Source organism: Eucyclogobius newberryi, unplaced genomic scaffold (assembly GCF_026437365.1).
Source record: "Eucyclogobius newberryi isolate DKJ021-1_F unplaced genomic scaffold, fEucNew1.0.hap1 SCAF_14, whole genome shotgun sequence".
NCBI classification, from domain to species: Eukaryota; Metazoa; Chordata; class Actinopteri; order Gobiiformes; family Gobiidae; genus Eucyclogobius; species Eucyclogobius newberryi.
Window position 1 is genome coordinate 24,270,753 of NW_027315768.1, and position 70,652 is coordinate 24,341,404.

The 70,652-nt window shown below is 40.9% G+C and overlaps 4 protein-coding genes across 5 annotated transcripts; 1 reads left to right on the top strand and 3 right to left on the bottom strand.

Annotated features, from left to right (window-relative positions):
* Positions 1-11,040: 11,040 nt before the first annotated feature.
* Positions 11,041-31,974, bottom strand: asmt (acetylserotonin O-methyltransferase). Its single transcript, XM_072445074.1, has 8 exons — positions 31,777-31,974; positions 29,434-29,608; positions 28,567-28,696; positions 27,049-27,117; positions 21,015-21,133; positions 15,057-15,197; positions 12,347-12,469; positions 11,041-11,268 (listed from the first exon to the last, which is right to left on the bottom strand). The coding sequence occupies exons 1-8, from the start codon at positions 31,870-31,872 to the stop codon at positions 11,051-11,053; spliced, it is 1,071 nt and encodes a 356-aa protein (XP_072301175.1). The 5' UTR covers positions 31,873-31,974; the 3' UTR covers positions 11,041-11,050.
* A 1,050-nt stretch (positions 31,975-33,024) lies between these two features.
* On the bottom strand, positions 33,025-39,844 carry akap17a (A kinase (PRKA) anchor protein 17A). 2 transcript variants are annotated; one of them, XM_072445076.1, is made up of 8 exons: positions 39,720-39,844; positions 38,401-38,748; positions 36,446-36,664; positions 35,998-36,210; positions 35,309-35,457; positions 34,919-35,159; positions 33,383-33,890; positions 33,025-33,337 (listed from the first exon to the last, which is right to left on the bottom strand). In XM_072445076.1, the coding sequence occupies exons 2-8, from the start codon at positions 38,728-38,730 to the stop codon at positions 33,090-33,092; spliced, it is 1,908 nt and encodes a 635-aa protein (XP_072301177.1). In that variant the 5' UTR covers positions 38,731-38,748; positions 39,720-39,844; the 3' UTR covers positions 33,025-33,089. The 2 variants fall into 2 exon arrangements, with proteins under 2 accessions (XP_072301177.1, XP_072301176.1); XM_072445075.1 differs by having other exon boundaries at positions 33,026-33,890.
* Positions 39,845-43,622: 3,778 nt separating this feature from the next.
* Positions 43,623-49,783, bottom strand: sowahca (sosondowah ankyrin repeat domain family Ca). Its single transcript, XM_072445077.1, has 4 exons — positions 49,262-49,783; positions 48,153-48,544; positions 47,029-47,418; positions 43,623-45,746 (listed from the first exon to the last, which is right to left on the bottom strand). Exons 1-4 carry the CDS (start codon positions 49,590-49,592, stop codon positions 45,285-45,287), a joined length of 1,575 nt encoding a protein of 524 aa, XP_072301178.1. The 5' UTR covers positions 49,593-49,783; the 3' UTR covers positions 43,623-45,284.
* A 394-nt stretch (positions 49,784-50,177) lies between these two features.
* septin10 (septin 10) lies at positions 50,178-62,255 on the top strand. The gene is made up of 10 exons (XM_072445080.1): positions 50,178-50,333; positions 51,242-51,356; positions 51,433-51,628; positions 52,220-52,406; positions 55,693-55,854; positions 56,564-56,660; positions 57,329-57,497; positions 58,085-58,217; positions 59,221-59,399; positions 62,046-62,255. Exons 1-10 carry the CDS (start codon positions 50,304-50,306, stop codon positions 62,059-62,061), a joined length of 1,284 nt encoding a protein of 427 aa, XP_072301181.1. The 5' UTR covers positions 50,178-50,303; the 3' UTR covers positions 62,062-62,255.
* The last annotated feature ends 8,397 nt before the right edge of the window (positions 62,256-70,652 follow it).

A 70,652-nucleotide genomic window follows, 5' to 3' on the forward strand; every position in this document is an offset into this window, starting at 1 on the left:
ATACCCCCTGTACTTTTGATAACACAATAAAGATTTCTGTGCTGGTGGAAATTAAAGTCTCCAAAATTAGCAGCAAATCTTATGTGCACCTGATATAAACACCCCACAGGACACACACAAGTTTAGGCTCAAAGTGAGTGTTTCCTGAGCTTCCCTGTGGTTGTTATCATCAAGTGGCGTCTCGAGGCGTGTGGGTGGAAGGACGCGTGACTCTTCAGGCAGAGCTAGAGGTTCTCCAAAGACGCACACAACCACACACTGTTGGTATAGAGCTAATCTTACGGGGATTGCACATGAATAGACCATGGGGTGCAAGTCAGACATTTTGCTTATTGCATATCAATTAGATTACTCTTTAGTTTGATGTTTAAATAGATTATATTTCCTTTTGAATATGTAGGATCTATGTTCTGATAAAAGTAGTTCAGGGCAACAGACAAGTCTAAAGATCAGTCGCCATTCTACTAGTGGTATTGTATAATAGTAAGACTGATACAAAGCTTTATTAATTCATGGAGTGTAAAGTAACTGGGTGTTTTCGTTCAGATGGAGCTGCATATACAAACATAGAAGAGAGAATGTTTCTGAACAAATTCATCAGAGGATTTCATTTATTTGTGATGATATTTTTTGCAATATGCCCTTAGCTTGTTTTCAGACAGAAACATTTGGCCTGGAGCAAAGGAGCTCTCCACAGTGCTGTACCCAAACTGGATCATTATAGACTGAGAATACTGCACAGCAAAAAGTGCAATGTGAAGGATACAGAAAGGCCCAGGCCCCGGGAGTCGAACCTCTTGCTGTGAGGTGAGAGTTCAAGCCACTCCACATCCAGATTTAGTCAGAACTCAGACAAAACCCAGGCTGGAACAGTGCGATGCAGTAAACCCAGTCTGAAGCAGTTTGAACTAGAGATGTCACAATATCAAATGTGTGTTAAAATTATTGAGGGAAAAAACATTCAAGATTATTCACGAGACTGTGACTGAACAGTGAAATCTTTAATTTTATGTAATTACAGTGTGATGTTACTGTTCCTAAAGTTTGATAAAAAAAAAAAAGTATTATTTTTTGGTGGGCGACAAAATTTACATTCCGATTATAATATTTTGGTTCCTACGATTATACGGTGACCTGAAAAATCATGATTTTAGATTAACTGAATAAACTTGACATCCCTAGTTTGAACTGGTCCAAACCCAGGGGTTGCTATTGCTTTGCCAGGAAAGTTCTATAGTATGGCATTAAACTTCAAAGTATAGTTTGAAGTTTAGTCCATGGAGATGAGCTAATGACACCACCAGATGTTCAAGATATTTTGAGCAACAGAAACACCTTGAACAAATGCACTGTGGGTTTAATGTCATTCAGTAGAACATCCAAGGTAAAGCAATAATAGTGTCTCAATGGAGTATCTTCAGGTGGCAAACCCTCAGTTACATAGAGCACCTTTAGAACGGAATCAACTCGATGTACAAGTAAATATATTCACTCCATGAACATCGCTTGGAACAAGAAACAAAACTGTCAAAAACCTTGAAAAAAATCTAGTCCTACAAAGAAAACTTAACTATGTCGATTTTCTAATTTTTAGTGTGTGAACATCATTGTTTGAGTGTCATCCAGTTGATTAAGGATCTGGACGGCCTGGACTCACTGACTGTATCTCCACTTCTCTCTCTCTCTCTCTTCTCCATTTTTATGTAACTCGAACTTTGCTGATGGCTCCATAAAACTCACTCAGGCTGAACCAGGGGCCAATGCAATAATGGCTTCAAGAGAGGGAACAGCAAATGGACACGGGCAAAATGTATGCACCTCTCTCTGCTCCAGCGGGAAAAACATTGACCTGGTTCTAAATCATTAACGAATCACAGAGAGAGAATAGATGCTCAAAAATTACAGCTGCTTTTCCACAGCCGGGAAAGTGAAGTTTATTCAAACCTTACATTGAAAGATGCTCTCTTCATGTTTTACCTCGTTATGCTGAACTGAATCACACTGACTGGTCTTCTGAACAATACTTATAAAAGAGACGTACTGTGCTTTTTTCCCACTTATACTTATACTTATACTTACACTTACACTTACACTTACACTTATACTTATACTTATACTTACAGCCCTGTAAGCCGCAGATCTTCATGTATGTGTTTTTACTTTAACCTACATGTATGACCTGGAGTCAGATTATTTTTTATAATCCCAAGCATGAAGATGTTGTTGTTGTTGTTGTTGTTGTTTTATGGCGGTTGGCATCCAAGTGTTGCATTACCGCCAGACTTTATTCCTCAGACTTTGTCGTAGTCCTCAGACTCTGTCGTAGTCCGTAAAAGTACTCCTTCCATTGCTTTGGTGTTACAAAGCCCATGAGGTCATGATATGTCTTTGTGACTAAAATAGTTGTTGTTGTTTCAGAGACCATAAAGTCTGGCGGTAATGCAACACTCGGATGCCAACCGCCATAAAACAACAACAACAACAACTACGAAAAGTCTGAGGAATAAAGTCTGGCGGTAATGCAACAATTGGATGCCAACCGCCATAAAACAACAACAACAACAACAACAACCGGCTTTATTCCAGGGAGACTCCTCCTCATCTTCCCCTCCCCCCCTGACGCCCGGTGCCTCCACCATACAGCCCCATTCCCTAGGCCTCACTCCATAGGCCCTAATATGTCCACCGACGTCGCCGCTTGGTAGCCGTGCGTCTACGAGACTGGGCGAGGACAGGAGACCACCCCCACCCCCATCTCGTCACTCTGATCACTCTGACTCCCCACAAGCAGACCCCCATCACTCCGACTCCCATTTAGCGCCTTTAGCCTGTTTTCTATATCTGCCCAATCAAGCTCCTTTGTTCCAAGGAATCTCCCTGCAGCTTTAGCAATGATCCTGATCCTTTCAGTTCTGCTTTGAGTCTGAGCAGCACAGTTTACAACATCCACCATAAAGAGTACAAAATCCTCTCTATCCACAACCAGGGTATTCTCATTAAGTCTGGAACCTGCACACTTGGGACCTCCACTCTTGAAACCTTCACACTTCTTGGGAGCCACGCTGGCCTCTCTCATTTCGCCCTGGCTGGGAGCAGCGCTGGCTCCTCTCTCTGTATTTACTCTAAACTCGTTACTTGAAACTTTCTTGACTGCATCTGCATAGGATATACCTTGAGAGACCTTTATTTTCTGCACCTCAGCAGCTCTTTTGCTAAACCTGCATCCCCCGAAGGCAGAGCTATGTTCTTCCCCACAGTTACAGCACTTCAGTTTTGCACCCACGTCACACTTCCCATACTCATGATCTCCTGCACATTTACCACACCTTTGCCTCCCTCTACAGACCGCTGCAATATGCCCAAAGCGCTGGCACTTAAAGCAACGCAGGGGCGGCGGAACATATGGCCTGACGCTATAGCACATGTACCCAATGAACACCTTACTAGGCAGGCACCTCCCTTCAAGTGTTACCATTACCGACAAGCTGTCACATCTTACCCCAAACCGGGTCACCTTCAAACGCCTAGCGTCCACCACCGTAACTCCCGTCAAATTCTCCTTAACTTCATCCACAGACGTCGCCGTAGGGACACCTACGATAACTCCTCTGACCGTGTTTCTTTCAGCATTAGACACAAGAATGTCCTTTCCACCCAGACGTTTAGTTCCAATCGCCTTCCGTTGCTGAGCCGCGTCCTTGCACACGACCAGCAGCGAGCCATCTCTAAGGACACTCGCACTCTTGATCACTCCCACAGCTACAGTTAGGCTCTTTGACAATGCCACTGAATTCCACTCCTTAAAGGATGCACTATCCTGTGCAAGCTTTATGATCACCTTACAGTCTCTGCTCTCACCCCGGACATCAATAGCTTCAGCCTCATCCTGCTGCTCATTCCCAGAACCCTCGGACGAGCTAAGGGACTTTTTACGTTTCCGGGCACGTGCAGCCAGAAAAGGCTGCTCCTCCACGCCGTCCAGAACGTCTTCCATCCCCGATCCACTCTCCTCCGCCATCTCCCGTCTCTCCAGACCGGGTGAGGAGTGGGTGGAGATAGGGCCAATCTGAAAATATAATTTTTCAAAGCAATCAAGCTTCAAAGGCAAGACATTCCAGAATTACCCATGAATTATGAAAAAAAAAAAAAAGTTTGTACAATGTTCCCTTTAAACTTTAAAGGGAACATTATACAAACTTTTTTTTTTCTTCATAATATATATATTTTTTTTTTCAAATAATCATTCTTTGAAGGAAAGAAACTACAATTACAAAAAGTTAACCTTGGCCTGGGTTGATAGAGCCTTAACCTGCAGATGCATACAGCTTTATCACAGGCTGCACTGGCACAGATTCTAATTTGGCATGGTTTAAATCAACTGGATTTCAGTTTTGAAACTGGCAACCCAAATGAGTGAGGCTTTCTGCATTCTGCTTTCTGATTGGACAAAACATCAGATTATAACCCAAACAACCCAAGCTTTTTGTAATTAAGATGAACTCACAATCAAAATAGTTATCAGCAAAAGTATTGTTTGTTTATGATTATGTTTATCTTGTATCAGGGGACACGGATTGGTCAAGTTTATGAAATTAGAAATCAAAACCTTACATACGGTTCCTATTGGAAAAGCCACAACAAGCCACAAGTATGAGTATGATCCACGGAGGTCTTCTGATGAGAAATAGCTTTTAATAGTGAACACGATAGGACCCTTTAAATACAGAAAACCTCCAGAGGCAGAGTGATTAAATAAATAAATGTTTAAAAAGTAAATGTTTCAAATAAATAATCTAGTAGAGGAGACCCTATTCCTTATCTAGTTTGTATCTAATGCATCGGAAGGGAGTAGCACAAAAGTGAAAAACAAAACTGTGAATCTAAATAATTGCGATTAAAGACAGTGTTCTTGCTGGGCTGAGGTTTGAGGATGAGGGTGGGACACCCAAAAATTTACGCCTGCGCCCTTGATATAGAAAGCCAATATGATCACACTCCGCCACTTAGGAGCGGCGTATCGAGGCGCTCGGTGCCCACTCGGCCACGCGGCACCCGGTGCGCGTTGCCCAGCAGGCGGCACGAGTTAACAATACCTCGCCCGCGCCGCCCACGGCACCCGAACCCGCAAGCGAGCGCAGCAACACCCGAAATGCTCATGACGCGCACGGTTATCTTTTCAGCATGGCGGGTGCCGGGGGCAGCGTGGCGGTGGCGGGTGCCGGGGGCAGCGTGGCGGGTGCCGGGGGCAGCGTGGCGGGTGCCGGGGGCAGCGTGGCGGGTGCCGGGGGCAGCGTGGCGGGCCACCATGCTAAAAGCCCACAGCGAGAACACTGAAAGATAATACAATAATATTGTATTATGAGCCGTTTGGGTTGTCTGATGGATGATTTTGACTTTAACAATGAATCTTCATCTGATGACAATGAATCTCTTGTTACCAATGGCCAGTTTGAGTCAGGAATGAAGAGCTCCTGTCTCTGCTCTTCATTCCTCTCATTAGTCCAGTTCTCTGCAAAAATCCACAAGGATTTGACATCAATTCTCATTTATTGGACTTTGAAGTCTGATTAATTCACAGTCACAATGAGTAAAAAAGAAAAAGGACAGAGAGTCAGTTGAACCGTGAAAAGACTTATTTTCTACTCAACCATAGCGATCTATTTTAACTTTATAGACCAAAGTATATCATCTTAGTTTTCTTTAGCATATTTAAGCAGCTCCTGTATTTCTCTTGTATATCAGGGATTTTAGATGGAAATTAGCTACTGAGCTACAATCTGGTGCAGAACATCTTTGCTTTTGTTTTTTTAGCTTAATGTCTCTGTACATTGTACCTTCAATTAAAGACTAATTTAAATGATTTATTTACTTTATTTTATTCTCTTGTCCATATACGTGTATACTTTTTATACTGTATTATTTGACACGTCCTTTGGCCATTTTTGCAACGTTGATACTGTGAATGTTAGTATTGCTTATTGTTTTATCTCTGTTATTATGATATATTGTGATGTGAGAGTTAATGTGTCCAAGTCATTTCCCTTGTGGATCAAAAACGTTTGTCTAAATTTAACAACTAACACAATTTACTTGATCATACTGACAGAATTAAAATTTTGAAAATATTGCTATACTGAGTTACATTTGTCAGGCATGACAATATAAATGAAATCTGTCAAGATTTGAAGAAGTAATGGGCCTTTTTGATTGGCTATATAAGGCAGTTACTACTACTATCGTAAACATGTTAGCAAAGTTTTTTTACTCAAGTAAAAAAAGACTTTTTACATGAGTAGATGTTCTTTACCTCCTGGACATGTCTCAGCTCCTAACTGCCAGCCTTTATCAGAATTGTCCAAGTTAAAAAGAGAAAAAAATCATATTTAGAGCAATTGTTTGAATATTCCTACTTTAACTTGTGCCAAAATCCTTTGGTACTTTTGTAGTCCAGGTCTGAGTACACATTACACCTCTGATTACATTACAATCAGTTGCTATGAATCTATCACAGCATTTCTCATCAGACGAACCCCAGAAATAGCCCTGACAAAAGGAGGATTCTCAGTCTGAATACAAGAAGATGTGACAGGAATAAAAGATGGAGCGGGGCCATTGTGTAAAGCCATTTATTGAGTCCATCTATCATTACACAGAATAAGGTACAAAGAGGCTTTACTGGGCAGTCGGAGGGGCGAGTTCATACACAGGGATTAGGAAAGAGTAATGACAAAAGATATGAGGAAGGTCCATCTGAATATCCACAGTGATACAGACTAACCTTTACGGTCCAGGGCAAGTCATTTGAATACACTGGAAACATACTTTAGAGAGATATCCACCAATAGAATGCAGATTAGTTTGAATTTCCATTTTCATTCAAGAAGATGAAAGTTCATACATCATATAGTTGGTGGTTCAAAACCCATTGTCATTGTGTCCTTGGACAAGACACTTTCGTCCAATGAGGCCCAGTTTACAGTATGTGCACACTATAGTTTTAATGTTAGCAGTACTCAGTGTTATCAAAATATACACCACACGATATACACCAATCAGCTAGGACATTTGTACTCCAGTCCATGAATTGTGCAATTATGTTAAATGTAATGATTATCTGCTTACTATTCACATCCCTGTGCTTCAAGCTGTTAGGGAAAAGCAGTTTTAGCACTATCTTTTGCAGTTCTACAGTGCGCAAATACTTCTAATATATATATGGTAGGGATGCAGTTGACTAAAGGAATTTGACACGCCCTGTTGATCGAGTCGGCATAAGACTTTTCATGACAAAAGCTTTCAGTATCTCCATGATCTGACACAAACTGCACCAAAGCTGAGGCAAAAAGAACATTTTATACAGAAAAGTACTAGGAAATTGTGTTTTTACATGTAAAAGGCAGATTAAACTCACAATTCACTCAGAAATCAATCTTCAGGTATCGCTCCTTCCATGTCCTCATTCTGCTATTGTCCCATTTAAAGCTTTATAATCTAAATGAAATAATGAGTTGACTGATACAAATGTTGAGTAAAGACCGAGAGCACAAACATAATGGAGCCCAACAGTCTCTGGCATTAACTTTATACCATTTTTAGTTTTTAGTCAGTAGTTAGCATTTTTTTTGTCCATGGGCAAAATGACAAATTTACTTGAGCAACCTTGTGGACCCTGTTACTATGACTACAAGTTTATACTTCTTTCTTTATCAGATCAGTCACCTTTCAAGAGCTTCTGTTTTGGAGCTACCCTCATCCTTTTGTTTAGCCATCACAAATTGGCACAAAATCATTTCTAGCTAAATTTTCTGCCCGTCATTCCCTCTGTAATGTCGTGCCTCGGTCCTCAGCACCTCCTCCAGCCTCATTCCCTCTGTAATGTCGTGCCTCGGTCCTCAGCACCTCCTCCAGCCTCATTCCCTCTGTAATGTCGTGCCTCGGTCCTCAGCACCTCCTCCAGCCTCATTCCCTCTGTAATGTCGTGCCTCGGTCCTCAGCACCTCCTCCAGCCTCATTCCCTCTGTAATGTCGTGCCTCGGTCCTCAGCACCTCCTCCAGCCTCATTCCCTCTGTAATGTCGTGCCTCGGTCCTCAGCACCTCCTCCAGCCTCATTCCCTCTGTAATGTCGTGCCTCGGTCCTCAGCACCTCCTCCAGCCTCATTCCCTCTGTAATGTCGTGCCTCGGTCCTCAGCACCTCCTCCAGCCTCATTCCCTCTGTAATGTCGTGCCTCGGTCCTCAGCACCTCCTCCAGCCTCATTCCCTCTGTAATGTCGTGCCTCGGTCCTCAGCACCTCCTCCAGCCTCATTCCCTCTGTAATGTCGTGCCTCGGTCCTCAGCACCTCCTCCAGCCTCATTCCCTCTGTAATGTCGTGCCTCGGTCTTCAGCACCTCCTCCAGCCTCATTCCCTCTGTAATGTCGTGCCTCGGTCCTCAGCACCTCCTCCAGCCTCATTCCCTCTGTAATGTCGTGCCTCGGTCCTCAGCACCTCCTCCAGCCTCATTCCCTCTGTAATGTCGTGCCTCGGTCTTCAGCACCTCCTCCAGCCTCATTCCCTCTGTAATGTCGTGCCTCGGTCCTCAGCACCTCCTCCAGCCTCATTCCCTCTGTAATGTCGTGCCTCGGTCTTCAGCACCTCCTCCAGCCTCATTCCCTCTGTAATGTCGTGCCTCGGTCCTCAGCACCTCCTCCAGCCTCATTCCCTCTGTAATGTCGTGCCTCGGTCCTCAGCACCTCCTCCAGCCTCATTCCCTCTGTAATGTCGTGCCTCGGTCCTCAGCACCTCCTCCAGCCTCATTCCCTCTGTAATGTCGTGCCTCGGTCTTCAGCACCTCCTCCAGCCTCATTCCCTCTGTAATGTCGTGCCTCGGTCCTCAGCACCTCCTCCAGCCTCATTCCCTCTGTAATGTCGTGCCTCGGTCTTCAGCACCTCCTCCAGCCTCATTCCCTCTGTAATGTCGTGCCTCGGTCCTCAGCACCTCCTCCAGCCTCATTCCCTCTGTAATGTCGTGCCTCGGTCTTCAGCACCTCCTCCAGCCTCATTCCCTCTGTAATGTCGTGCCTCGGTCTTCAGCACCTCCTCCAGCCTCATTCCCTCTGTAATGTCGTGCCTCGGTCCTCAGCACCTCCTCCAGCCTCATTCCCTCTGTAATGTCGTGCCTCGGTCCTCAGCACCTCCTCCAGCCTCATTCCCTCTGTAATGTCGTGCCTCGGTCCTCAGCACCTCCTCCAGCCTCATTCCCTCTGTAATGTCGTGCCTCGGTCCTCAGCACCTCCTCCAGCCTCATTCCCTCTGTAATGTCGTGCCTCGGTCCTCAGCACCTCCTCCAGCCTCATTCCCTCTGTAATGTCGTGCCTTGGTCTTCAGCACCTCCTCCAGCCTCATTCCCTCTGTAATGTCGTGCCTCGGTCTTCAGCACCTCCTCCAGCCTCATTCCCTCTGTAATGTCGTGCCTCGGTCCTCAGCACCTCCTCCAGCCTCATTCCCTCTGTAATGTCGTGCCTCGGTCCTCAGCACCTCCTCCAGCCTCATTCCCTCTGTAATGTCGTGCCTCGGTCTTCAGCACCTCCTCCAGCCTCATTCCCTCTGTAATGTCGTGCCTCGGTCCTCAGCACCTCCTCCAGCCTCATTCCCTCTGTAATGTCGTGCCTCGGTCCTCAGCACCTCCTCCAGCCTCATTCCCTCTGTAATGTCGTGCCTCGGTCCTCAGCACCTCCTCCAGCCTCATTCCCTCTGTAATGTCGTGCCTCGGTCTTCAGCACCTCCTCCAGCCTCATTCCCTCTGTAATGTCGTGCCTCGGTCTTCAGCACCTCCTCCAGCCTCATTCCCTCTGTAATGTCGTGCCTCGGTCCTCAGCACCTCCTCCAGCCTCATTCCCTCTGTAATGTCGTGCCTCGGTCTTCAGCACCTCCTCCAGCCTCATTCCCTCTGTAATGTCGTGCCTCGGTCCTCAGCACCTCCTCCAGCCTCATTCCCTCTGTAATGTCGTGCCTCGGTCCTCAGCACCTCCTCCAGCCTCATTCCCTCTGTAATGTCGTGCCTCGGTCCTCAGCACCTCCTCCAGCCTCATTCCCTCTGTAATGTCGTGCCTCGGTCCTCAGCACCTCCTCCAGCCTCATTCCCTCTGTAATGTCGTGCCTCGGTCCTCAGCACCTCCTCCAGCCTCATTCCCTCTGTAATGTCGTGCCTCGGTCCTCAGCACCTCCTCCAGCCTCATTCCCTCTGTAATGTCGTGCCTCGGTCTTCAGCACCTCCTCCAGCCTCATTCCCTCTGTAATGTCGTGCCTCGGTCTTCAGCACCTCCTCCAGCCTCATTCCCTCTGTAATGTCGTGCCTCGGTCCTCAGCACCTCCTCCAGCCTCATTCCCTCTGTAATGTCGTGCCTCGGTCCTCAGCACCTCCTCCAGCCTCATTCCCTCTGTAATGTCGTGCCTCGGTCCTCAGCACCTCCTCCAGCCTCATTCCCTCTGTAATGTCGTGCCTCGGTCCTCAGCACCTCCTCCAGCCTCATTCCCTCTGTAATGTCGCGCCTCGGTCCTCAGCACCTCCTCCAGCCTCATTCCCTCTGTAATGTCGTGCCTCGGTCTTCAGCACCTCCTCCAGCCTCATTCCCTCTGTAATGTCGTGCCTCGGTCCTCAGCACCTCCTCCAGCCTCATTCCCTCTGTAATGTCGTGCCTCGGTCCTCAGCACCTCCTCCAGCCTCATTCCCTCTGTAATGTCGTGCCTCGGTCCTCAGCACCTCCTCCAGCCTCATTCCCTCTGTAATGTCGTGCCTCGGTCTTCAGCACCTCCTCCAGCCTCATTCCCTCTGTAATGTCGTGCCTCGGTCCTCAGCACCTCCTCCAGCCTCATTCCCTCTGTAATGTCGTGCCTCGGTCCTCAGCACCTCCTCCAGCCTCATTCCCTCTGTAATGTCGTGCCTCGGTCTTCAGCACCTCCTCCAGCCTCATTCCCTCTGTAATGTCGTGCCTCGGTCCTCAGCACCTCCTCCAGCCTCATTCCCTCTGTAATGTCGTGCCTCGGTCCTCAGCACCTCCTCCAGCCTCATTCACTCCTCTTTGCGTCCCAGGACAGCGTCGTAGGTCTTGCCGGTGAAGCGATGCTGGACAGAAGTGAACCCGGAGGCCGTGAGCAGGGCAGCGTACTGGGCGGCTGTCCTCTCGCGCCCCTCAGTCTGCACCAGCATGTTCAGAGAGTAGAGTTGAGCCGTCAGGGGCCCCGAACCGTCTTCAAAGAGCAGGGCCTCCACCAGCAACACAGCGCCACCTGCAGGACGCAACGTGACAGACAACATGGCTTTAAGGGGTTTTAACAGAAGCGGGGAATAGTTACATTGGCAAATATATGTTTATATTTATCGTGGTTTCAGTGGTTTGGGTTAAGATGTATTTACTTGATGGATCTAGGTTATTTTACTTGTTTCAAAAAGGTTCTAATTTTTTTCTTTAGTGTCTACAAACTAGAGAAAGATTCTGTCATATGTAACCTGGACAAAATTCACTAAAACCCCTATTATTATTCTGATTTTAAGTCATTTTGAGGATATTTATACATTTATAGTGTAAGAAATAGACAGGATGGATGCGTGATATGAAATCTAATATTGATTAATCCTGTGATAATCTGCAGATGAATAAGAAAGCAGTGATTTTCTGTTGAATGCGTCTCTTAATTCCAACACAAACACACATTCTTCCTATTGGTCAACTTCCTGTATGAGTGAGTGAGTGACAGGCAGTTTTAACCACTCAATGTGAAGTGTGAACTCAGAAGAAGACTAATACATCTCTTTAAGGCAATATAAATATACTAAGTGAACATAAAACATGATTAAAAATAAAAAGTGTGACCCAGGCTCCAAGTAAATTGTGAATTAAAAGTAAAAAAGTATAAACATGAACCTTTTTTGTTTTTGAAATGAATTGAATGACGGATTGCTGTGATTTTAATATTTGGCAGGTAAAACACAAGTTACTGAGTTGACAAAGTGAATGACTTGAATTCACTTGTTAAATTAAAGTGAGCAACAAAGAATGGTTATTTGAAAGGCACAGCGTGTAGTAATTCAGTGCCATCTGGTAATAAAGTCTGTTTTTTGCTTTTCTTTTTCATCTAGATCTTGAAATTAACTTTCTCATTAATTGTTTGATTCTCAAACAAACACGCACAGATGTCTTGGGAACCTATCTTGCGAATCATTGCTTGTGTTTTTGAGCAAAATCAGACTGACAGATTTCCGTGGGGTGAGTTGCATTGTGGGATACAATCTGCTCTGTCATTTCAAGCAGGAGAAACCCATATTTTCCTCTTTTCTCCCCCCCACACACTGTAGATCCACACAGACCTGGATTGCAGGCCTTGTACACTCGAGAGAGGAGCTCCACGCAGCACGGGTCGGTCCAGTCGTGGAGGATTCGGGCTAAAATGTAGAGGTCTGCTTTGGGTATGGGGTCTTTGAAAAAATCCCCTGGAAATATCGACACACAAATTATTCACCATTACAATTTGAAACACTTGAATTACACATAAACTTGGTGTAGATTTTTTTATTTTTTTTAGAATCATTGAGTTTTACCTACCTGATCAACTTAGGCATTGATTTGTTCATTGGTAAATATGAAAATCTAGTTCTATGTTGTATCTATTTGTATTTTTAATTTGCATTTGATATTTTAAATATGTTTCCACTCATATGCAATTAGTGTTGCTTCTGATGATTTTTCAACACTTCATCCACTTATCTATTGAGAGACAAATAAAAGACTTATCTTAATTCGTGTTAAATGACTAAAGATCGGTTTTGATACAGCGGAATATACTGTACTTGATTCTCAATACCGATTAACATACCACAATGATAATTTAAAAAGCTCTATTCTTCAGACAATAGACACACAAAAGACACTGTAAACACAAAATAATTCCACTTTTTTAATTAAAATGTGGGACTGGTTCTGATAAAGCTCATTATTTTAAAACTGCTCTGGAAAGGTCACAGTTTGTCCCGTTAAAGTTACTTTTTTATCAATACATGCTAAAAATTAGTATCTAGTTTATAGTTGATAGTATTGATTGATTTTTGATACTTTGGGCACCTCTTATCTAAATATCGTATCATACCTTATTCATAACAACACCTATATAATAACATTACACTGCATTATACCAATCACCCTTGGTAAATAATGGTTCTTTTTTTCATTACATTGCCAAACCTGATTACTACTTGGGTTATGTCTATGGGAATTAAATTACGTGAAATGTATGAGAGCGCATTTCTAGATGTTTTCCACCGTTGGACTGTAACGTGTCTGCGGTTGTAAAAAAGCATAGAGCGCCGTGTTCCTGTGTGTAATTTGGCTTGGCGTTATCTGGCCCGACAGTGCAGCCTGCCATTATCGGCCTATGACAGAAATGGGTAAATAAACAGGTCTATAAGGATCAGGCGAAAGGGAACGGGAAAGGATTAGGAATGGCAACGCACAGGTGAGGTTCAGCTTATGCCTGCCACTGTCACCTATGCCGTGTTTGTGTAGTTTAACAAGAGCGTCGTGTCATTTTGAGCCTAAAGACAGCTGAAAGACAGTAAACAAGGCCCGGTGTAATGTTGACTGATAATGGCACGCATCAGTCCTCAGCGAAATAACATGGTCAAACAAAGGCCACGCAACTGAGGTACAGGTTTTCCTCTTTATATAGGTCATTGTACTGTAATGGGCAGTGCAGATCCACTTACACGGACAAAGACAGTTGGTTGTTGCTTTGTTTCATCCAGAAGTGGTAACTCGAATGAAATTACTTGAAAGGATAATTTTATTTTGTTGCTTACATCAGATGAAGGTAGAGCTTATTGTACCAGGAGGGAGGTTTGTCTTGTGCGTTTGACCCATGCTTCAAAGGGCACAGTCCAAGAATTTGATTTTATACATATTGATGTTGAATAAAGAAATTTACTAACTAGATGATAGATTTTGTATGATATTTTCTTAAAGTTTAAAGTCTAAGCGAGTACCAATATCAAAGTGAAATCATTTAGTAACTTTTTTGCGTCACTTTAAAACTTTTTTTGATGAGAAACATATTCACGCTTAGAAATGTGTAAGTTTAATTTTCTTTTACTATCGAACACCCTGGACGACTGAGGGATTACTCAGACATCTAAAGGGTGTGAACCACTGCTATAGAACCTTATTACACTGTTGCATTGTGTACTTCCTGATCATTTAAGGCTGAATGGTTTGCTTCAAGTTGACTGACTTTGTGCATCACAGAAGAGAAACGAAGCATGAACTAAAAACTGAAAATACAGACATCTACAACATAATAAAGCCTTTATATTTGATCTGAATAACATGTGGATTTAGTTTTCAGTGAGCTGTAGTTAGGAGGTAACAACCATGGATGTTTTGTTTTCAAATTGAAGTTGGTCTTGCAAACAGAAACCTTCACTTCACACACAAAATTCGACATAACATTGTTTACTTCTAATAAACGAGCCTTTTATATTGTGATGTATAAAATATGATTCATACTGTTGTTACTGTTAGTTCAAACGGAAGGAAACTGAAACAAAATCTGTATTATTTGTATTATTAGTGGACGATGGATTTTAAGACGAGAACTGTTGTATTTGGAGGACAAACTACAATGAACTCTATTATTATTTTCCATTTCCTTTTTGTCTTTTGCCACATTCGTTTTCCCCCTTTTCACATAATTTTCCCTGTCAATACTATGAACAATGTGCAATCAGTGATGAACAAAACAAAGTCAAATCACTCACACAAAAGTAACTGTTCACATAACATTTCAATAATCTGATAACTCCAGGAATCAAACAATGATCAGATTTCTGGTGTTCATGTGACCATAGCCAGTGTCATGTGTGCATCAGGTTTGACAGCCTAATAAGCTTTGCCCTTCAACAGGTGATTTACTCAATGAGTGGAATAAATGCATGAACAATCCTGGCCTATAGCGTCTCTGTTTACATTAGCAGGTGACTGACAGCGCCATCAAACTTTAGTTTTACACCGCGATTACGAACACCGTACCTTCGTGGAAACCGATCCTGCTCTGGGCAGCGGTGACAAAGTGTTCCCTTGACGTGTGCACCACCTTGGGGAGGTCAAAGATCATCACAGTGCATTGTGGGTAGGCGGACGTGCAGTGTTTGGCTAATGCGCCGCTGCAGCCTGGAGGGACCAAAACACACAGGGGAAAGGATTACTTACAATGTAGTTGAGTACACAATGAATACTGATCAGCTTCATTATTAAACCAAGAGACTCAATCATGCTAAAGAGAAGGATGCACATTATAAAGGAAAAGATACTGAACCAATTTAAGCTATTAGTATATTTACTCTTGCTACTTACTCCATATATACAGCACAGACTACTATAAGTGATTAGAAAACAACTTAACAGATGTACTTTGTAACTTTTCTGATGCAGGCTGCTTGTCTCCCTGGAGAGTTCTACAGTAAGGCATGAATAATGTGGTTTATCTCCCGAAAACAGATTTTAATTAATGGATTTTTGCAGTGAGTTTTATATACTGCAAATGGCAAATAAACTGAACTGAACTTGCATAACTGTAATTGTATGATAGAAAAATCCAGACAAAAGCAAAAACATCAGTATGAATGCAAGCAGGGGGCGGACCCCAGAAAAGTTACCTTTAAAGTGCCTATGACAGGTTGGACAACTCATTGAACTAAAATGCAGTTAAAAATTTAGAAATGTTCTAAAAATTCTACAAATTTAGGTTTATAACTTCACTTCCTGTTTGTAATAGATGACATCGCACTGTGAAATTATCACACAAAAAAGAGACAAGGGCAAAGAACGTTAATATAAGACATCCATGGTAAAAACCCATCTAATGTCCCAATTTTTTTTATTTGACAAAATATATATATGAAAGCACCTTTATTTTGTTGAATTAATGTTTAGAAAGTCCAAAAAGTTGTTTCTTTGTGTAAATTATGCATGACTGCTTAACTACCACTACCACTACTACTACTACTACTACTACTACCACTACCACTACTACTACTACTACTACTACTACTACTACTACAACCACTAGGCTAACATTTGAAAATAAACTTGAATGAATAATTATTAAATCAAAATTGTATGCATGTCTTAAAATTATTTGAGTAATTAGCATCACGTTATCTTTAATTGGAGCTTTAAAAATACCAACTAATGACTGATTTGCATGGCTCAACTTAATTGTGTGCTGTCTCTAGGAATTTGCCTCATCCAACAATTATGCTAATGGGGCATTTTTAATTGACGCGGATTCTGAGTGACACTAACCCATTTCATTCATAAATATTCAAGCTTTCCGGGGATCTCAAACACACACACATCCGCAGTTTGAATCCATTAGACCTGGTCATGAGTGTGATTCATAAGGCTTTCCATAACCATTGTTTTTATGCTCAACACTTGCTGCTTCCTGGAGAACCTCACGCTGGGCGACAGAGGTCAAAGCTGCGATATGAGCTAGAAAAATGTACAACACAGCAACAAGCCACGCACCGCACAGAGGTTGAGCTAATATGAAAAATGACACCTCCATTTCGAATACTTTGGTTGCGTTATTATCAATGTTCATGCTTCATAGACAGTGAATTTGAAAGAGCAGATAGAGGAAAGTGACAGATAACAATAGCAGAGTGTGTGAGGAGGTTTGGACTGATAGGAGCCACATGTACAGTGCTGATGATGAAATAGTTTATGAATGCAGGGGGGTTCTTACAGCAGCCAATGCACTAATATCCTGACTCTTCCCCCGGCGAGGGTCTGTAAGGTCGCACAATGTGTCGCAGTTTCAGTTGGCGCAATTACAACATACTAAGATCAAAATATACTGACTTTTTATAGAAACGTCTTGCGATTCTAGTGTTACGTTTATCACATTTCAGTCTCAGATGCAGAAGCTCACGGAGGTGTTTGCAATGTGCTCTCTGAACAGAATACTGTCCTTTTAAACACATATTGTAAATCTAATACTAACAATAAAACAATACTTCTCACCCACTCTAGTCAAATGTAATGCAAATTTGCGATTAATCTAACAAAAGTTGGTTTTAGGCTGTATACGCTTGCTCTAATAAGGCTAAAAAGGTGTATAATAGGGAATAATGGGATTCAGAGCCAGATCAACAGGCAAACGTGTATGTTACTTTATTAAAGCTGTGGGTTAATTTACTGAGTTAAAATGAGCCAGCATCGACAATTATCTATGTGTTTCAGAATGAATTGGGACTGTTGCCATAGTGATTAACAACTTAAAGCAAAACATATTTTATGGTGAAACGCCCTCAAAATGTCCCCTACAACATGAAGCTTAACCCCATAAATTGCATGATTATTTTTGTTTACGCCTGTCACTGAAATATACTGTATGCTCCACAGGTAATTAACGTTCAAAGACAAATTAAATGATGTTAATAGCCCTCCTTATGCTTTAGATTTATTTCACTGAGTATACATCATAAAGCTGCTGTCTCGTAGTTGACAGCAGGGGAAAGACATTGACACAATGACAGGGACAAAGTGAGAGACTCCAGATAAGACACCGATGACATCATGAAGACACCAGAACAAGCATGTGCACAATACACAATGTGCTTAGTTTGGGAAACAAAGAGAGAAGAAAGAATGCGTATGGTATTTTATCCCTGGGTCACCCCTAATGTTGGAAGGGCAGACTCGCCCCTGCTGCAGACAGTGAATACAACTTAACCTTGTATCAATGTTAAAGTGTAATTGAAGAACTAGTCCTACTTACACACAGACGTGTATAAGTTAATGGAACAGATGATGAGCAGCAGGAGCCAGAGACAACAGATGCAGCAGAGGCTCACCCCGTCACACTCTCACTCATATTTGGGAGCCCACAGTGATGCATAAACAAGAGCCTGTGCTCACCTGACAGGCCCCACTGTGCACCTCTTGTGCCCGCAGCCATGTGGGACAAAAGAGACAACTGCAGGGGTTTAATGGCTTTACAGCGCCCTCCTGTGGTGATCTGCAGTGTCACACTGCAGGTAATAAACTCTGGACAGACTTTTAGGTCAGCAGAAGATGGAACTAGGCAGACTATGTTTTTTGTTCACCCATCTTTGTTTGAAAGCATTTTATATCAAATGGATTGAATGCACAAAAGCACTAGAAATATCCATCTCACTGACTTTACGTTTCAACTGAAATCACAAAAACCCTCATGACCTCAAGACATATTTTCTACAAGATGAAACATATTAGAAATTAGATTTAGATTTGGTTGGAGGACAGATTTAGATTCAAACAAACACATGCAGTAAGTGAATAGTAGCAGGTAAAGTGAGGGTACAACGGATGGTAAAACAAATAATACAAATTGGATAAAATACCAGAGGCTGTTACATTTCTGATAGAATCCAACAAACTATAAAACTGTAAGTTGCTCTTGCTCTCGCTGTGTCTAAAATGGTTGGTTCCCATTATCTGGTGAGAAGCTGAGTTGAACCAACTGTTTTGACAAACCTGCAGGAGACTCCAGTCAATATCAGTGGGACCATTCAAGTCCAACTACAAACACAAAACTGAAATATAGCCGCAAGCGGCAATGATCGGCCCTCGCTACGCCGCCGCCACGCCGCAAGAGGAGGGGGCGCTAACGCGCCCCAATTGTCCTTTTATTACGCCTACTGCTGAATCTGTGACGCTGTCACATCTTCTCCCCTTTGTTTTACCATCAAAAAGCTATTTTATTTTGAATTCTTGGCAAAATGTGCGGCTTTGCCGCACAGAGACCGTGACTCTTTGAATGAAAATGTCGATAACTTTTGATGGTCCACCCCTGAAGATGAGTCTCACCAAATTTCAGGTTAATAGGGCTGACGCCCTGGGAGGAGTTTGTGAAAGTCTAAAGTGTAAACATGTTCTGGCGATTTCCCCATTGGAATAACATGAAAGGTTTCTGTCATTGTTACGGCAACGCCATAACAATTATGACATGGGTCTCATTGACTTTTTTGATGGGGATGCTAAAATTGAGTTGTGTGTCAAATTTCATATAATTTCGCAAAACTAAACATTTAACCTCCATATAAAATCTGTAGGGGGCGCTGATTTCTGAAATTCTAGCTACAGTTCGCGGCTTCGCCGCACAGAGACCGTGAGAGGTATCAATGTAATTTGGATAACTTTTGATGTCCCACTCCTCAGTAGCATTTTCACCAAATTTCAGCTTTTTAGGGCCAACGCCCTGGGAGGAGTTCGTAAAAGTACGACGTTTGGAAAAACTCCGAAGTCATGTTTAGCCATTTTTGAAGCAATATGGCCGACATTTGGTTGGGCGGACGGCGTTGCCGTCATAATATTTTTTACTTCTCTTGTCACCATCTACCTCTGCGCCAAATTTCATGATTCTACGATCAGATTTTTTTTGGGTCATTTCCCATCTCTCAATGCATTTTTGGTACATTTGGGGGCGCTGACGCGCCATTTTTTTATTTTAGAAAAGGGAAATAGCCAGAATGTAGAGAGGCACGATTTTTAGAGGTGTGCAAATTTTTGTGACTTTTCGTCAATGTTCACTGGGTGAAAAATAGGGGGGTTGGTCCCGAGAAGAAGAAGAAGAAGAAGAAGAAGAAGAAGAAGAAGAAGAAGAAGAAGAAGAAGAAGAAGAAGAAGAAGAAGAAGAAGAAGAAGAAGAAGAAGAAGAAGAAGAAGAAGAAGAAAGAATAATATTCCGATGCGAAAACAATGTTTCCCATTTTTCAAATATCATAAACTATACATTTTCGGAAAGCGCTCGCGCTTTCCTACCTCATGGTGTGGGTCCCTGGTCACTGACGGGTACTTTCGTTAATTTTGAGTGGGCTCCGCCCACTTTGTGTTTTTGGCCCTCTATACAGTAATAATGTTCAATTTTTGCATTACATGCTTATATGCACGGAACATGCAAGAGATGGGGAACGTATTCGTGAGCTACTTAGCGCAAATGAGTGCTTTATATGGGGATCTCAATGTAAAGTGCTCGTTTAGTGCGCACTTTTGCACGGGCTTCGCCCATTTACAACGGTAATGTTCCATTTTCCTACTACTAATTAGTATGCATGGGGCGTGCATGAGTGAAGGAGTGCGTTAGTGAGTGTTTGGAAGTGGGCGAGCGCTTCGCGCTCGATTTCGTGCGCACTACGTGCGCACTTTCGCAGCCGTGCTTCGCACGGCCTTACGAGATTAATAGGCCTCTCGCCAGCTTGTGGCGCTCGGGCCTAATAACACTCACAGTGATGTGTTCAAATACGTTGCTTGTTTTACCTGTGACAATTGGAAACTTTGAACAAATCTCCTCTTTCAACAAATGTGAATCAACAATCAGAATTCTGCTGGGTCAAAAGCAGAGGACACATTTCCCTTTATACTTTGTCCTCTGCATTTGACCAGGATCTGACTCAGGCTTACCTCGAGTGTACTGAGCATGTTTCGGGTAGATCAAAGGGAACAGGAGAGACATCCAAAGTCTTTTTTAAGGGTTGAAACATGTTGGTGCATTTGTGATCGTCAAATGTCAGAGGTTTGTTGCCTATTCATTTTCTCCCTGGATTTCCTCATGCAATCATGTAAAGCATGTTTATCATCTTTCAATCAATTTAGATTCACCATATATGGCATATGATGGTGTTATTAATGAGAGGACAGAATAGCAGAGTAAGTAATGGCAGGTGACTTTTAAAGTGCCTTTAACAGACTATTAAATGAGCTTGATTGGACGAAATTTGTGTTTGTATCTTTATGCATGTGTGTGTGTGTGTGTGTGTGTGTGTGTGTGTGTGTGTGTGTGTGTGTGTGCGTGCGTGCGTGTGTGTGTATTTTACGTATGTATGTGGCTCCAGCTGTCTCCTGATTAACTCAGTGTATCATAAATGTTAATGAGAGTGATGAACCCCGTGCCATATGAAAATGAGACAGGTGAGAAGATGAGCAATGACAAAATAGACTTACCTCCGAGGTCACAGATGACCTTAAAAGGTGAGAGGTCAAAGGCTGTGACGACGTCTTTGCCGCAGATGTTCCAAATGGAGTTCATTAACTGCATGAACTTGACCATTTCCTCGTCAGACCTGCCACATGCCACAGCAAGTCAGAGACACAGCTTCTACACACGTAACCTTTCATATGCCATGTCAACTTTTAAATAAGGCTGGTTAAAACAAAGCATAAGGTCTAGTGAAGAAATGCACAGAATATAATATGAATATAATAATATGTAGTTTGGAGCAGACTCCGTGGTCCGGTCCTTTTGTCCTGGCTTGTAACTGACACAAAACGTACAATGCATTTTTGCACAGATCCATATTAAGTGTTGTAATGTGTGACATACAGAGATTTTCAGAAGAACTTATCACTTCTTTAGTCATTCTTTATATCTAAAACACCATGAAATGTTGAACCAATTTAAATATGTTATGTCACGGTTGAGTCATTTGGAGGAGGTGGAGAAGCCTTGGGTGAAATCTGTTCTTACAACATGGAAAGAGCTAATCAAAACATGCAAACTTAACAAAGATGTTAAAATCTTTAATTGGTTGGCTAACGATGAAAATGTCACACCTAACAGCACAGCACTAAAGATTTAAAGTCTGGACAACAAAAGCTATAGAGGTTTTTTACCAGATTGTAAAGGAGAATAATTTGAAAAGCTTTGATGAGTTGAAAGAATCCTTTGGCTTTGAGTTTTTAGGTATTTACAAATGAGGAGTTATTATAACCAAGAAATGAAACAAAGTAATGGCGATCATAGCCTCTTGACTAAAATATGTATTAAAGCTTATAAATCTGAACTTTCAAGAGGAATAATATTCGGATCACTAAGCACAAACAAAATGTATGATTCAAGCCAGCAAAAATGTTTATATGTAATGAATAGAAATGAAGGTTTTGTAATTTCTTCCATGTCTTTGTGGTTTTAATGCATTTTATTTCCTGTTGTGTGAAGCACTTTGAATTGCCTTGTGTACGAATTGTGCTCTACAAATAAGTTTGCCTTGCCTTGCCAAATTATATAAATGTATTAACAATTTGGGCTTTCATTTTACTGATTACATAAAGGAAAGATGGGAAAGAGATGGCCACTTTATTCTGGATGATGAAGAGTGGGAAAGTAAATGTACATCTCACTGGAGAACCACATGTTTGGAGGGAATTCTGTTGGAAGAATGCGACTCGTTTATTTAGAACACAATGTCAAAGTGCAGCTGGAGAAAGTGTGGCTGCCAGGAGGCAAACCATTATCATGTGTTTTGGGATTGTCCTGTTGCTCGGGGGATTTGGATTGAGATCAACAAAGCCTTACAGACAATATATGACATTTCCATTCTGCTGGACTTCAGAACAATGTATTTGGGCCTCAGGACTCCTGCCATGGATATAATTGGCAGTATCTCTGGAACATCCTCCTGGCAGCAGCAAAAAAGGCCCTCACAAAAAAATGAATGACACAAAATGCACAGACAATCCAAAAATGGACAGACATTATATTGGATATTAGAAAACATCACATTTGAAAATGAGCAAATTTGACATTTTGTGTGTTTTAGTTTTAATTTTTTAATTTTTCTCTGTTGTACTCTCTCTGGTCTCAAATAATAAATAAGTCATCCAAAACTCTAAATGATTTGTTTTGGATCAACATAAAATGGAAAAAGTTGACATAATTTATTTAAATACAGCCTAAATGTAGCTGTTAAGGTAAACAGGCCCTATTATTTCTGGACCGATTAAATCCCAATCTTGGTAAATGTGTCCACACATGGAGCCAGGCCTGGGGTGCTCGACGGTGAGCGATGGGGCCCGTGCACAACCTGAAGGAGCGACGTGGGGCCGTCCTCCCCTAGTATAACGAAATTCCTTGCATTTTTGATCCGTCTATTTCCCTGGTAAATTGCCAGGACTAAAGTGGGGAAGTGGTACTGGAAAATTGCCAGTACCACTGCTCGTTTCTTTGGTTACACACTTGGTTCCCTGGGTTACACTATGTCAGATAAGTCTGTATCTTCAAAATACATGATCACTTTGGGAACATCCTACATGATCACTTTGGGAAGATCTTACATGATCACTTTGGGAACAGCTTACATTATCACTTTGGGAACATCTTACATGATCACTTTGGGAACATCTTACATGATCACTTTGGGAACATCCTACATGATCACTTTGGGAACATCTTACATTATCACTTTGGGAACATCTTACATTATCACTTTGGGAACATCTTACATGATCACTTTGGGAACATCTTACATGATCACTTTGGGAACATCCTACATGATCACTTTGGGAACATCTTACATGATCACTTTGGGAACATCTTACATGATCACTTTGGGAACATCTTACATGATCACTTTGGGAACATCTTACATGATCACTTTGGGAACATCTTACATTATCACTTTGGGAACATCTTACATGATCACTTTGGGAACATCTTACATGATCACTTTGGGAACATCTTACATGATCACTTTGGGAACATCCTACATGATCACTTTGGGAACATCTTACATTATCACTTTGGGGACATCTTACATGATCACTTTGGGAACATCCTACATGATCACTTTGGGAACATCTTACATTATCACTTTGGGAACATCTTACATTATCACTTTGGGAACATCTTACATTATCACTTTGGGAACATCTTACATTATCACTTTGGGAACATCTTACATTATCACTTTGGGAACATCTTACATGATCACTTTGGGAACATCTTACATTATCACTTTGGGAACATCTTACATGATCACTTTGGGAACATCTTACATGATCACTTTGGGAACATCCTACATGATCACTTTGGGAACATCCTACATGATCACTTTGGGAACATCTTACATGATCACTTTGGGAACATCTTACATGATCACTTTGGGAACATCTTACATTATCACTTTGGGAACATCCTACAGGATCACTTTGGGAACATCCTACATGATCACTTTGGGAACATCCTACATGATCACTTTGGGAACATCTTACATGATCACTTTGGGAACATCCTACATGATCACTTTGGGAACATCTTACATTATCACTTTGGGAACATCTTACATGATCACTTTGGGAACATCTTACATTATCACTTTGGGAACATCCTACAGGATCACTTTGGGAACATCCTACATGATCACTTTGGGAACATCCTACATGATCACTTTGGGAACATCTTACATGATCACTTTGGGAACATCCTACATGATCACTTTGGGAACATCTTACATTATCACTTTGGGAACATCTTACATGATCACTTTGGGAACATCTTACATTATCACTTTGGGAACATCCTACAGGATCACTTTGGGAACATCCTACATGATCACTTTGGGAACATCTTACATGATCACTTTGGGAGCTTCCGTAGCTAAGAAAGGTTGAGCATCACTGGCTGCTGTCCCCACCACCTGACCTCTGACCTCTGACCTCTGACCTGGGATAAGCAGAAGAAGATGGACGTCCACACACATACTACAGCTCTAGAGGTCCGAGCACGAGTGGGTGAAACTGGCGCCTGTGGCAGAGAGAGACTGTACATTACTGCAGCTCTGATACTTCTGCTGTGACATGATGAGCAGACTTCCGGGCCTAACCACGCTCTGTCAAAATCAATCCCCACTGTTTATGAATCATGAGAGAAAATAGGCCTTAAACAACTGCTGCGTTTTGCATTGTAATGATCTGATATCTGGAGGATGAAGGAGAAAACTTGAAAAGCAAAGGCAAGCGTTAAAAGTGTGAAGCCGCTACTATATTGTTTTTCCCTCCAAACTGTGAGTACAATAAATATATCAAATCGAAAAGCAAAAATTGTGCCTGATATATATTTTAGTGTGGAAAATGTTGCATGGATATAGAGGAACTAGAAGGAAATGGTGAAACTGCTTTATTTCATGTTGGTACAAAAACTGATCTGACCAAATATTATTAATTGCAATTTTATAATGGGCACTTGAAAACACATTTGTAAATAAATTGCCAAATAGCCACCCTGGATTTAGAGTTTATGTAAAGTAATGTGTGATGTGAGGGAAACATTTGATTACACTATCCTTAACAAAAAATAAAAAGTGTAGTTTTATCATAAAGTCTACTTAACATAACAATTTCCCTCTATTTTCAGAAAAGAGATACTCTTATCTTGCATTAAATTCCAACAGGTCAAGCATCCCTGTCAATTTGACTTTCAAACAATCATCTTTTCCAAAAGCAATGACTCATCTTCAGGCTCATCCTTTTGTCAGTTTGTGCCTCTCCAAATGATTCTAGAGTGTGAGATCTCAAGACTTTAAATTATTCATGTGAGACACAAGGCAGGCTAAATGCTCAGGAGTAAATAGTGCTGTGTGAGTCATCCTTTTGAATGGTTCTTCCTGCCGCTCAGAGAAGTTGTTCCCCACTTGGATAATATACCCACAGTATTCACAGGGGAAATGAGCGCTGGTAAACAAGCCCCACTCCACATTAAATCAATTGAGCACAGGTGTTGAGGCTCCTCATTCTCAATCAATTAAAGCTGAATTACAAATTAATTGTAGTGAGAGAGTAACTGTTCAGTTTGTGTGTTCAGGCTGCAGTGTAATCTGAATGTATGATTCGTACAGCAAGAATTACACCACCTTATTATTGAGTTATGAACTTGATTCATATGTTAATATTATATTATACATGCAGCAGAATTTAATTCATGCGTGTGTGATAAGAATGCACCTCACACAAGCTGTGGAATTGTGTCAAAAGGTGTGTGTGTGTCCCACTTGGAGCGAGACAAGTTTAGGGTCTTTCCCAAGGACACAAGGACTATATTCACCTGAGGGAGCTTAGCTCTACTGGGAGAGGGATTCTAACCTTCAGAGTATGAGCACTCACCAGCTGAGTGACCTGTGTCTGTACTATCTAGAAAAGGTACGACTGGGTTCCCATGTGACCAGGACTCCTGTGGAAATTATATTTAGACTCTAAGTGAGACTTTCTAGGCGAAAGGTTCAACTTCAACATGACCATGATTGCCAGGTTGTTGATGTTATATATGTTATATATATATATATATATATATATATATATATATATATATATATATATATACATACATATACATATACATATACATATACATATACATATACATATACATATACATATACATATAAATCCAGTTGGTTTGTAGCAAGGCTCCCTTTAAGTGTGTGTGAGAAAAATAGAAAAGATGAAAGTGGTGGATGAAATTGATGTGAAATTGCAGTTTTATTTCAAGCTCTCCACCTTCAGTGGTTTCATCTTCCATCTTTTTTTATTGACAACTTGTTATTATTGTTATTGACAACTGACCAGTCAAACGATTGTTTATTGCAAGTGCAACTAATTCTGATTCTTCTTTTTCTATTTTTTCCATCTGAAACCCCTGGACGTTTAGGATAAAAACTCAATCAAAAACTTCACAGATGCAATTGAAAAAAGCATCTAAAACAGGTGTTGATTGTTGAGTCTTGCAGTGTCCTTCATCTCGTGGTCTCCTTTGCACTCGTGTGTATTTTGGCTTTACATCTGACGTTACATAAAGCACAAGACAAGGGGGTATTTTCACGCATCATTTCCCTCTTGTTTGGGCACTGACAGATTTTCGACAGCGCTCCACACTGCATTGCCTCGGGCCGGCCGCAATCAAAACCTATTAGCAAACAATGTGACCCCTAAAAACTGCCGACCGGCCAATCAGTGGAGCAGAAAGTGTAACCATTAGTTTCTATATAAACAAACAAGAGCTCAAGGACAATAGTCTTTTGACATCGCTGTGTCACATCTCCTGCCTCTTAATCTCACTAGTCAGAAAAGAGACGAGGAAAGAATCTGAATTAGCTTTGTGTGTGTGTGTGTGTGTGTGTGTGTGCGCGTGCGTGCGTGTGAGTGTGTGTGTGCGTGCGTGCGTGCGTGTGAATGTGTGTGTGTGTGCGTGCGTGCGTGTGTGTCTTACCTGTACAAAGCCTCAAACAGATCTCTAGAGTTGACCCCAAATGCCTTTTCATACTGGTTTTTTCCCTCTCTGAAAGTTCAAGAAACATTTAGCTCACATTAAAGGTGCACGTTTTGTAACTTTTCTGGTGCAGAGCCTGAAAACTCGACAAAAAACTATTCTTGATCGACTAAAGCCGTGTTCTGTGCGATTGATTGGTCGACTAAACGTGGCGCTGACAAAAGCTTTCAAAGCTAGACTTCATCACGTATCTGTCCTCGAAGTGCACTGACAAGACCGTGAGATTACAGGAGATCAAACAATTATTTAAACAGAAAACTTACTCATAAACAGTGTATTTATCAGTAAAAAAGAAAGACAGATTCAACTCACAATTCACACAAATCTCTGGATAACTCACTATTATCTGCTCCTTTCAGCTGTAGAAACAAATAGAAATTTTGGTCGCTCAAGACTAGAGATATTATTGCTTAGTTCCACAATAAAGCATTAAACTTATCTATTTCCATCAGGACAAGCAAGTGAGGCCACCAGACCAAGTTACAGGTCAGATCTGCGGAGCGGCGAACCTGCTCAAGGTGAGAACTAAAGATGTTTTCCAAGGTATTTTAGAGCAATAAAATCACCCGTAATTAAATAAATGCTAGCACGTTACAGGTTTATTGTTACCGGTTATTATTGTTACGGTGGAACTTTCCAGGAAAAGCAATCACGTCACCATGGCGACAAGCATGTGCCGGACTAACCTTCAGAAAAGTTACAGAGCATGTACGTTTTATAATTCCACTGTTTGTCTTTCAATCCTGTGGCTTTGTCGCGGGTGTAGAAATGAATGATTTTGCAAGCGTGAGTGAGTTATAGTGAGTTTTAGACTTCACACCCAGAGGCAAAAATCTGTCCTCTTCCACCTCAAACTCACTCCCTCTGTTCTTTCCTGTCCCAGTGTGCATTATTAACCTTGGCCTGCTTTGAAGTGCCCTGTTTATTTATTTCCTGTTCTAGAACATCGAGTCTGTCAAGCCGTTGCATCACGTTGTGTCCCAATTAAACAAAAGGAAATGTCTCTTAAAATGTCTGCGGCTGTCACTGGGGGCAGCAGAATTCAACACACAGGGGAAGCGCCAAAGTAGGTTCAAAGCTAACTGTTTTTAAAAGGCACTTTTTAAACTCTACAGAGCAGTTCAAGTTGATTTCAACCCACAGTGCAACCTCTAATGAATTGCCTACTTCTGATTCAAAATATGTCCTTCCTTAGGATGTATTTCATGTTTAGGCTACATTTTGAGAGCAATAAAAAGACTTGAAACAAAATAAATATTAAAAACAAACATTTACAGATAATATGTCATTCTCTAACATGTAATGATAAGATTCGACATTAAATTTGTGGATTTTCGTTTTGGACATTTCTTTAAAAACAGTATATCTCCCATAGATTTACATTTGAATTAGGACGTAATAACATTTTAGAATATGAACTCAACCTGCTGTATTTGTATGTGAAAGTTAAAGAATAACCTGATGGCGTCGGTGAGGTAGTTCCAGCACAGGTAGATGGTTTTGGAGCTGTACTGAATGGAGTGATACAGCGACACTGGACTTGAGCGCGTCAGGTAAACTCTGGCCTCCTCTGTGTTACTGTACACCGCTAAAATCAGGAAAAAGACAAGGTAAAAGTAAGACAATTTAATTGTTTTATGATTTTTTAAAATATGTGTTAAATTGCACTTGCTGGTTAGATCATCAGATGACTAATTTACCAATTTTCCAAATCTTTTCATACTATTGCAACCAAACCAGACTCAAACTATATACTTCCTGGGATCAAAGTAAACACTGGCCTACTAACCACAGTAAAGATCATTTTCATCATAAATATTGTCCCTAAATCACTGGAGTAAAATGTTTATCTCTTTTCTAGCTCTGTAAACCTGGTGGTTGATCCAAACAGCAGGTCTAAAGTTTCTTACAGAGCTGAACGTTGTGAATCCTCTGAGAAACAGGGAGTCGTTCTTCCGTTTCACTGAGTCAGAAAGCTTGTGCAGAGGTCTCACGCTGACTTTAGAGAACTATATAGAGCTACAAGATATTTCAGAAAGTCCTGGGTAAGTGCTCTGAAATTCTATAAATATTAAAGTCACTCAAACTTTTGTCCAGTTGACAGAATTCAATCTTCTTTTGTGATTAAACTCGGCTTGAAGCATCTCCAAAATATGAACAGAATGAGAATATCATCTCAATATCATCTCATGCAAAACAATACTTTATGGTGGCCAAAATTAGGAAAATGTGAATTTGATATAGTATTTTAGGTTCTGTCATTGCCATGGTGAAGAAACATAAATAATAATAATAAGTCTAATGTAAAGACACTGCTGCTCTCACCGCGGTCTTGCTGCTGGTGTGTCGTGAGCAGCTCCAGTCCAGTGCAGGCCGCTAACAGTCTCTCCATCCCGTCCAGACTGACTCCCAGCGCTGCAGAGAGCTCCTCTGCCATCAGGGGGCGCTGTGCCTCATGTAACGCGTCAAACACTCCCAGCTCACAGGCCGTGAACACTGTCTAATGAGAGAAGGGCCCAGAGAGTCACGCATGTGCATCCTCATGATTCATGTGCATCCTCATGTGCATCCTCATGTGCATCCTCATGTGCATCCTCATGTGCATCCTCATGATTCATGTGCATCCTCATGTGCATCCTCATGTGCATCCTCATGTGCATCCTCATGATTCATGTGCATCCTCATGTGCATCCTCATGTGCATCCTCATGTGCATCCTCATGTGCATCCTCATGATTCATGTGCATCCTCATGTGCATCCTCATGTGCATCCTCATGATTCATGTGCATCCTCATGTGCATCCTCATGATTCATGTGCATCCTCATGTGCATCCTCATGTGCATCCTCATGATTCATGTGCATCCTCATGTGCATCCTCATGTGCATCCTCATGTGCATCCTCATGATTCATGTGCATCCTCATGTGCATCCTCATGTGCATCCTCATGATTCATGTGCATCCTCATGTGCATCCTCATGTGCATCCTCATGATTCATGTGCATCCTCATGTGCATCCTCATGTGCATCCTCATGATTCATGTGCATCCTCATGTGCATCCTCATGTCATAAGGCGCTGGTACAGCTGGCAGCCCGGTGTAAACGCTCTCTCTTCTTTCTCACACTTATTGTGCTTTATCTCCTATATTTTGTAAATATAGTTAGTATATTTTTTCTATTTTACTGTACGATAGGGACACGCGCTGGAATAGTTTTTTAATTCAACTGTTTTTGACTTTTTCCGGCTGGATTTGAGTGTTTTTCGTTGTGTTGTTGTGACGTGAGCTAGCTCCGAGCGAGCCCCCCCCCCCCGCGCCCTCCGGCCGCGCTAAAGTACGGCGTGTCGTCGGTACACGTTTATATACACGTTTATATGAAAGAGGAACTTCACCAACGATCGGGACACGCACTGGAATCGCTTTAAATTAACTTGTTTTGACTTTATTCGGCTGGATTGAGTGTTTTCGTCGTGTCGTTGCGATGTGTCTTGGCTCTGAGTCCCCCGGCTCCGGCCCCGCCCCCCGGCTCCGGCCCCGCCCCCCGGCTCCGGCCCCGCCTCCCGGCTCCGGCCCCGCCCCCCGGCCGGCGCCGTACCGCGTTTCCACAAAGGAGGAACTCATGAAACTGCGGACAACAGTCGTCTTACCCGGAGATCGTCACGTTATCCCGTCGCAATACTGACCTAACCTAATACTGATGTGCAATTCTGTCATATGTGCAATTACTGTGAAATTCATGTGCAATCTATGTGCTGTCGTGACACATATTCATGTGCAATTACTGTCGTGATCACATGCAATGGTATTTATGTATTTATTTGTCTATGGGAGTTTTTGTTTATAGGAGATCTTCTACTGAAAGTGTTTTTCAGACTTCCTATAAGTGATCTGTTCTTCTGTATCTACCTCTTTATCTACCTGCGTTGCACCAATGAAATTTCCCCATGTGGGACAATAAAGGAATATCTTATCTTTTATCTTATCTTATCTTATCTTATCTTATGTGCATCCTCATGTGCATCCTCATGTGCATCCTCATGTACATCTATGAGGGATGAACGTGATATGAATATGTTTTTAAATCTTACTTTTAACAAGAGCATAAATGCATGCTGACAAATAATCTAAAAACCATGCCATCTTGGAAACAAAAGCTTATTTTTCTGAGATTATTTTAATTTTAATTCTGTGTGTATTATTTTTAAAAAATCATAAATTCATAAACAAGTAAACAAAACACAAAACAACCAGAAAGAACAAAATCAAAACAAGAACACAAGTAGACATCAACTAAACATAGATAGAAACAAAAGGCCAATAAATGCTTATCTTATCTTGAAAGATTGTTCTAACAAAACAAAAAATATGTTGTAATAATAATAATAATACTACAAATAATAATAATAATTAATAAAAGTTGTACATATTTCTTTATTCTATTGTCCTATTGTCTTTTGTAGCCAGAGGGGGAGATTCTGAGTGTTTGCCAAAGACTTTGAAAACTACACCCTTTGTTGGACATGTAGGGCCTATAAATAATTTGCACCAATACCTGTTATTCAAACAATATTTAGACTATAGTCTGTGTTGACAAGTATTCCAAATTAACATATATAAAGTCTCTTCATCAAGAGCATCAAACCTTCAAGAGCATCAAACCTCTCATTACCTTAGAGATGAGGAACCCTTCCATGTGCTGCAGTATTTTCCTGGGATAAGCATCCACAGCCTTCGCTCCATCAGATCCTTTCTCCTCTTCAGCCATTACAACGTTCTTCTCATCCAAAATCCCAAGTGCCTCTGTGTGTGGAGCATTTATGAAAGACCAGGCGAACCCACACAAGTGCCCACCCCTTTAAAAACAGTGAGAGTAGCAGTGGGCTAAGCAGATTATGGTCCGATATCCCCAGATTAGGTCAGGGGCTCAGACGGCAGCACACAAAGAAACAATATGTCCTCAGTGCAGCCCTGTTCATTATCATACATTTGAATGGAGACTTTGGGCCTGAGCGTTCCCATAACAAGAATGTCACTGAGGCCAAAAAAAGAGGTGGTTGACTCAATACAATAGGTGACTCAAAGCCTTTGAACTGGACACACGCACAAAGTCTGCTCCACAAAGGTATTAGGAAATGCACGAATGAACAAAGATTTTATTTTGATGGTAAAATGCGCAAACACTTTTTTGTATTTGAAAGAAATTAATGGGGTTAAATAAATTGAGTATTTAAAAAGGGCCGAAACCTTTCCTTCATGGAGATGTTTTGATAGGATTTTTTTGCTGAACAGCATAAAATGTAGTAATTTCCAATGGAGATATTCACATCAGCTGCATTTGTTTTATTGTTCCCTCATGTCTTTTTGTTTGCATTTGTTTTTTTTCTGAAGTTATTGTAGAAAGATTCAGTTCGTCCAAGAGTCATTCTCATACTAAAGTTAAAATATATAAATAAAAAGTTGGATGACTCACTGCAAAACAAAAACATTACTCGTACAAACTGGACAAGACTTTCAGCCAAATTATATTTTCCAGAACCTGTTTTATTGGGCAGACTTCACAGATGCTGAACATGCAACAACCCACAAAAAGCCAATTATAATGCCAGACAAATGTTGTTTTTTAGACAGCCAAAACATAATCAGTCATTTTCAGTCACAACATAAAGGTACAGCATGTGTTTTATGGGCAATGGGTCTTACTGGTTTTGGTGCTGCTCATTCATTTAATTAATTATAGTGCGATAACATTCAGGATGTACAATGCCCTTTGAAGAAAATAAAAGTCCAAACTGAACGGTCAAATCTGTAGTTAGTAGTCAACAAGTATGCCTTTTATCACTTCTTATTCATGATCTGAAACAACTGGAAAATAGAGAGTAAACACAAACCTAGTCCAATCTCCTTTGTTTGTCGTCTCTTTCTGTGCAACATGTTTTGAAATCACCTCTGTATCTTTCTTACACGGTCGATCTAAACTTAAGTCTATCTTTTCCTTGAATGGCTCCCGTCCCTGCTGCGGCGCCTCCTGTATCGACTGTAGGAGGAGCTTCGAGACCTGTTCCTGCCGTGTCCGTGGCGACCGTGCATGTAGCCCCGCCCTCCGCTGCTGCTCCTGCTCCTGTCCCGACTCGAGCTCCTGCTGTGGCTCTTGCTTTTCCCGCGTCTCCTGCTGCTGCTGCCGTGGTGACTGGAACTCCTCCTCCTGCTGCTGCTGCCGTGGCGACTGGAACCTCTCCTCCTGCTGCTGCTGCTGCTGCTGCCGTGGCGACTGGAACTCCTCCCTCTACCTCGATTGTGAGGACTTGAAACTCTATGCGGATGCTCTTTCACTTTTGCGTTCTCTTTACTAAATTTACTCCTCATTGCATCGTCTTTTTTGTGATCTCCACCTCCGCCTTCTCTGCTTTTCTTTACCTCCACATTTTGCACCACAACAGACTTCTCTGCCATTACCCCATTGACCCTGTTTAGGACGCCCATTATCAAGTCATTGGCTCCACTCGCCTCCAGTAACGCTCGCTCCTGAGTATCTGGAGACTTTTTATCACCGCTTTTCTTGAGCAGGTTACACAGCAGTTTCTCCCTCAGCTCCTTCTCTCGGCGCTGAAGCTCCAGTGCTCGCTCCTTCTCCACCTCCACTCGGTGGAGCTCCTCCTCCTGCTGCCGTCTGCAGGCCTCCAGCTGCTGCAGGCGGGACAGCTCCTCCCTCTGCTGCGCCTCCTCTCGTCTCTTCAGCTCCTCGTGCGCTGCCCGCTCCTTCTCCAGCTGCTTTTGCCTTTGAGCCTGAGAGAACAGAGAATAACAAGAAAAACTTTAGAATGACAATGTTTGTGAAGAAAACAAAGAAGGTGAAAGTTACAGGAAGCACATAACAATTCCATCCAAAATAAAACATTCATTTAGCAAAAGAAAGGAGTAAAATAAAAACTATTGTGTAAATTAGGCAGGTTATGGCCCTTATTTACATTATGGCAGGTTGCCAAGTAACCAGGAAGTAAATTATATAAAATGTAGAAGAATAAAAGAACATAAGTTTTAAGAACATACAGTGTACCTTTTAATGGAACATTTAAGTTTATGCAATCTTAGTGTTGGTCAGTTAGAACCTTTGTGAATGTGGCACTCTCTGCTAATGTTGTCACGGTGCTAACATTATAAACTTGGAAAGGAATAATTCTCAATCAAAATGTAGTTTTCAATACCACAAGATCATTCTAAAACTGTTGAGTAAAGGTCATATTTCCTCCTGTTGGTGTGATGTTTTTTGGTATCGATACTTGCTCAAATGAGTATCTAGTTTGATTAGCTTTGACAACCCTTGGCGAGTGAATGAATAATGTTGAACTGTGGCACTTTTGACAAGCTTAAAAACTGAAAAAAATATCCATTCAGTTTATCGAACCAAAGTCTTCTAACAACAGATGCTTTGTTCTGTGTATGGAGCCTGAAATGACTAGCTCCAGGCGCTAAATTTTATTGGACCAAATCCATAAAACATGTCCTCTCCATAAGCCAGATAATCACGTAGGGTTTGACAGTAACAGCGCACGATGATAGCGAGTGTCATTTGCCACCAATCTTCTGCAGCCCTTTGAAAATCAATCATAGAGCGATTAGACGGTCCTGGCAATTTGCATAATTGTTCACAAATGATCACCATCTGTTTACGCAGCCACCTGCCCAGGCAAAACGGCTCTTTCGAATGCGGCGCCCATCTCTGCTCGGGCGGGATGCAGTCTGCCGTGTCTTCATCAGCGCTGCCTGTGTTATTGTGACGTCTTTATGAGTTTCGGCTCGATTGATCATGGTACCTTTGCTCTGGACAGCAGCTCAGCGATCAGCCGTATGGACTCCAGGTTTCTCTGGGCGAGCAGCAGCCTCCTCTCCTCCATCGCGATCTTCATCTGGAGTTTCTTCTGCTCATCCTCCTGTTGTTTCTTGACCTTCTTGAGGTTCTTGCGCTCCTCTTTCTCCTTTAGCTTCTGCTCACGTTTGCGCAGCCTCTCCTCCTTTCTCCTCTCCTTCTCCTCCTCCTCTTGCTCCTTCTGCTTTCTAAAAGAGACATGTCACATAAAACTGTAAGGAAAACGTTTTCTGACAACAATAACAACGACAAAATAATCTAGAATGTTTCTTTCCTTCGTGTTAAACCTTGTTCAAACTTTTGGCGATGCATTTTTGCAACATAAATTTGACTTTACCTCTCCTCCTCTTTCCGCCGCTCCTCCTCTTCTTTCTCTTTGCGTTTCTGCTCCTCTCTCTGTTTCTCCAGCTCCTGTAACTTCTGTCTTTCCAGGTTTCTCTTCTTTATTGCCGTGTCACTCAGATGCTTGCTGGTATCAAAGCTCACCTAGAAGAAGAATAGAACCACACAGTAGGAATGTCAATATTGTTCAGTTATTACAATATTGACTATTTAGGTCTTTATTGTCTGATGCTGCTCAAATGAATTGCCCTTGAGGGATAAAGGCGTATTTATATCTGGCCGACAATTTCCTCCTTTTTGTAAATAGGTTATTTTTAATACAACTGTTATACAATTTATGAAGGAATGCCGAGTTTAGCAATAGTTTCATGCTAAAATAATATACAAATGAATCAATAAGTAATCTGAGACGGCACACAGTATCAACGTTGGTCTTGTCCGTGTTCATTCACTTTGCTTAAATGAGAAGTGTCGGGATTAGAAGGCACCCTGTGTTTCATCTAGGAAATAATGACAATGCAGCTTTAACTGTCATTACATTAAGAGCTCCTAAGTCAAAATGTCTCATCACAGCAACATGATGTAATAGTCTGTCAGAAGATTAGGAAGAATAATGAATGTATCACAACTGTATTAGCTGTATAAGTATAGTGCAAGTATAAATAAAAACATGTAAAAGTGTACCTTTATGTTGCAGGCCACAGCTTTGCTATCTTCTCCCTTCAGCATCAGTTTCATGCTCCGCAGTGTGTCCATCGCTTTAGTGAAACCGCCGTACTCCACAAACTGGACATAGGCCTCAAAGTTCAGGTGGCCACCAAAACTAAACGTGTTAAAGTTTTTATCCATCATCTCCTCTCTGTAGGGGTCCAGCATCGGGATGTCCACTTTCCTTACCTGCAAAATAAGTCATTTATAAGTAATTTCTTGAACATTTGAAATATTTAGTAGGGCTAAAAATTTATATTTGATAACTGTTTTAATATAGCAATATTTGATCATTTTTTGCCATTTTGTTCATGTTGAGGACATAATAATATCAGTCATAATAATAATAATATTATTGCATTATTATTTTTGCAGCCCTAAACTTTTAGCCCTAAATTTCTGCATGATAAAGATAGGTGGTTACCCTTCCAAACGTCTCAAACACAGCGATGAGCACCTCCTCAGACGGCCGGTCAGGGAACTGGCTGTCCTTGTGACTGAACCAGCGACAGGGCAGTCCCTCCAGGTGGATGGTGTCGGGCCTCTCGCCCGGCAGCCTCTCGTTCATGTCTTTGGCGTCACGGAAAAACGAGTCCCAGTCGTGACGTGTGGGACAGTCCACTTTGTTTTCCACAGCACGAACCTAAGGACACAAAGTCAGCCTGAGTCAAAGATGCAGTTTATAAAAAAAATACTCAGTTGAAAAGGGTTGTCTAAAAACAGACAGTTTAACAAATAACTGCTCTTATTGAATGCAAGTCTTGTTAGGTTTGGTTGCATCTTTAAAAAGGCACCTAAAAATACCCCCTACAATCCTCACCAGAGTAAACTGTCCAAATTATATCCAGGGATATACTGTCCTAGGCCATATTACACTGTGGGGAAAAGGGTCCAAGGTAAAGTAGCCATGGCCTGAATATACCCCATTTTGTCAATCTCATGTCTTGTTAATTAGCCTAATGATGCCCGAGTAAATGTATTTATTCAGTGTTTTACCAGTGAGGTCAGTTGAGAACACATTCTCGCAGCACAATGACCTGGTCAATACGCAGCACAAAACAACACAAGAATAAACTTATATCAATCAAAACATGCTACAGTAAAACAATTGAGGTCAATATATAAATTAAATTGTGAACTGATCCTGTTTTTTTTTAATTTCGCACTGGATTGGACCAAACCTAAAGGCACGAAAAAAACTCAAAAACTATAAGACCAAAAAGATGCTGGGAAACACTTGCTAGAAATCTTAAGTTTGGTTTGCCGAGTTTTAAATATAACTTGTGGGAAAATATTTAAGTTCAAGGTACAGACAACCCCAACCTGTTACCTCGAGCTAGAGAAATGTGTTCAACGCAAAAAATGGCAAATGTTGATTTATTTACAAATATAGATCAAAATGTCCTCATGCAAAAGTAATTCATGTTTTGTGTAACCAATGGTAAATAAATGGTCATATTCTTATAGCACTTTTCTAAGTTCAAAGAAGCTCTCAGAGTGCTTCACCTCAAAGAACCACTCATTCACACACCCGTGTTCACAGAGTCTGATGACTAAAACCAGTTGCAATAAACTGATATGAGCTGCTGTGATGTGTCCTCAGAGTGTAGTGTCTCGTTATCTGAATAAACCTCATCTCATTATGTGCAGAAAATGGACAATAAAATCTACTTTTACCCGTCTTCGAATAAGTTTCCTGGCAATTATGTCTATTTTAAGCCCAACTAATTCAAGACGAGTCACAAATGAGCCTTAATGGGGGTTGATGTGGTGTTTACCTCCGAAAAGTACATGGATTGTTCTGTGGTAGTAAATACTGCAGGCGGCCCACAGCTGGGGCATTTTGGGATTATTATACAAATTTAAGCCGACCATTTTATTCTTCTCCCCGTCTTCATGTTTGTATTTGGAACAATAAATACAGTAAAGTTAATGTTTGCTCTTGTAGTTGTTGAACAGTGGGTGATGGAGCAGCTCTTCTACATTAAAATGAATGGATTGCTTTCCCCACACAGGTTCATTAGTGGATGTTCCCTCGGATGCTGACTGTATCTCTGACTCTGTATCACAAAAATGAATATTGTGCAGCCCTAATGCGGAGGTTAAGCTACTCCAACACTACTCAAATGATTATTAACTACAATACCCTAGTAATTATTGCACTGTCTGTTAATGAAAACAGTAGCAACATAAGTAGTGGTTGAAGAAGTAGAAGCAGCAGAATTTATGAGATGGCGGTAGTAAAAAATAAGATTTACACAGTGGGAGGAATACAGGCAAGTCTTAAAACATTACTGTTCCTATTGGATACTTCTAACATTCAGATGCAGACAGATACTGGCACCCGCTCCTCATCTGAACTTGACATAGAATCTTTACCTTCAAAACGTCAGTAAATCCACTCAGTTTGATGGTCTTCCCGTCCAGGCGAGCCAGGAGGTTCTTCACTACAGTCTTGTTCTCCACCTCTCCTTCAAACCGTATAAAGTCCATGGTGCTCTTTGAGATGCGCAGGGCAGAGAACTGCTCCGGGGCGACCATGGACTTCACCCGCTCCATCACCTCCCAGTTGGAGATGCTCTTGCCCGGCAGCTTGAGTTGGGGCAGAGCGACGCTGACGGTCATTTTGGCGATGGGTTTGAGGTACAGGTTGTACTCGGCAGACAGGCACACGGCCTCTGAAGTGTCGTGGACTATTGTGGTGGTCATAGTAACAGAGGGAAACTGCTTTGGAACAGAAAGAAGAGAACAGATAATTGTTACACGAGGGCTGCAACTGACAATTATTTTAATAGTCGACTAGTCAAACGATTAGTTCTTTGTACATTGAGAATTTTTAAATGCATTTTAATCAAATAATACTGGTTGAAACATAGAAAATGAAGGCTTCTGGAAAAAATATATAGTGTATTATTGGTAAAAAAAAATCATTTAAAATACCAATGTTTTTGTTATAAAAGGTTTTGTGTTTTAGAGTCTGTATAGTCCAGTTAGCAATGTAATCATTAAAACAATAGCGATTATGTTAATGCTTGACTAGTTACGATTATTCCAATTAGTTGAATTAGTTACGTGACTTTTACAATGGCGCACATTAAATCTTGCATCGGCAGATCAGATTTATGAATAATGTAGTTGGTGCAATGTCATGTTATTTGACTTAGACAAACTTTATTGGTCCAGAAAGAAGCAACTTGGACACAGTAGCTCACATAATTACAATGTTTTAAAAAAGACAAATGTTTTAATCACACGGCCGAAGTAGCAAAGCGCCTTGTGTCAAATAACATGTCTCAACATGACAAGATGACAAATGAATAAAGTAAAGCTCCAGCACATTTCATGACATAATACAAGGTTTTAGAGGACCTACACACAATCTGTCAGAGGAAACAGAGCAAAGCTGTAGAAACTCTGGTCCTTGTCAATCCAGTGTTTATTGTATTAAATAAAATTATTAAAATAAGGACCGTCTATGCCACCATAGTCTCTGTATAAAACTGTTTACACCACATTTATATGAATCCTAAATCAACTATATTACCCTGCTAGAATCAAAGCTCATTTAGTGTTGCATGAAATACAAGTAAACTCATAAAAAAGCTAACATTAGCTGTGTAGCTAGCCTGTTAGCTTCAGATGTGTTCAAAAGGACTTGGCTGGAAAATGAAATGAACATTTAGCTAAATGCCACTCACCTCACATTGGTATTTCCTGAATAAATATATAGTGTCACAATTACAGACAATTGTCTAGGGCTTCTTGTTAAAGAAAAACATCGCAACTCTAGCGTCTTCCGTTTTGAAAGAAGCGCACTTTGACCTTTGAGTAGAAACAAGCCGCACAATTGTAAACAGCGACGTCATGTGGACACGTGGGAACTGCACCCAGAGCCCACAGGTCATGATTGAATGAACAAGCTGTCTCATTGTGTGGCTGTCACTAAACCTCCAAACCATAGAACCCACAACAATGCCTTATTTTATATAGTTTGTGTTTTGCTATTATTATTATTATTATTATCATCATCATTATTATTATTATTGTTATTAATGTTAATATTAATATTAATATTAATATTAATATTAATATTAATATTAATATTAATATTAATATTAATATTAATATTAATATTAATATTAATATTAATATTAATATTGATATTAATATTAATAGTATTAATATTATTATTATTATTATTAGGCCCGAGCGCCACAAGCTGGCGAGAGGCCTATTAATCTCGTAAGGCCGTGCGAAGCACGGCTGCGAAAGTGCGCACGTAGTGCGCACAAAATCGAGCGCGAAGCGCTCGCCCACTTCCAAACACTCACTAACGCACTCCTCCACTCATGCACGCCCCGTGCATACTAATTAGTTGTAGGAAAATGGAACATTACCGTTGTAAACGGGCGAAGCCCGTGCAAAAGTTCGCACTAAACGAGCACTTTACATTGGGATGACGACCGCGAAGCGGTCGTCATCCCCATATAAAGCACTCATTTGCGCTAAGTAGCTCACGAATACGTTCCCCATCTCTTGCATGTTCCGTGCATATAAGCATGTAATGCAAAAATTGAACATTATTACTGTATAGAGGGCCAAAAACACAAAGTGGGCGGAGCCCACTCAAAATTAACGAAAGTACCCGTCAGTGACCAGGGACCCACACCATGAGGTAGGAAAGCGCGAGCGCTTTCCGAAAATGTATAGTTTATGATATTTGAAAAATGGGAAACATTGTTTTCGCATCGGAATATTATTCTTTCTTTCTTTCTTCTTCTTCTCGGGACCAACCCCCCTAAACATGACTTCGGAGTTTTTCCAAACGTCGTACTTTTACGAACTCCTCCCAGGGCGTTGGCCCTAAAAAGCTGAAATTTGGTGAAAATGCTACTGAGGAGTGGGACATCAAAAGTTATCCAAATTACATTGATACCTCTCACGGTCTCGGTGCGGCGAAGCCGCAAACTGTAGCTAGAATTTCAGAAATCTCCCATATTTAAAATTTCTGCCGTTTGCGCAGATAAAGTCCGAATTGCGTCAAATTAGAATCAGTTGTTAAACTCTTTGCCCTAAACCTACTTGAAGTGAAATAAATTCATTTGGCGCCACAGCGCCCCCTACAGATTTTATATGGAGGTTAAATGTTTAGTTTTGCGAAATTATATGAAATTTGACACACAACTCAATTTTAGCATCCCCATCAAAAAAGTCAATGACTCATGTCATAATTGTTATGGCGTTGCCGTAACGATGACCGAAACCTTTCATGTTATTCCAATGGGGAAATCGCCAGAACATGTTTACACTTTAGACTTTCACAAACTCCTCCCAGGGCGTCAGCCCTATTAACCTGAAATTTGGTGAGACTCATCTTCAAGACCATCAAAAGTTATCCACATTTTCATTCAAAGAGTCACGGTGTCTGTGCGGCAAAGCCGCACATTTTGCCAAGAATTAAAAATAAAATTGCTTTTTGATGGTAAAACAAAGGGGAGAAGATGTGACAGCGTCACAGATTCAGCAGTAGGCGTAATAAAAGGACAATTGGGGCGCGTTAGCGCCCCCTCCTCTTGCGGCGTGGCGGCGGTGTGGCGGCGGCGTGGCGGCGGCGTGGCGAGGGCCGATCATTGCCGCTTGCGGCTATATTTATTATTAATATTATTATTATGAATTTGTTTGTTGCAACTTAACGCCAAAGCAAGTTCCTAGTTTGTGAATTTTGTTCACTGACAATTACAATAAACCCTTTTCTGACTCTAATAATGTATGGATTGTCTTTTAAAACAATAAGGTTTAAGCTTTAAACTGTTAAAACTGTTTCATTCAATTTCAAAGTTATAAATAGAAGTAAAATTTAAATGCTAATAAATCTAAAGGTACATGTACCTTTAGTAATATTTTTCAAGCATAACTGATATTGCATATGCTACATTAAGTAGCCCATACATTTGGTAGAATGTTTTTACTTGTAGTTGAGTCTATAGTCTATGCTTTTACTTGAGTATACTTTTTCTGTATTCGCTATATGTTATGGCATACAGTTAGACAATATAAGGTTTTCACTAATCCGATAGTGGACCTTCAAACTTTCAAACAATTCTAAATAGGCTACTGTGAATTACATTTTGAAAAAGTGTATTTTGAAAACATATAGCTGTGTAAAATTCCTGTTTAAATTAGCCCACACATTTCGGTTGTTTAGGGTTGTGTGTCTCTATAAATCTTTCTGTTTTGAATCAGGCTTTTATTGCAGGCTACAGAGAACGTGCTACATGTTCGGGTGAAAGGCAACAGTGAATGGATTGGACACACAAATAAATGTCCAGTGGAGGCCCCAGGCAGGAAAGTTGGCACAGTTTCCCTGAAAAGATGGCAAAGGAATTTACATAATAGGCATTGCTCCCTCCCTGTGAATGTAGGTCAGTATAGCCAGCACAGTCAGAGTGTGTGATGAGCAGCCTTCAAACCACATCCCATAAGGACATGGGAAGAGTTGATTTGTAAAAGCCATGACCAATTAAAATGTTCAAGGTATAATATAACTCCCTGATCAATGGCACAACCTTTCAAAAACAGAGGTGGAGGGAAGCGTTATGCTACTTTTATTGTCCACTTTTTCCACTCAAAGTTTCTTCTACATTTTCTCCTGCTACTATGATTATAATTACAGCCTATGATATTGATACAACTATTTTTGGATGTTGTAGTGGGGCACACAGTTGTAAGATGATGTATAGACTTTGCCATATTGGAAAAAAAAACAATTATTTAAGTTTTTAGTTTCTTAAAATTGCATTTAGATCAAGTAATGGTAAACACAAATGCCCACATTGAGTATTACTTTCTGTTTTCTCTCCCAATGATACATGTGGTATCTCAATGGCCCGACCCTCCATTCTAAAAGCTATACAGTTAATGGATGTTGTTGAGTGTAATCCGAGGCCTCCTGGAGTGGTCCCTCAGCAGCAGGTGCAGAGAGAAGGCAGTCAATATTCACTGAGAAGCGAGAGGTGGACAGCTAGTGGACAGGAAGCAATGGATAAACTCTAAACACAGGGCCAAAGCCGCCCGGGACAGAGGGGACCAAGGACGTCAATTATTCAGCTCTATCAGTCCAGGACAATCTGCTGGCTCAGCAGAATGAGACTGTTTTCACTCAGACAGCAATGTTCAACTGTGGCCATCACTTTAGTAGATAAAACCGTAGATAAAGCATTTGAACAATTTGAAACAATGTTAGCACTGTTTATGATGAAGCAAAATATAGGTTAAAGTTAAGTTATGGAACAATTTCTCAAATATTTCATGCTCAAATAAATTAAAGTGAGAAGTCTGTTGCTTCTTAATATCATTCTTAATATCAAGATCAAATGAGGCTCTAAATGTTGTTATTGTGTTGTACATTGTAATAAATAATGTTCCACATCATGGTGTCAGATATTAAGGAGAGGCAGAAGTGAAAGGAAAGTAATGATTCTACCAAAATATCTAATTTTGTTGGTAACAAAATTAATATTTTCATGAATTGCTTATTACTAAATAATAGGCAAAGAAGAAACTTGAGAGCGTATTTAAACTGCAAAAACAGAGTAAACAAATAAACAACTATTGGTTTATTCACATTTAGGGCTGACAAATCAAATAAGTGGCTGAGGTTTCACACAACACATAAACTTCACAGATGATTTATGAACAATGATAAAACATTGCACAACAGGTAAGACGTTCCCTGAACATGCTCTTTACAAAGTGATAATGTACAAATTTACACCAAAGTAGCCCTACAATTTGTGCTACAAGAGGTATTGGTACATTCATTAAGATTTAGGACTCATTAGGAAGTCATTAAGGAAATATAGTCAAAATGAAATACATGAATAATGAGTCAGTGACTGTGTTCATGCAGGGGCAATACAAAAGGGCAGTAAAGCGCTTTGCCCCATACACAGTACAATGAATGAAGACGTATCACTTGTAGCTTTATTACGACATGGATCTATCTGTCAACAAAGTGCTACAATCAGGAAATGATCAGTGTTTTTCCCCATTAAAGAGCCTGTACCTGATATCAGAACGAACTGCCCCGCCCACTTATGATACAGTCACACTTGACATTATTTGGTTCTAAATTGAGCCCATTTTAGTCCTGATGTGGACTTGGTTTGGTCCTGTTTGAGTTCCTGTTTAGTCCTGATATAGTCCAGGTTTAGTTTTTGGTTTAGTCCTGCTCTAGCCCCAATGATGGTGAATGTGCAAGTATGAACGCTCCCATAATCCCTTCTCCCCCTCGAATGTTAAGCCATGAGATAGTCACTGGCAGTTGTTTCCGTATGGTTCTCAGTACGATATCTCTGATTGGTCGGTTTCCTGGCAGTTGTTTCCTTGTGAATTTCCTCCAACAAAACAAAACAAAATATAATTCCATCTCTTTTCCCCCACAATTAGCTGCTTTTACGTTATACTACGTGGACTAAAAAACATTTTCCTGAACAAGATGAAATTAAGTCAGGTAGAGGCCCTTTAATGACTGCAACAAGGGGGAACACTCAATTAGATTTCAAGAGGTACAATGTATGACTTATTTTTTTTATAGGACAACATCAATATGATAGTGAACTTTACATATGAATAAACTAATTCCAACATGATCATGGTGATTTAAAATTATAGGTCCAAAAACAGGCCTGCACGACCACCCTCCTAATCCCAAAGTGACGCAGTGCAAATGTAGAAATTACAGTAATTTATATACCGGCAGTACACGTTTTGTGTTAAGAAATCTGCTACAACATATACAAAATTTAAAAAAAAATTAATGGAACTGAAATAATAATTCTAGCACCATCCAACAATAATAAATCTGTTATGAGAAAAATAATATATCACAATTTAGTGCAACAACTAAGGTACGAACAATAACATTAGTAAATTAGTTCTAATAAATAAATAGTCTGAGTTTAAATTATATGTTTTAAAATAAAGATAATAAACTTGTGCTTTTCATGTAATGATGGAACATATTTTTAGAACTGCATCAAGAACAGACATGTAATTCAAACTATGTGGAATGTTACATTTATAGGACCTTGTTCAAAGTATTTCCTTGGCAGTCTGACTTGGTTATTTTTGCATAAATTCTTTAAACAGACTCAAACAATCTCAGTGTGGAGTGACAGCTGTGATAAAAAATGTTTGTATAATGTTAGCTTATTGAAAGTTAAACTGCAGGTAAAAGGTAAAAGTTGTGTTGCCGTGTCATTTCACCCAAACAGATTTGACAGCGGCCGAGTTCTCAGTGGACTATTTGGCAGGTCTTCCCCTTTTCCCACTTCTCCGGAGTCCCTGAAGGAGGTGCTGTGTATGATCTGTGCTCTATGTCGCCCCCGATGAAGACGAGCGTTTAATCGACTCAGCGATGACTTCCTCTGTATCCCTCCCTTACTCTTCCCAGACCCCGTCCCGTCCTCTCCTGCCTCCGCAGATGGGTTCAGGAGGCGCAGTGGGTTGAGGTTGCCCTGGAGCACTTTGGGAAGTCGCCAGCGCCCCCAGGTGGTGCCGCTGTTGGGGCTTTCGCCGTCGGACTCGGTGGTAGGGGATTTGACCACGCCCTCCTCGTGTAGACCTGCGACCAGTGGTGGAGGGAGGTACTGGATGGCCCGCCGCCCGCTGTAATCCCGCGCTTCAGGATCGGCCTCCCAGTCGGACAGCAACACACGGACAACCTTTAAATGACAGAAAATGGGATTAAAGTATTGTCAGGAAATGTTTTAGTTATCCGTACTATAACGACAGGTTAGACTATTAACTCAAATGTGGTTATAAATGTGTTTTTTACTCAAAAGAATTGCCTACTTTTCCCCAATTTTACAAGTTCAAATAGTTACTTCCTGGTTGGACATGAGCAGCAAATAGGACATAGGTAGAGGTAATGCCACAACTGTTACCTAGCAACCATACAATAAACAAAAGTCCATATCCATTAGGACGGTGGTCGACTAAAGACATGTCCTGCCAATCAATTAGTCAACTAAAGAGGGCGTGGAAAAAACTTTCAGAACCACCAATTATCTTTATGTATATGACACAAGCTGCAATCAAAAAACTACAACTGCATTGGTATTCATGCAAAAAGCAAATATTAATGCAGAAAATAGTACTAGGAAAATATGTATTTATGTATAAAGTAACATAATTAACAGTAATTTTGTGACTCATGAGTCAATCATTTAATCTGCCTTTTTCCGTATAAATACAAAAAGATTTTAGCTAATTTACGCCACGCCTTCTAATTTTTGCTGTTGTCTCATGTAAATTATAATCCAGATAAAAGGATTAGTCAACTAAGTCAACTTAGTCTATCGGCTGATTAATCGACTAAAGACATACCGTCCTAAAATCCATATAAATTACACATGGTCCCTGAATTTTATATTTTTTCTCAACCTATTTCTGCCACACAACTGCCACTTTACCCTGGTCGCTATGGGAAATGTTTAATCTTTACAATATATTGTTTCACAAACATTAAGGCTTAAGAACAGTTCATTTGGTAGGGCTTTGAGACAGGTTAGCTCGCCATGTCTCGGCAGAACTGAAAAAAATGACACGTCCCTGAATCTTTGATGAAAGGCCTCTTATTGATGCTTCGACAGAGGGTTTCTGTTGTAAAACTCAGAGATACTTAACTTTTATTTTCAAAGTAGGAATAAGAGTGATAAAAGTATAAATAACAGTGGCAATTTTACTATTATTATTTTAAGCCGAAGCAGTATAATCAGTCACAGAAGTACTTTTTACTTTAACTTGCAGCCTCTGAAATGCTCTTTTTGATCAATAGTTACAAATGCTGTGTTTTGACAATTACATTAGTCCGATAGTTTCTGTTTTAGACGCTGTTACCTGCTCCTGACCGCACATAAATAATTACCTGCGTCTATTACTAACTCGAGCTGGAGCAGAAGGCGAGTGATCATGCCTCGGTCCACTGACTCTTCCGTTACCCACCTGTATGTGTCCGTGCATAGCCGCCAGGTGCAGAGGCGTATATCCAGCGCTCGATCTCACATTCACGTTCACCGAAACGCTGTTGTCTTTAGCGAAGGACAGCAGCTGGGTTATTAACTCATCCTTGCCCTGTTTAGCGGCCCAATGCAGACAGGTGAAGCCGGTCACAAAGTCTTTCTTGGCCACTAAACTGGGCTCCACGGCAAGCAGCGGCTGTAGGCTTTCCCACAGGCCGTCTGACGCGCACAGCATCCACTCATGCTCCAGGGGGTCGAGGGTCACCGAGGTGCAGTCTTCATCTGTGTTTGAGGAGAGGATCGATGTGGAGTCGCCTTCGCTGCGCATTGAGTCACGTAGACGAGAGCTGCGGCTTATAAGAGACCTGCGCACCTGGACAAGAAGGGATAAGGGAATGTAAATGCTGATAAGGAGAATTAAACGTCTACAACAAGGCACCTGTTGTGAGATATACATTAGGCTGGAGTGAAGATGTTTTCCTGAACTTCTGGGTCAAAACATCTCTAAAACAGCAGCTCATTGTCTGTTGTGGTCTGTAATAACATAACGAAAGAAGATAATGCTTGAGGGGAAGGTTTTACACTAGATTCACGCAACAGATGATCTTCTGTACATCTTAACCATCGTGCTACCCTCAAAGATAGTGCGCGAGTTAAAAACACTATTCATATTTTAAACAAACACACACAAAAACAGTACTACTACAGACGCCGGTGGGTCATCCAGACCTGAAGATAGCACGAGGGTTAAAAGAAGCACACAGTATCCAGATATAGTGGATTAAAGCATAAAAATAGGTCATAATATCACAATAAAGCCTGATTTATCATATGAAACAACTTAAAAATATAAATGTGAGCTGATGACTGTATATTGTATATTGCTGTTAAAGAATGTCTCGGCCTTATGACTTTCACAAGTTGCCACAAGGCTTCTCAATCCGTGCAAAACAACCAACAAACAACTTGAAAACTATTATACGACTGAAATACATTTGGAATACATTTCAACAAAAATAATAATCTAACAAGAGCTTGGTTGCCAAATTGTAATAGCAGTATTTTAACAGACCTGAAACTACCCTCCGGCGTTTCGTGTTCCTGTACCTGTGGAGAGCTGTTCATCATCAGCTCTATGAAGTTCCTGCGGCTCCCTTTCGGCGTTTGTATGTCCCCGATGGTCTCCAGCCCCTCCAGAGTGCTGTCCTCGGATAAGCAGCTGGTGAGGATGGCGCGCTGGGAGCCTTTGGACACTCTGCGCAGGGCCCTCAGCTGCTGACTGTGGGCACATGCCGCATGCACCTGCTCCAGCTCGGACGTCCCGATCACGGGCGCCGACTCCCGCCTCCTCCTGTCCCTCAGCCTCACCTCCCCGACCCCGCCTCCAGAGGTGGCGGGGCCCTGTCTGTGGTTTTGGCTTTGGGACGGAGGGGCGGGCTGCTTGTTGCCATTGGACTCTTTGTCGTTGTCCAGGGTTTCTGCGGGTGGACTGGACGCCTCTGTGGAAAACAAAACACAGAAACAAGCTTAATTACTTGAATAAAAAATGTTCCTTTTGGAGGATTTGGAGCAATACCATACCACAATACCACAAGAGCATTTTATTGTAATAATTGACAAGTTACTACTATAGTTAGATTCATTTACCAAATGTTAGGGGCTTCCGGGGAGAGTGTGAGACAAAGATTAGGGAGTAAGGTTGGGAACCACTGGAATAGGCTACCACATAGTACCATGACTGTCTAGTTACATTGCTGGAGGGGCTTTAAAAAGTAGGGCAGCAAAATACAGGCTACTCAACACTAACCTAATTCATAGAGCAATGTAATAACCCATGCAAAACTGCAAACCATAATATACTATTTGGACTTAGCGTTGAGTTTCTATCTACAGTTGCTCTTTTTTATTTTACTAGTTTTATTGCTTTAAAATGAGGCCTGGTGGAGTTACATAGAGCATTGTTATCATTTATACATGTACTGTGCAGCACTTTGGAAGCAGTTTTTGTTTATGAGATGTGCTATATGAATAAAGTGGATTGGATTGATTCGTATTAACATGATTGTGGATGCTTTTATTTAATAGTTTATCTATTGTTAGGCTACACACAAAGCCTACACTAATGATAACAGCTTAGGCAGCATCATTGTTGCCAGCAGTAGCATAGGACAGTTGCTCTCCAGGGATCAGAGGTCTGTAATCACAGCCTGACTCACCTGTTTGCTGCTTGTTGTCGGCGTTGCCATTGACAAAGTGAATATTCCCATTGCATTCTGAGTGAGTCTGGCCGTGCGCGTCCGAGCCTGAACGCATCGCCTCCTCGTCGCCGTTTTCGCTGTTTAAACACACCATTTTCTCCCCATCTTCCACCTCCTTCACGAACCCCGCGGTGTCCACGACGCGCCCGACCATCTCGCGTCGCTCCTCGGCTTCATTATCCGCACAATCTGAGAGGAAATGATCGATCAGCTCCATCCACAGGACCCTCCCTCCTCGGTCCTTTAGGTACGCCCGCACGGTTTGCTCTGTGCATTGCAACGATGTCATGCTTTTTTTGAAGGAGGAAAAGACACTAAACGTCAAAAACAAAGATGCGACGAAATAGCGTTGTTTTCACGTGGCTGACATTGCCTCCTCGTTCTGGTGACAGCATGACAGCATCTTCTTCATCCTCCTCGGCTTGCCTCCTCCTGCTCTCCTCTGAGGGAGACATCAGCGTCATGTGCAGGTACAGGGGCCGCCAGTAGAGGTCGCTAGAAACCACACACACAGCCGGTCTTATGTTGTATTCTTTTTATATAATATATTTAATGTTAAACAGAAACAATGGAAAAATATGCACTTTGATCAGAAATCATGCAAACAATCCTTCTATGTTTTATTTATATGTAGTTTTGCAGACTTTTTAGGCACATATTTGTGAACTCTATGGAGCGTACCATTATAGTGTGAAAAAGGGGTTCTTCGGAAAAAGTAGATTGTTGATTGTTAGTTTAACGAAGAATAATTTAACCATAGTGCACTAACATTGGCAAATATGTATCTTTCTCAATTTATTGTTGCAATTTTTTTCAAAGCTAAATCGTTGGAATAGGATTAAGTTAAACCGACCTATTTCTCTTGTGTGGAGTGATACGTTCTGTCCAGTTGTCGACGGTCACAGTGGGGCGGTCTGTGAGGATTTTCAAAGAAAGCTTTCTTCACTTTGTTTTAAGTTTGATTTTGTTTTATTCATTAAGTATTACAAGTATATGAACTATGGCTTCCTCAGATGTCGCTCGCCAGCTGGTATGTGCTTTTGTCGAGTGGTTATAGAGGAATTATCACAACATCCATGGTATTCCAGGGAGTGTCCAATGCTAATGTTAGGTTAGCTGCAGCTAGCCGAGATTGAAATAGTTGTGATTTCTCTGTCATCAAAATAACTTTACACCCACTCCTTTGATTACAGAATCATCATACAAAAGTACTTTTCTAGTTACTACGTATACCATTGACGACTAAGAAGTTATTTTCCCCAAACAGCAAACGTCAACTACTTTTTCCCCCTAACTAATGCCTGTCTGTAGTTCATTGGTCCACTGCTTCATCATGGGTTTAGATGATGGTGGATGAGTTTATTTACGTCAATCATACAATACTTTTGATCATCAAGCTGTTAATAATAAGTGGATTATGAATTGCGTTGATGTTAGGCACTCGCATTCCTTTATTCCAGTGGCCATCAAGCTATATTGTCCCTGCTTGGATTGTTGTACTGGGTGTGAATGATTGTGTATTGTGTCACAAACTGAAAAGCCCTTGTTGAATTAATACAGATTTTGATTCTGAAAAGTAAACGACTCATTCATTTACCCGTATAATAAAAAAAATAAAAAATCCACTTCACTAAGATGCCATAATAAGAACAATTGTGTATATTGTGCAATAGGACTGCTCATGGGTACTTCTAATATACATATGTATCCAGTTGCTTTTTAATCTGGATTTAAATGTGCACTTTTTACTTTTTCCACCCGTCTTGACTTTATGGAGATGTTATTGCTCTGCCTGGAATGACCCACAGCAAAGAATCTGAAGCGTTTCATTCCTCAAAAATACCTTGAAAAATATGATTCCATCCAGTGAGCTATGAGCAGTGATCATAATGTTGTTATGTACTGTAACACTGAGCGTATTCTGTGTTTTGTCTCCAGGATAAGAACATTCGTCCCCTGAATTTGGCTGGTCATGTGGGCTTTGACAGTCTTCCTGATCAGCTGGTGAACAAGTCCATCTGCCAGGGCTTCTGCTTCAACATCCTCTGCATTGGTACAGCAGCCTAACCCTAACACTTAAATACATGCTTTTATTTTACACAAATTTACGGATTGTCTCATCGATGCAGGCGAGACCGGCATCGGCAAGTCGACGTTGATGGACACTCTTTTCAACACAAACTTTGAGAACTTTGAGTCGTCGCATTTCGAGCCTCAGGTGAAGCTCCGCGCCCAAACCTACGACCTGCAGGAGAGCAACGTGCGCCTGCGCCTCACCGTGGTCAACACCGTGGGCTTCGGGGACCAGATGAACAAGCAGGAGAGGTGGGAGTGCACTCGGGTTTTCATTATATTACTGCGCACTGCATGAAAGTCCAGATATTTGTGCAACAGTGAATTTATACATGATTTTATATTTGGTAAAATTATTAAAATAACAGTTGCCGTATAATTTGGTCACAATAAACTTTTCCAATGCGGTTTCCCAAGAAAAGTTAGACACATTTTCATTTTTGTTATTGCAGTGGTTAATATGACATTTAAATCAACCTAATATGGGATTGGGGGGGGGGGGAATCTATATTTGGATACCAATTTATACTAAAATTTGATTCAACTTTTTTTTCCTTTTTTTTTTCTATCAATGGGGTAGAATTAATATGAAGGGAATAACTATTAGTGTTATGTGTTGTATCTGTTGTCCAAATGATTTTTATTTTTGTGCTATTTTTAAATCGAGTATCAAGCCTTTTCTTTGGTATCAAAATTAAGTTTGACATTTTAGTATTGTGACACACCTAATATGGTAATAGTAATGCCACCTTCAACTCAACAAATAGTTAAGTTATAGTTATAATGAGCACATTTGTTTAATTTGGTGTCGTTGATGACCGTCTGTGCTTTTGCCTGTTAAAGTTACCAGCCGGTGGTGGACTACATCGACAGACAGTTCGAGAGTTACTTACAGGAAGAGCTGAAGATCAAGCGCTCGCTGCACAATTACCACGACTCGCGTGTCCACGCCTGCCTCTACTTCATCTCCCCCTCGGGCCACTCGCTCAAGTCCCTGGACCTGGTCACCATGAAGAAACTGGACAGCAAGGTACAATTGGGAAAAGTATTTTGTGATCAATTGGAGGGCACAAGATTAAAGGGGCTATTTGATGGATAGACTCTTTCCTCTAACACTTTTCTCACAAGCAACGATTAAACTGGAATTTTTGTTTGCATAGTGATAATCGAAATATTGATAATATCCTGGATGTTGTTTTAAATATATGCAAAAAAGAAAAGCTGAGAAAAACCTATGTTGTAAACTTCCAAATAAGGTGACATTTCTGCACTTTTGTGGGTAATGTTTACACTCATTTTACATTTGTCTGATGCTTAATTTAAATATCAAGAAACACTATTCAAGGCATTTTTTTTACACCTTTCTGTTGGATTGGCGTAATATTGAGATACTCCAAAAAATACCCACCCCTTTTGTTTTCTTTTCTTTTTCATAATTTGTGTTATAGGAAATTAGATTGATGCCGTATTTTTGCATGCAACACTTTCATACTGTTCCCAAGCAATATAATTAGTTAGAACTGTTATACCAGAGCCCTCAAATGGCTGTTCAAGTTTTTCTTCTTCTTCTTTTGGCTAATACAGCGCAGAAAATGACAGTCTTGTTGGGTTTCTCTTCCGTTGTTTGTGCATGTTTGAAAGTATGTCCCTGGTTCCATGTTTAGGCTCCTCTCTGTGGCGCTCTTTCCTCTTGGTGTTTTAATGGTTCGTCAAGCTCCTCCCTAATGTTTTCTTTTTCTTTCTCTCTTCCTGCCTCCACTCCCCTGCTCTTTTTTCTCATTCTCAATCCCTCTCCCTCTGCTCCTCCGTCTCTTCTTTGACCCTGTTCTCTCCATCTTCCTGTTCTCGCTCTCCTTCTCTTTCTCTCTCTTTCTCTCTCTTTCACTCTCCTTCTCTCTCCTTGTCCTTTAGTCTTTCGTTCAGTTTCTCGCTTTCTCTCCATCTCCCTCTCCTTCTCTCTTTGTGTGTGTGTCTCTCTCTCCTTCCTTCTCTTTGTGCCTCTCTTTCTGTGTTTCTCCCCTCATCCCCCCTCTCCAGCTCCTCCTTCTTTCTCTCTCTTTGTGAGTATGTGTCTCGCGTTCTCCTTCTCATCCTTCCCTCTCCCGCTTTCTCCCTGCCTCTCTCTTTCTGTGTTTCCCTCTTTCCGTCACCCCTCTCCTTCTCTTTCTCTCTGTGTTTGTGTCTCTGTCTCCTTTTTCTCATCCTCTCTCTCTCTCCTTCCCCTTGTGTCTCTCTTTCTGTCTCCCTCCCTCTATCTCTTTCTCCTTGTGAGTCCCTCTCTCTCTCCCTCCTCCCTCCCTCAGTGGTCCCAGACTTTCCCAGGCTCTGTGTGTAGCCGCTCGTGTCCATTGCGTTGGCTGTGATTTCAGTGTTGCGTAACCCCGGATTTGCGTGTGAAAAGAGCAGAACAAACGGTGGAATGCCGTAATCACTTCGCGCGCGCACACTTTTACCGTAGCCGTCTCTTTGTTTCACTTTACCGTTACACTGACTGTGCTGCCTGGACGCAAAAAACACCCATTTTCTCCGTCAGATGGAGTGCGGTGCTTGTTTGCGTGTTGCTGTGCGCCTGTGGCTGGATGTGTGGGCTGTATAGAAACTCCATCAGTGACAAGGGCCCATTCCAGCACTGTCTTTGGCATGACGAGATGGCAGACACTGAGGCGGAATGCAGCGGTGAATACCAGGAATAACATAGCTGCAGATTGTGGCGCTTCAGAGCAATTCATTCGGAAGCAAAAACTATAATTAGACCAGAGTTGTGCTGAAAATGTTATGTTCGAGCTTGTGTTGAACGTGACGAACATGCAGTCGTGTTTTGACTTTATTCCTCTCAGTCACGACACATTTGATGCAGATACTGTACCTCAAGACACTGTCACAGCTTTTTTGCATATTTGTTTCTTCATGTTTTATGCATGGAGTAGTTTTAACCAGGACTGGCTGTGTAATTAACATGATTTCAAATAGTCACGGATCAGCTTTTTATTAATTAGGAGCAATATATTCTGAATAAAAACATGTTTTCCCTGTTTTTCCAGCCCTGGTTCCATTAACATGAGTAACTCTCTGACAAAACTTTAACCTTGCACAGCCACTTTATTATTCTATTTACAAGAGAGTTCATGTTCCCAGAAGACCATTAAAAAGAGGCCCCTTTTCTTTTGAGGCGATTCATTTGCTGTGAGGGTTTTGTGGTGTTGACCAAAGCTGTGATTGTCTTTGTTACAGTGAAGTGTCATGAAACCTCTGACTGACTCCCAATAATCACTGCTGGGGTTTCTTAAGCATTTCTTAAGTATTCATGAAAGTTAAAGTTAAATCTGTCCTGAATATTTTTAGAATGGCCTTGATCTATGTTCGGTATATCAGAACCAGTCAAAACCAGTAGAAAAGTATTATTTTGTGTTGAAAAAAGTGATGTTTTGGTTGTTCCTGTTCGAAATTGGTATCATGCCTTTTCCTTAGTATCAAAATTAAGTTTGTTTTGTGACATTGGATTGTTCATTTTCTAAGCTCAAATATAAGAAGATTTGCATCATGATCAAGGACGTGTGTGACTGACATTATAATAAAAACCTTCAGAATCAGTCAGGGGACGCACAAGGACACTGTTTTTTTCTTTTCTGACGTAATTTACAATATGGAAACTGGGAACAAAAAAAAGCAGCACCGTTTTAAAGCAAAGACATTTCCATAAAGTGAATCTGTTGTGCATTTCTGCAGGTATGGTTGCATAGATTACTAGGTTAAAGGTTGACTGGACGATTTTTTTTGGCCCAAATCTGAGTCTTATTTCCTCGTGGCGTGGACTGTCCATTAGTCCTGCCACGTATCAATCATAAAACGCACCTACCGCTCACCTGCAGCCGCGTGTGGTTCGTCCCCACGTTTCCGCGTGCCTAAGCGCATGGATCTATCATAATATAGTTCCCTCAGTGTTGTATCAGTCCACACGAGGGAGTGCGCATGCGCACTTCCACCTGAGTTCTCAAATCGCCGATATATAATGTAGTTAGAACCATATCAAACTTGACAATTTTAGAAGCAAAATTAAAATTAAGTCTTTTCAGTTCAATTTGCAGTCCAAAAAAATTACTTAAATGGCTGTTCTTGTCATATTTAACCTTATTTTGTCTTCCAGAAAATTCAATTTGGTAAAGCCGGTCACAGACTTGAGGAAGAGTAACATGATTGACCAGAGAAAAAAAAAAAGATTTCACCGTTGTTTAGTCTTAATAATCGTTAAATCGTGATGTTTTTACTCACAATAATCGTAGCACTATAATTTGATATGGTGACGTCTCTATGTGCAGGTGAACATCATCCCGGTGATCGCCAAAGCGGACACCATCAGTAAGAGCGAGCTGCACAAGTTCAAGATCAAGATCATGAGCGAACTCGTCAGCAACGGCGTCCAGATCTACCAGTTTCCCATCGACGACGAGACCGTGGCCAAAGTCAACACCTCCATGAACGTAAGCTGAAGTCAGGGTTTGTGCTGCAGTACTTACAAGTACTTCAAATGTATACTAGAAACTAACAAGGAGGGAAATAAAACACATGCTTCTGCTGCCACCACTGCTTAGGCCTGTCACAATAACACTGTATGAAATATTGTTGGATAAACTATAATATAGAAACCATTTTAATATCCCAAAAATCACAGTAAATCCTATTCAAAATGAACCATGTAAATATCATGAGCTGTAGTATTTAGTTAGTATCATCTATACGTTATATATGTTAATTATTCAACCCTCTACAGCTAAAATGTTAATATATTACCAAAAGATAACAACGTTTCCTGTTGGTGCTAAGAAAATGTGCACACAAAAAATATGGAGCCCCCAAAAATCTTGTTCCAGCTTTCATTTATTGAACAATAAGTCGATATATGGAAGTAATTTTTTAATCACACACAAAAACTTCTTTTCTTATGATGCCTTGTTTTTTTCATTTTTAACTTTATTTATTTATAAAATGAATAAATAAATAAATAAAATAAAATACACTAATTACCTAATACTATCGCAGATGTCAATGTGCTTGAAATTAGACTAGATTTTATTCATTTAAAACACTTTGAGAAACTGAAAGTTTTTTGTTTTCTTTTTTTACTACACTTTGTCTTAATTTAAATATTTGGTGTGTAAAGTTCAACTGAAGTTGCTGTGTTGTGTTCAGGGTCATTTGCCGTTCGCTGTAGTAGGAAGTACAGAGGAAGTGATGGTGGGAAATAAAATGGTGAAGGCCCGTCAGTATCCATGGGGAATTGTACAAGGTGAGTACATACACCGGCCCACCAATTTGTGCACTATTGATAATTACACGCGTACAAGATTGTTCACAACCGTTAATATCCCTCAAAATATAAATCATTCAGTCAATACAAATCACTCTTTAAATGGAAATCAAGATGGGCATTATTGACAAAAATGAATAGCTCGATTTTTGAACACGATATTCAGATGATATTACGATAATCCAACAGAAATGTGTTGAAAGATGTTTAGTTGACTTTCAATTATCAGACAAAGGTGAAATGTCTAAAATGAATCATAAAATTGCAGAAATATAACTTATTTGAACATTTACAACATACATTTTTGCATTTTTACTTGTAATCAGCTCTTGCTTTGAACCTGCTTTTCATATTTTGCATATCTTCATAAAAATATTCACAATATTGTCTACATTTCTATATTTGCCCACCACTAAATGAAAAATGTAAATTAATCAGAAGACAAAATAATATCTAGAAAGATGTCTCACTGCTATTGGCCCACAAGGCAAAACATTTAATATTTCAACTTATTTTATGAACACAAACCAAAACACACCAGCACAGCAACAGACAAACCAACAAAAAGCTAGTATGATTTAAGCAGGCCACTATAACATTTAGCTGGACTGCATTTGCACGTTTTGAACCCATTTTGCGTTTCCCAGTTGAGAACGAGAGCCACTGCGACTTCATGAAGCTGAGGGAGATGTTGATCTGTGTGAACATGGAGGATCTGAGGGAGCAGACGCACACGCGACACTACGAGCTCTACAGGCGCTGCAAACTGGAGGAGATGGGCTTCAAGGACACGGACCCCGAGTGCAAACCTGTCAGGTGAGAGCCACGCCCCCCGCCACGCGCCCGCCACGCGCCCGCCACGCGCCCGCCACGCGCCCGCCACGCGCCTACCACGCGCCTGCCACGCGCTCCACTGCAGGGCCAAACAAACCCTTAGAATACACTTGCTTCCTTTTTGGCTGAGATATTGCATAAAACATGATGGGGCTGGGAAATTAATATCACATTATTCTCTTTATTTTAATGGTTGCATGGTGAGTTATTTGTATTTTTATTCTTAAACCGCTTATTGTGTAGCCTTTTTTAATCGTTTGAACTGTGATATTATGCATTTTTGATACATCTTCCACCTCTAATATGTACACAAAACATAATCAAAAATAAGAAACGTACTTTAAAATAACAATACAAATCACAAAAGTGAAGATAAACTCAATTTGTCAGAGCAGAGGCCTGTCTCACATCTTCTGTTGTCCTGTTTTTATCTGCATAAAACCGAAACACTGAATTCCCCATGACTGAACAAACCACGTCCCCTGTTCAGTTCTATTTATTTCGTACAGTGTTTATGTGGCACTCATCTAAGTTTAATAAACCTGTCTTTGTGTGCGTGTTGTGTTCAGTTTGCAGGAAACGTACGAGGCGAAGCGGCAGGAGTTCCTACTGGAGCTGCAGAGGAGAGAGGACGAGATGAGGCAAATGTTTGTGCAGAGAGTGAAGGAGAAGGAGGCGGAGCTTAAAGACTCCGAACGAGAGGTACCGCACCAACATGGAGTCTGATTAACGGGCATCATGTACTTAACTACTCTTAAATATGTTATGTGCCAAGAGAACTGCAGCTTGGCACGAGAACTAAAGCGATGAGAGCGTTTACATGTGCGCAGTGCTCTGGATATAGTGTTTATGTGCTCAGTGTAGAAGAAGTTTGAGTCATTTTGGGGAAATAAGATGACAAATGTGTTTCTTTGGTTTGTACATTAGATACTTTCAAAATATCCCAGTGAGAATAACCAGGATACTGTTATAAGAGCCACGTCTGACTTGACTCTGAAGCCCTGAAGACGTTCACGCTCCGTTTCACACTGACACTGTTCACCAATGTGCTTCTTGTCACGTCGAGAGAGAATGAAATAATCCAAGAACGAAACTAAACAAGACTAAAGTTCCTCCGATATTTGTGGAAGTTCCGCTAACAGAAACTAAATAATTCCCGTGACACTTGCAAAATAAAGGCCTCTGTATTTTCCAGCTACAGAAGCAGCTTTCAGATCATTTAATGCTGCAAATAAAGACGGACAGAGCTACAGTCACAGATATGTTCACTTTTTCATCTGTCTGCTTACAAAGTTTGATATTCCTTCTAATAGATTTGTGACACAACTCCTTTTGTAGCATTTACACAATTAAACTGGAGGATCTAAGCTCAGAATCCCCTGTTTTCTCGTGAACGTGCAGGTTGAGACCAGGCGTGTTTACACTGACACACACAAAACCAGATACTTCAAAACACAATCATAATCAGATTATTCATGCACATGTGAATGGTCAATGTGGAATCAAAGTAGAAGCGCTTTATCAGAACTTTATCAAACTGTCAAATAAAATGCAGCAAGGCTAATGCAAAAATGAACTTTATTTAAGGTTCAAATAAACTTCATTTATAAAACAATTAGCAACAATGACATAATAATAAAATGTCATTCATATCACACGCTTTTCTTTGTACAAATCAGACTGAGTTTCCATGTGTCCGTTGTAGCTGCAGAGCCGCTTCGAGCAGCTGAAGCGCCTCCACGCAGACGAGAAGGCCACTCTGGAGGACAAGAAGAAGTCTCTGGAAGAGGACCAGGTTTCGTTCGGTAAAAGACGCGCCGCGGCTCAGCTCCTGCAGGGACAGAGCCTCACGGCCAACGGCAAGAAGGACAAGGACCGCAAGAAGTAAGACCGTCCTCACCACTGTCCATGTACACTGGCCTCAAGATGGTTACTGTATCACCGGATCGTTTGGGGAATGAGAGGTGGAGCGGTGTTGTTGGGGCTCAGTATTTATCGTGGGTAAAAAAAAAAAAAAAAAAAAAAACATATGATACAAAAATGTCAAACTCTGAAGGAATAAGCCTGAAACTTTCGATACGACAATGTTCGTATAAAACACTTTTTCAGCACAAAATAATAGTACTTTCTTAGTTTATACTACTCTTCTTATATACTCTCACTTATACTTATTCTGATGAAGCTCAAGATCATTTTTAAGACTCTTATCAAAACTCAGAATTTGTTATCTTGACCGACTTACTTTTCCTGTGCAGTAAAATTGACAAATTCTCAGGTAACACTTAAAGGCAGATGACGTAGTAGTTGCAGCTGTAGTAGTAGTGGTAGTAGGTAGTAGGTAGTAGGTAGTAGGTAGTGGTAGTGGTAGTGGTAGTAGGTAGTGGTAGTGGTAGTGGTAGTGGTAGTAGTAGTGGTAGTAGGTAGTAGTAGTGGTAGTGGTAGTAGGTAGTGGTTGTAGGTAGTGGTAGTAGGTGTAGGTAGTAGGAGTAGGTAGTGGTAGTAGGTAGTGGTAGTAGGTAGTGGTAGTAGGTAGTGGTAGTAGGTAGTGGTAGTAGGTAGTAGGTAGTGGTAGTAGGTAGTAGGTAGTGGTAGTAGGTAGTAGGAGTAGGTAGTAGGAGTAGGTAGTGGTAGTAGGTAGTAGGAGTAGGTAGTAGGAGTAGGTAGTAGGAGTAGGTAGTGGTTGTAGGTAGTAGGAGTAGGTAGTAGGAGTAGGTAGTGGTAGTGGTAGTAGGTAGTGGGAGTAGGTAGTGGTAGTAGGAGTAGGTAGTGGTAGTAGGTAGTGGTAGTAGGTGTAGGTAGTAGGAGTAGGTAGTGGTAGTAGGTAGTGGTAGTAGGTAGTGGTAGTAGGTAGTAGGAGTAGGTAGTGGTAGTAGGTAGTGGTAGTGGTAGTAGGTAGTAGGAGTAGGTAGTAGGAGTAGGTAGTGGTTGTAGGTAGTAGGAGTAGGTAGTAGGAGTAGGTAGTAGGAGTAGGTAGGAGTAGGTAGGAGTAGGTAGGAGTAGGTAGTGGTAGTAGGTAGTGGTAGTAGGTAGTGGTAGTAGGTAGTGGTAGTAGGTAGTGGTAGTGGTAGTGGTAGTAGGTGTAGGTAGTAGGAGTAGGTAGTGGTAGTAGGTAGTAGGAGTAGGTAGTGGTAGTAGGTAGTAGGTAGTGGTAGTGGTAGTAGGTAGTAGGTAGTAGGAGTAGGTAGTGGTAGTAGGTAGTAGGTAGTGGTAGTAGGTAGTAGGAGTAGGTAGTAGGTAGTGGTAGTGGTAGTGGTAGTAGGTAGTGGTAGTAGGTGTAGGTAGTAGGTAGTGGTAGTAGGTGTAGGTAGTAGGAGTAGGTAGTGGTAGTAGGTAGTAGGAGTAGGTAGTGGTAGTAGGTAGTGGTAGTAGGTAGTAGGTAGTAGGAGTAGGTAGTAGGAGTAGGTAGTGGTAGTAGGTAGTAGGAGTAGGTAGTGGTTGTAGGTAGTAGGAGTAGGTAGTAGGAGTAGGTAGTGGTAGTGGTAGTAGGTAGTGGTAGTGGTAGTAGGTAGTAGGAGTAGGTAGTGGTAGTAGGTGTAGGTAGTAGGAGTAGGTAGTAGGAGTAGGTAGTGGTAGTAGGTAGTGGTAGTAGGTAGTAGGTAGTAGGTAGTGGTAGTGGTAGTAGGTAGTAGGAGTAGGTAGTGGTTGTAGGTAGTAGGAGTAGGTAGTAGGAGTAGGTAGTAGGAGTAGGTAGTGGTAGTGGTAGTAGGTAGTGGTAGTGGTAGTAGGTAGTAGGAGTAGGTAGTGGTAGTAGGTGTAGGTAGTAGGAGTAGGTAGTGGTAGTAGGAGTAGGTAGTGGTAGTAGGTAGTAGGAGTAGGTAGTGGTAGTAGGTAGTGGTAGTGGTAGTAGGTAGTAGGTAGTAGGAGTAGGTAGTGGTAGTGGTAGTAGGTAGTAGGAGTAGGTAGTGGTAGTAGGTAGTGGTAGTAGGTAGTAGGAGTAGGTAGTGGTAGTAGGTAGTAGGTAGTGGTAGTGTAAAGAGATTCTAATTGGTGCTCATGACAGGTGGTTTCTCAAGCTTTCCAAAATATGAATACTGCCATCTGGTGGTGACACTGTTGCAAGACTTGACAACAGAAAATGAATATAACAGTTATAATTTATAATAATAATAATATATTTTACTCTTTACTAAAATATGTCTTTACATTTTAATTGCATAGTCGTAGTTTATTTCTTTAATACGGTGAATGATTGATTTTATTTAAAGGTGCAGTGCGTAACCTTTCGAGGAGACGATGCAATTGCTTTTCCTGAAATGATCCACAGTATGACATTTTAGCATTTGTTTTATTATGACTACAATATTTACACAGTGCATTTTTAAACATGCCGTGATCATTTGTGCAATTTTCACTTGTCTATTTCTTTGTTTTTTCATGGTTATTCAATATTAGAACGTGTTTATCGACTTAATTGCTGTTTATTTTCTTGTTTATTATGAAGTCTTACTGGGACAAACTTTCTCAGGACTTTTGCTCTTTGGGAAAACAGCTGAATTTGTGCTAAACTAAATATTCCTTTTCTTTTCCCAGCTCTGGCTTCATGTAAAGCTCGTGGACCTGAAACGCACTCCAGCGACTGTCCTCGGCGTCAGTCCAAAATCACTCGCAGCAATGACTCTTATTTTTGCGCCAAAGTTAAGCCTGTGTCCTGAAACGACGCGGACGCTTCCTCCGTGTTATTCGTCTGGACTTTACATGTTTTAATATTGTGTATTAATCCCTTCTTTTTATATATATATATATATATATATATATATATATATATATATATATATATATATATATATATATATATATATATATATATATATATATATATATTAGTTTATCTTTCGTTTTTTCGTATACCTCCTTTACGTTTATACCTCCTTTTACGTTTATTTGCACAGAGAGACATCTTATCAAACTCTCTGCCTCAGCACAACACTCGTATTAAACAAAGAGACGTATTTTAATAACCACTTCTGTACTATTAAAAAGGGACCTGCCGTTTTGGGATACACCAGGCATTTTATTCATATTTTAATTACTTTCACGTGACTTTTAATATCACTGTGGCATTGACACACTTTTGTAATTGCAGTAGACCGCGGGAATATACAGAATTTTGAATTATTATTTCTTTTTGAGATCCATTAGAACTAAACTTGAATGATGTTTTCAAAGGGAATGTTAAATGCAAAAAGTAATAATAATAAATAATAATGCTTTGTCTGCCTAGGGTACATGTTCCATAATGTTTACTCAAATGTATTTTACCCTTTTTATATTAACTATTGGGTGTTTTACATGTTTGTATTATTATAGTATTTTTCTGCACAACCAAAAACACTACTTTGTCTAGTTAAATGTGACGTCACCTAAACACGACGCAAACACAGCCACGTTTTGGAACACTAGAGTCGACGGTGCCTTATTGTTCGTGTTACACTTGTGTTTGAGGAACGACAGTGTTATTTGGGAGTGTTTTTATTCTCTCTAAATAAATACATGTATTTTTGACGAATGTTGGTTTTTGTGTGATTCACGAGCAGTTTGAAGTGAGTGATTGTTCCATCAAGTCTGGTTTAAAGGTGCAGTACGGGACATTTGTGTGGGGAGGGTTTGCCACTCACGTACAGTATGGCCATGGTGTCATTACGGTGCCTGAAGCGGTACAAGTCAGATCTTTTGAGAGGTGGGTTATGCAAGTGTGATAAAATGTGAATATATGATTATATTTCTGTGATGTATTTTATCTGCATAATAGTGATATTTTATCTGCATCATTAGTCTAAGAGAAGAACGGGTGTGTGACAAACTGCATTTGTTTGTGAAGGGGTCGTAAAGATGGGCCAAAGGATGTGTACCCTAGGGGGGGTGATAACCCAGAGGAGTCTGGGTAATGTTTACCCAAGGCTTGATCTCTACGGAAAAATACCAAGTGCCTTGATGTGAGGCTGACCAATGAGAAATGTGACCCGCCTATTCCAGAATATCTAATAAAACCAACCAGCATGGGAAAAAACGGGGTGAGACGCGGGGGTGAGACGCAGGAGGGTCAGCCAGGCTCCTTACAACGGCTTGGCTGACACAGTCCCCGCGTTTTCTCCCATGCATGCCACACAAATGTCTGATCTTTCTGTGTCGTTTCATATTCTAAGTTGAATTGTGTTCTCTATGTGTTAAGGAATAGCATCGGGTGTATGTCTAATTCCATGACATCTTCTGGTCCTATCGAGCCGGACGACAAGCTGCCCCTTCGCGGAGATTGACGGGTGAATCGGTGAAGTCTGTGCACAGCTAAAAGGAAGTCCACTTTTCCCGTGGCCGCCCATCGCACCTCAGTCTCCGCGAGGAGAGCGCGTCGTTTCGAAGCAGCAGGAGAACACAGGCGACAAAGAAGGTCAGACAAAAATTTTGTGTGTGAAAAAGAGTTAGCCATAAAACGTTTTTATGCATTAGTTTGATATTTACTGGAAAAATATTGTAGACTTATGGACGAGATAAGTTTCTCACATAAGCAAGGCAGTTTAGGTATTACTGAGGAAATACCCAGTTTCATATTACTGAGGAAATATGTGTGAATGTAAGCGCTGTGCACGAGCGAAGTAAGTAAGAGAGAAGTGTGAATGTGTGAATGAGGATTAATAAGTGATTCACTAACGAGTGTGAGAATCACAATTAATCATACAAGGGTCACAAGGCGTTATTCTGAGAGATCTAAAATTTGCAGTCACGGGTGAATCTTTAAACACCTAGCATTATCTCCGGTGGAAAATCAATAAGAAATTCTACTAGAAGCTTGAGATATGACGTGACTGTAAAGCAAGTAGCATTTCTCTCAGACGACCGAGACCAAATAATGCCAAAATTATCACCCCAAACTGTAAAAAGACAAAGGAAAAGTCATAAGAGGATTTTGGAGGGAGACTTCCAGCGTGCTCAGATGACGTGGCAGAGAGGGGGAGATATGGGGGGTCAACAAGGCAGGAGGAAGGGAAGAAAGCAGCTCAGAGGACACTCTGAACTGATGAAATTAGGAATTAAACCCAGCTGGTTTTAAATTTTAGTATTTGAGAGCTCTGTATTTCAACAAATTTAGGGTTTTGTTTGATTGACAACAGTCAATTATAAAGATTGTATTAAACTTGATAAGAGATGAAGATTAATTCAGATTTTTATAGATGGCCAATTTTTTGGGGAATGTGATCACAGACAGGACACTTCCTGTCCCCGACATAGAAGACAAAAGTTGTGTTTTTACGGTATTGTGTTTTTTGTGTGCACCAAACAAAGCCACGTTTTGTTTTGTTTTATTTTTGGACTTGACAAAATTATCTTTTGGACTTATTATGTAACCATAATGCATGACTAGATGAAAGTACAGGACGAAAAGACAGAAGTGTTTTTAAATTTAGGATCAAATACAGGCACAGGCCTGGGAAGTGATAATATGGGTAAATGAGTGACTACTGATGTTTTTGGACATAGGAGTAGAACGGGCAGTAAGTAAAGTGATAGTAAAAGTTATATCAGTAACTTATTTATTTGTATTATCATGAGGAAACCTCGTATTGCATGTAGACGTAAGCAGGGAATAAGTTAAATAGTGACGTCAAATGCCCTCCCAGGAAAGACATGACTGTGTGTCATTAACTAAGGCAATTGATGCAGAAGTGGGGGGACATGGGAGGATATGGGTCATAAAGATAGCCAGAGATAACAGGGGCTATTGACTGGCAAAGAATCTGGACAGGACTCAGGACGGAGTCAGGACGGACCCGGGGGGAGGAGTGTAATGCAGAAGAATACATTACGAGACCCGCAGATTACCTGAAGATAGTGAAAACTATAACCAGGGGAAGGTTTAGAATCATTTTGATTTTTATACACATATAGACTTGTTAGAACAAACTAATACACAATGTTTGTAAAGCACCACATGAGCAGGTGTGAGAGATTGAGTTTGAAACTCACCTGAAGCACATATAGAAGATTAGCACATATTACATTAGATGGGTGACATTATTCAGGCCACACGCACAGAGGAGATGTGAAATTTGATGTTAAAAATTCTAAGTTGTGAACTGACCCTTATGGCCAGCTCAACGGGGGAATTATTGAGATAATTAGTATTGTTTGATGTATTGCACACACACACACACACATACGCGCGCAAACGTGGAGACCAAACTTTTAGAGTTTGAAACTTTTAGAGTTTGAAACATTTAGAGTTTGAAACATTTGGAGTTTGAAACAAATGGTGGTAAAACAGATTTACAAGTTACAGATCGCAGAGGCAGTGTCGGATTACAGACACACAGGGTGGGGGCCCAGCGCCGTGGAGGGGGGGGCTCAGCCAGGGATGTGACCACTGAACTGTGAAAGGTCAAGAGGTGACATTGCGGAGTGGAGTGACAGACGCAATTCCATCTCTTCCTTGATTACATCTTGGATTAGTGAAAGTTGTAAACTATCTGGATTATTGAATTTTGGTTAAATGTAGAATTATGTAGAAGTTTGAGAAATGGGAATTCCATATCTCAAAAAGGGGGGATATGTACGTGTAAACAAATATTCCGAATCAATAATTACTAAAAAAAATTGTAAACAAGAAAACTGTTTGAAATGCACTGAATTGTCGAAAAGACTTTGTTTATCACCGCAGCAGAGAGCGTGTTGGAGATGTGGTGTTTACAGAGACGAGCCAGGTGGACGAGCAAAGTGGACGGAGCCACACCGTGTCGTCCTCACACTGACCATTGGAGGGACGAGAACATGGGTGCTCTCATGGGAAAGTGAGAGAAATGTCTGGACAACACAGCGGCAGATCCATAACATCGCAGACGCAGGACTTCGTTTGTATGAGTTTTGTCCAGAGTCTACGATAGAGTACGATACTCTGCTACGATGAACGAGAGCCAGAGGCTACGGTGCGCAGAGTACCATACTCTGTGGAAAAAGAATCAACAGTTATCATCATCACAGCAATGACGGTAATATGGGTGCTGAACACCTGTATTATGCACCGGACAATCGGGACAATCGGGACAATCGGGACAATCGATCAACATACACAACTGTGTATACCGGGAAATGAAACATACACAGACCTGGAATAGAGGGAAGAAAATAAGTGATCAACTTGAAAGGTTATGAAATGCATGATGTGTGATAATGTACAATGTATAATTGACATGACAGAGGCTGAAGAAACACAATGGCATATTATACAGCCACAGTTGTTTGCACTAACTAAGAGAGTTCTTTTTTATCTGCTACAACATAACTACATGTAATGTTAATGAGATTATGAATTGAGATGGGAAATGTACCAGTTCATATGTGTCATAGGTGTGAGCAAAGCGAGCAGCGGGAGGAGGTCTCTTAAGAAACCAAGAGAGGACGTATGGTGATGTGGGGACACTTGTGGGACGTTGTGCCTATGTATCCCTTTTGTGGCCAGCCATGGTCATAACAAAGACCAGCATCACCCAGAACCATACCGCAGGGTCAAGGTCGAGAGGTTAGTGGACAATCTGGTTCCAGTAGCACCTGATACTACGTATTTGATTCTATTGGGGTGTCCAGAGGTCCCTGACGAGTCAAACTGACTGACCACAGAGCAGCGGGTTTAAGGGCTTTCCGCTTGTACTTCTATATTTCCCATCACACCGCACAAATTATAGACAAGATAAATTGTCTGTTCGTCAAATTACAGAGATTGACCAATCTGACTCAAAATTTAGGACAGTAATGCAGTAGAAATGTTGTGGGCCGAGAGAAAAGAAGTGTGTTCAATGTTTGAGAAATGTGCATTATTTTTAAAGTGTAAAAGTGTCATTTTAACAACAATATGAAAGACATGTTGAAAACTGAAATGAGTAATGTGTTTGGCATATGATACAGTGACTAATGCTTTGATAAACAGGAGGGAAATGTGATAAAATGTGAATATATGATTATATTTCTGTGATGTATTTTATCTGCATAATAGTGATATTTTATCTGCATCATTAGTCTAAGAGAAGAACGGGTGTGTGACAGCATTTGTTTGTGAAGGGGTCGTAAAGATGGGCCAAAGGATGTTTACCCTAGGGGGGGTGATAACCCAGACGAGTCTGGGTAATGTTTACCCAAGGCTTGATCTCTACGGAAAAATACCAAGTGCCTTGATGTGAGGCTGACCAATGAGAAATGTGACCCGCCTATTCCAGAATATCTAATAAAACCAACCAGCATGGGAAAAAACGGGGTGAGACGCGGGGGTGAGACGCAGGAGGGTCAGCCAGGCTCCTTACAACGGCTTGGCTGACACAGCCCCCGCGTTTTCTCCCATGCATGCCACACAAATGTCTGATCTTTCTGTGTCGTTTCATATTCTAAGTTGAATTGTGTTCTCTATGTGTTAAGGAATAGCATCGGGTGTATGTCTAATTCCATGACAGCAAGTTATTCAAGGTAATTTTCCAACGAAATCGAATTCGATAAACGCACGATGGATGTTGTGTTTTTAATGCCATATTGTGGAAAATTCCAGGCAAAGCGATTATCTAAAGGCTTCAGAATCCACCTGATGATCCATTGGCGGCTCTTCAATTAGAATTATCACTCGGTTCTTTAGAATATGTAATGTTTTTCTGCTTAAAATTATACATAAATATACTGATTGTGGCTTTTATACCAAATCAAAATGGTAAATGTGAAGAAATGCAAATATAAAGTGGATTTTCTCGATTTATTTCATGTGACAACCTTTGGGAACCACTCATTTTCTTCTCTATATTGGAAAAGTAGTGCACCTCATGTTTAGTATTCAATGTTTTCGTAAGTTCCCCCCGTTTTCTTTCAGGGTTGTAACACTTTCCCAACTGTTTGACATTATTCCACGTATCCGTAAAAATGACATGAAGAAAAAAAATCAATATTGGTGTTTGATATTGTCATGTTAGTGTTAAGATATCAAAACATCCGGTCGATCACAGCCTGTAAGCAGCTGTTGGCCGAGCTTTAATCCGTTGCTATATTTGAAACCCCCCCACGCTGAGGCTGTTTGGAGGTCATGTGGGGTGCAACGTTGCCCCCCTTAGGCTTCCTCTCACCTGACGGAGCTAGAACATGTACAGAGACAGAGAGCGGAGCGGTTTGTGGAGGTGATGTGCTCCCCCAGGCGTCTTGATGCTTCGCTTGGCAACAGGACGTCCCGAGGTGAACAGTCTGGTGCGAGTCTGACGTGTTTGAGATCGTCTGTGGGAGCTGCACATTCTGGTCAAAACTGTTTTTCATTTTTATTTTTAAAACACTCTTATGATTCTGTCATTTTATTGCTGGTGTAGTTGAATTAAAGTTAAAATCAAACTGCTTATTCAATTTTGTTTAATCTCTAACATCTCTTTTTTTGGACAATTTAAATGCATTGTAGAATATTATTTAAAATCACTAGAACATCTTCCAAATAAAAAACCTGCATTCACTATAAAGAATTTAAATATTAAACCTGAATTATTTATCTTCTTTTTTCACTTTATCCCTCATATTGTGTTGACTTAGACTGTACTTTTTAAAAATATGAATTATAATCTACAATAGTAGAAAAAGCTTCAGTTGTAGTCATCTGGACTCAGTTTGAAAAAATAGACGTTTCGACTCTCATCCAAGAGTCATTGTCAATAACAGAATTTAGGTCGAGAACTCCGATATTAATACTGTTCTGTGGTAAGACCCGCCCATTGGGAGGAGCCTTCCTGAAGTAGAAAGAGTTGTTTGTTTCAACAGAAACTCCCCCCTTCTATCTACCGAGCCTATTCAGAATCTTAATGGGCTATTAGAATCCTCTTTGTCTTTGTGAGACCCTGGCTCAACCACCCTGAGTACCTGATTAGCATCTGAATGTCCTCTACCTTTCCAGGGGTTCAGTAACCCATTATAAATAACAGGAAGATTAAACCTTAGCCCTCCATTTCTGTTTAAAGAAGGTCTTTCTTTTTTAACAAAAATAGCTTCCTTAACTCCTCTTTCAAACCATCTTTTCTCCCTGCTTAAAACCTTCACCTCACCGTCTTCAAACGAGTGATTAGAGGCTTCAAGATGGAGATGCACGGCGCTCTGTGGTCCTGAACTAGTATTTCTTCTGTGCTGATAAAGCCTCTTGTGTAGAGGCTGTTTCGTCTCACCTATGTAACGTTCTTTACAGCTTTCTTCACTGCATTGGATCGAATAAACTACATTGCTCTGTTTTTGAGTCGGCAACTTGTCCTTTGGGTGAACCAGTTTTTGTCTTAAAGTGTTTCCTGGTTTAAAATAAACAGGGACTTCGTGTTGTCTAAAAATTCTCTGCAGTTTTTCCAACAGGCCAGACACATAAGGGATAGAAACACCCTTCCTTCTCTGTTCAGTTTCCCTTTTGTCCTGCTTCTTGGTTCTCTTCACTCTGTTGAGAGCCCAAGCGGGGTAACCCCGCTTGGGCTCTCAATGAGGGATTACACCGATATAATCTACAATGTTATGTAATACAAATAATATGTTAATTATATGGTAATTAGCTTGTGTAGTTAAAATAACTGATAAGGGACACCATTTTACAAATTGTCTTATGGCCGTTCCTCAGTGATGCCCAATTCATCCTTTGTAGAGGAGGATTCAGTTTCATCTGGACATGAGACATTTCGACTTTCATCCAAGCGTCATTCTCAATCTGTGGATCTAGTCTGAGAACTCAGATATGTCTGTTTATCTATTTGTTTGCACAGTTTTAAGTATGACATTAAACTAATCTTCTTTGTTACCCCAACAGCCCTGTAATGTTTTGCCTGCTGCTGAAATGTATTTTTATATCTAGAATACTATTATAATCATAATTTATGTTTAATATGTGTGGATTTGGTGGGTTGACTGTTTCACAGCGAAACAAATAGTAAGGAATGGGCAAGGGTTTCGTTTATAAAAAAAATACTTGGAATTTTTACTAAAACCAAACAAACACATGCACATGCTTTAGAAATAAAACACAGAGACTGCATTTTGTTGGTTTAATTCCCTTCAGTGCAGACATTTGAGTGTTTTCTCGTTTTAAAGGCTTTATTGACAGGAAAGCAGCGTGAAATGGGGGATGAGAGAAGGGAGGACATGCAGTAAATAGTCGGGGTCGGATATCGA

Coding starts and splice junctions, on each gene's coding strand:
- asmt (XM_072445074.1), bottom strand. CDS start 31,872: ATGGCTGAAGAGGAGAAAGGATCTGATGGAGCGAAGGCTGTGGATGCT. Junction 28,697..29,433: donor ACACCAGCAGCAAGACCGCG/GTGAGAGCAGCA, acceptor TCCTGATTTTAG/CGGTGTACAGTAACACAGAG. Junction 27,118..28,566: donor TACCTCACCGACGCCATCAG/GTTATTCTTTAA, acceptor TTGAACTTTCAG/AGAGGGAAAAAACCAGTATG.
- akap17a (XM_072445075.1), bottom strand. CDS start 38,730: ATGACCACCACAATAGTCCACGACACTTCAGAGGCCGTGTGCCTGTCT. Junction 35,458..35,997: donor CTGTGGCCTGCAACATAAAG/GTACACTTTTAC, acceptor TTCTTCTTCTAG/GTGAGCTTTGATACCAGCAA. Junction 33,891..34,918: donor AGCTGCTGTCCAGAGCAAAG/GTACCATGATCA, acceptor CTGTTCTCTCAG/GCTCAAAGGCAAAAGCAGCT.
- sowahca (XM_072445077.1), bottom strand. CDS start 49,592: ATGACATCGTTGCAATGCACAGAGCAAACCGTGCGGGCGTACCTAAAG. Junction 48,545..49,261: donor CGACAACAAGCAGCAAACAG/GTGAGTCAGGCT, acceptor TGTTTTCCACAG/AGGCGTCCAGTCCACCCGCA. Junction 45,747..47,028: donor CTATGCACGGACACATACAG/GTGGGTAACGGA, acceptor TGTCATTTAAAG/GTTGTCCGTGTGTTGCTGTC.
- septin10 (XM_072445080.1), top strand. CDS start 50,304: ATGGCTTCCTCAGATGTCGCTCGCCAGCTG. Junction 50,334..51,241: donor CAGATGTCGCTCGCCAGCTG/GTATGTGCTTTT, acceptor TTTTGTCTCCAG/GATAAGAACATTCGTCCCCT. Junction 58,218..59,220: donor TTAAAGACTCCGAACGAGAG/GTACCGCACCAA, acceptor TGTCCGTTGTAG/CTGCAGAGCCGCTTCGAGCA.